General features: G+C 51.2%; 15 protein-coding genes across 15 annotated transcripts; 7 read left to right on the forward strand and 8 right to left on the reverse strand.

Annotated features, from left to right (window-relative positions):
- Positions 1–1,436: 1,436 nt before the first annotated feature.
- On the reverse strand, positions 1,437–2,165 carry CDV56_100412 (uncharacterized protein; the record flags this gene model as incomplete). The annotated part of the gene is made up of 1 exon (XM_026754031.1): positions 1,437–2,165. One exon carries the CDS (start codon positions 2,163–2,165, stop codon positions 1,437–1,439), a length of 729 nt encoding a protein of 242 aa, XP_026611725.1.
- Positions 2,166–2,476: 311 nt separating this feature from the next.
- CDV56_100553 (D-isomer specific 2-hydroxyacid dehydrogenase family protein) lies at positions 2,477–3,721 on the reverse strand (the record flags this gene model as incomplete). Its single annotated transcript, XM_026754172.1, has 4 exons — positions 2,477–3,060; positions 3,108–3,391; positions 3,455–3,521; positions 3,574–3,721. The coding sequence occupies 4 exons, from the start codon at positions 3,719–3,721 to the stop codon at positions 2,477–2,479; spliced, it is 1,083 nt and encodes a 360-aa protein (XP_026611726.1).
- A 1,643-nt stretch (positions 3,722–5,364) lies between these two features.
- On the forward strand, positions 5,365–6,243 carry CDV56_101021 (uncharacterized protein; the record flags this gene model as incomplete). Its single annotated transcript, XM_026754640.1, has 1 exon — positions 5,365–6,243. One exon carries the CDS (start codon positions 5,365–5,367, stop codon positions 6,241–6,243), a length of 879 nt encoding a protein of 292 aa, XP_026611727.1.
- Positions 6,244–6,550: 307 nt separating this feature from the next.
- Positions 6,551–7,215, forward strand: CDV56_101195 (GNAT family N-acetyltransferase; the record flags this gene model as incomplete). Its single annotated transcript, XM_026754814.1, has 2 exons — positions 6,551–6,920; positions 6,989–7,215. 2 exons carry the CDS (start codon positions 6,551–6,553, stop codon positions 7,213–7,215), a joined length of 597 nt encoding a protein of 198 aa, XP_026611728.1.
- Positions 7,216–7,317: 102 nt separating this feature from the next.
- On the reverse strand, positions 7,318–8,807 carry CDV56_101323 (uncharacterized protein; the record flags this gene model as incomplete). Its single annotated transcript, XM_026754942.1, has 5 exons — positions 7,318–7,566; positions 7,629–8,025; positions 8,074–8,471; positions 8,524–8,660; positions 8,765–8,807. The coding sequence occupies 5 exons, from the start codon at positions 8,805–8,807 to the stop codon at positions 7,318–7,320; spliced, it is 1,224 nt and encodes a 407-aa protein (XP_026611729.1).
- A 2,033-nt stretch (positions 8,808–10,840) lies between these two features.
- Positions 10,841–12,027, reverse strand: CDV56_101811 (NAD(P)-dependent alcohol dehydrogenase; the record flags this gene model as incomplete). Its single annotated transcript, XM_026755430.1, has 2 exons — positions 10,841–11,818; positions 11,875–12,027. The coding sequence occupies 2 exons, from the start codon at positions 12,025–12,027 to the stop codon at positions 10,841–10,843; spliced, it is 1,131 nt and encodes a 376-aa protein (XP_026611730.1).
- A 611-nt stretch (positions 12,028–12,638) lies between these two features.
- CDV56_102066 (CDC5/polo family serine/threonine-protein kinase) lies at positions 12,639–16,127 on the reverse strand (the record flags this gene model as incomplete). The annotated part of the gene is made up of 5 exons (XM_026755685.1): positions 12,639–13,193; positions 13,249–15,295; positions 15,355–15,611; positions 15,666–15,797; positions 15,870–16,127. 5 exons carry the CDS (start codon positions 16,125–16,127, stop codon positions 12,639–12,641), a joined length of 3,249 nt encoding a protein of 1,082 aa, XP_026611731.1.
- Positions 16,128–16,931: 804 nt separating this feature from the next.
- CDV56_102633 (class I myosin myoA) lies at positions 16,932–24,233 on the forward strand (the record flags this gene model as incomplete). The annotated part of the gene is made up of 11 exons (XM_026756252.1): positions 16,932–16,991; positions 17,057–17,739; positions 19,922–19,973; positions 20,063–20,302; positions 20,387–20,432; positions 20,496–20,978; positions 21,032–22,729; positions 22,788–22,879; positions 22,929–23,179; positions 23,231–23,766; positions 23,815–24,233. 11 exons carry the CDS (start codon positions 16,932–16,934, stop codon positions 24,231–24,233), a joined length of 4,560 nt encoding a protein of 1,519 aa, XP_026611732.1.
- A 1,626-nt stretch (positions 24,234–25,859) lies between these two features.
- CDV56_103653 (WD40 repeat domain-containing protein) lies at positions 25,860–28,229 on the reverse strand (the record flags this gene model as incomplete). Its single annotated transcript, XM_026757272.1, has 2 exons — positions 25,860–27,298; positions 27,359–28,229. The coding sequence occupies 2 exons, from the start codon at positions 28,227–28,229 to the stop codon at positions 25,860–25,862; spliced, it is 2,310 nt and encodes a 769-aa protein (XP_026611733.1).
- A 1,780-nt stretch (positions 28,230–30,009) lies between these two features.
- Positions 30,010–33,712, reverse strand: chsF (chitin synthase CHS3; the record flags this gene model as incomplete). Its single annotated transcript, XM_026757689.1, has 3 exons — positions 30,010–30,098; positions 30,154–30,959; positions 31,044–33,712. The coding sequence occupies 3 exons, from the start codon at positions 33,710–33,712 to the stop codon at positions 30,010–30,012; spliced, it is 3,564 nt and encodes a 1,187-aa protein (XP_026611734.1).
- Positions 33,713–39,028: 5,316 nt separating this feature from the next.
- chs3 (putative chitin synthase activator (Chs3)) lies at positions 39,029–41,253 on the forward strand (the record flags this gene model as incomplete). Its single annotated transcript, XM_026758517.1, has 3 exons — positions 39,029–40,895; positions 40,946–41,161; positions 41,210–41,253. The coding sequence occupies 3 exons, from the start codon at positions 39,029–39,031 to the stop codon at positions 41,251–41,253; spliced, it is 2,127 nt and encodes a 708-aa protein (XP_026611735.1).
- Positions 41,254–43,354: 2,101 nt separating this feature from the next.
- CDV56_105234 (uncharacterized protein) lies at positions 43,355–43,906 on the forward strand (the record flags this gene model as incomplete). Its single annotated transcript, XM_026758853.1, has 3 exons — positions 43,355–43,429; positions 43,536–43,610; positions 43,646–43,906. The coding sequence occupies 3 exons, from the start codon at positions 43,355–43,357 to the stop codon at positions 43,904–43,906; spliced, it is 411 nt and encodes a 136-aa protein (XP_026611736.1).
- A 553-nt stretch (positions 43,907–44,459) lies between these two features.
- CDV56_105329 (uncharacterized protein) lies at positions 44,460–46,264 on the forward strand (the record flags this gene model as incomplete). The annotated part of the gene is made up of 2 exons (XM_026758948.1): positions 44,460–45,775; positions 45,955–46,264. 2 exons carry the CDS (start codon positions 44,460–44,462, stop codon positions 46,262–46,264), a joined length of 1,626 nt encoding a protein of 541 aa, XP_026611737.1.
- A 913-nt stretch (positions 46,265–47,177) lies between these two features.
- On the reverse strand, positions 47,178–49,055 carry btgE (putative cell wall glucanase (Scw11); the record flags this gene model as incomplete). Its single annotated transcript, XM_026759156.1, has 2 exons — positions 47,178–48,730; positions 48,869–49,055. 2 exons carry the CDS (start codon positions 49,053–49,055, stop codon positions 47,178–47,180), a joined length of 1,740 nt encoding a protein of 579 aa, XP_026611738.1.
- Positions 49,056–52,657: 3,602 nt separating this feature from the next.
- CDV56_105942 (uncharacterized protein) lies at positions 52,658–53,011 on the forward strand (the record flags this gene model as incomplete). Its single annotated transcript, XM_026759561.1, has 3 exons — positions 52,658–52,735; positions 52,800–52,924; positions 52,972–53,011. 3 exons carry the CDS (start codon positions 52,658–52,660, stop codon positions 53,009–53,011), a joined length of 243 nt encoding a protein of 80 aa, XP_026611739.1.
- Between the last annotated feature and the right edge of the window lie 333 nt (positions 53,012–53,344).

The following is a 53,344-nucleotide window of genomic DNA, read 5'->3' on the forward strand; positions in this document are numbered from 1 at the left end:
TATTTATTTCATATTCCAGATAGTTTAATTTATTGGTGTTGATAGTTGAAGAGCTTTAAAAAACGTAGTGGGAGCGGCGAAAGTGCGTAGCTCGGCCGTATGCGTAGCTCGGCCGTGGATTACGTTAACTAGTTACAGAAAAACAGTTCAGTTATAGACTACTAGATATTTTCCTGGAGAAACTTTGCAACTTTCCATTTCTAGATTCAGTCCGAAGACTGTCCAGGAACCCACTGACTTTGTGATAATCATTGATTTGTCTCGGCGGTATTAATCTTGAAAGATGTGAGCAGTCTTTAAGGGAATTGAACTCGTCTTCATCCGGTCGTTGGAAACCTCAAACTAGATGCGATCACCGAGTAACTGCTATACTAATTGTCAAAGACCGAGCAGCAGAAACATCCAGATCTATCTCAGAAACTTGAGCAGTTGGACTATTTTTCCCGGTCTCAATGCTCAATATAATACGCCAGGTCGCCACGTTGAACCTCCCGGTGGGTGAAACCATTTCCAAGACATCGCCAACGATTCTTCGAGCGATAGGATATATCAAAGTCCTCGCCTCTGATAGACTCCAGACAATCCTTGAAGTGGAGGATCGAACCCGGATAGAGGGCAACAATCCTCGCCTCTTGATTGCCTGGCGCACGAGGTACGGATTCTGTAGCGATATTGTGACGACCGGGCCACTTCCTGTACCGTAGACAATGGGCGGAACAAGAATGTAAGTCGGTACGTCAAGTTCTTCCCCAGCTTCAATCACCGCGATGTCGGTTATGCGTTGGCTGTATGGACCCCGGCTCTTCTCGTACTGGTAAATATCATCAGTCGCATCAGAGTATATACCCAAGTCAACTTTCTTTCCGGACACGGGTTGATCGGCGAGAATCGGGTTCCCGAGGTATGGATGTATTGAACAGCACGCCGGGCCTTCTTTTTTCTCTCTGCAAGTCCCTGGAATGGCGGGAGCCGACGTGTTATGACTAGCCGATGCGGCGTCAATGACGATGTCATGTTCACTGGCAATTTGTCTGATCGCGTCCAAGTCGTCTAAACCGTTGGACATGATCGGGTGGACGCCTAGGGCTTTGAGCTTCGAGGCATGATCTTTGTTTGAGACATTGCGACTGATGCGTGTGTTGTAGTTGGCAACCGAGCGACTAATTGACAGTCAAAGGCCGGATTTCTTCCACAATGTTATGCACAATTTGTGTAAACAGAAGGGTTGATGGAAACATGTACTGCTTGAACTACAGCAGGGAGCACGAATTTCAAAACTGCTGCTCTGCTTATAAATCAATTGCGATGTCACCAGATTGATAACGAAATACTGGAATTTCCGTGGCTGGAGGGATTATCTCCTGCAAGCTCGGCTAGATGTCTCGATTCAGTAACGAGCTATCATAATCGCATGATCGTCAATACATACCTAAACCTCAAACCAAATCATCCTCCACCGATACCATCTCCTCCCTCATCTCCTCCAAAAACCGATACATGACCGTCCTCAACTCCCCATACGCAGCCAGAAACTCCCGACTCTGGATCCCATAGCTCTGCTCCTTGACCTCCCACTTGACAACCTCCACCCCCCTCACATTCTGCCTGACAGGATCCAAGTTCCACTCGAGCAACTCCACCAGCTCTGCCGGCGTCTTACTCAAGCTCAACAGCAGCGGCACGTCAACCGCAATCTCCACCAACAGCGTCCTCAGCCTTCGCCCAACCGGATCCCCGAGCCCCTTCGCCAGCGTCACAAGCCTATCCTGGAAGCCCAGGAGGTGTTCCAGCGGCGCCGAGGCCTCGGGCCGGAGGAGATGCGAGGGTGTGCGCTGCAGCGCGATGCAGAGGTGCATGGTTGTGACGTGGCGGATTGTAGACGGGAGCGGGACATAGGGGGCTAGGATCTTGCCGCAGAAGAGGATGTATTTAGCGTCGACGATGACTTCGTAGGCGGCTGCGCTGTACCATTCGCGGATGGCTTCGGTGTGGATTGCGTGGTTGGTGCGGAGGAGGGCGGGGCAGCAGGGTTTCCCGTCTCGTCGGAGGGGGGGCCTTTTGTTGCGGATCAGGGAGAAGTTGCGAACGGGGATGTTGGGGATCAGGTAGTGGTAGATTTGGAGGCGGACTTCGGGGGGGAGGGAGAGAAAGGGGAAAGAAGACATTGACTGTCACATATAGGACCAATATTACTTTAGTTGGAGTGTTGAAACATGGAAGACGACGAAATGAGCTGATCCTGAGGTCCAGCCAGATGATAAGCGCTGGCGATAAGCTTTCAACGTCAGCGCCGGATGCGGGGTTGGCTTTGATTGGTCTATGCGGGGTATGTCAGCCTGTCAGACTCCCGTCGCCATCGAAATAGATCGTACTGTGTAAAGGTATCTCAAGTAGTATCTAAATAAGGATTGATTCTAATTCTTGAAATCTGCGTATATAATGGAAAATCAACATTCTTCCAGCCAAAACGTCCCAACTAATATCCCCTATTCCGTTTGTACTCATTGACCAGCGGTTCCCCCCTCTCCAATCGCCCTATATTCTCCTTGGCAATATCCAAGGACCGGGGAAAATATTCCCTGCCCAGAGAACTGATATGAGGACTGATCCGCACATTTGGCACATCCCATAGCGGATGATCCGCAGGGAGCGGTTCCGGATCGGTGACGTCCAGCGCTGCCCCACTCAACTCACCCGACTGGAGAGATGCGATCAATGCCTCCTGGTCAACGACCTTGCCGCGTGCAATGTTGGTCAGATATGGCTTAGGGTGTCTGGCGGGTATGTGTGAGGATAAGACTGCGAATTCTTCGGCTCCGAGGAGATGATGCGTTTGCGCTGTCAATGGCACACAGACGACCAGATGGTCCAATCCGAGCTTCAGGAATGAATGGATTGACGCCTTGTCTGTGCCGTGGTGCCATGACACCGGTATCGAACCGTCCTTGTCGCCGGTCCCGGGGACAATGTATCCGGTATCGCGACGGGATTCGGGAGTGAGGCGAGGAGAAGCCGTATACGCGTGGACAGTCATTCCTAGAGCGGCAGCGACACGAGCGACTGGATCACTGTCAGCAGGTGATCCATTTAAATGGTCAATGACATACTCTGTCGTCCAATGCTTCCGTATCCTAAAATGCCCACCTTCTTCCCAACTTGGTCATGCAGTCCATGCATGTATTCATCCACACCTCCCCAGATGTGCTGCTTTTGATTCTCGTACGTCCGGACAAACTCTTTCGACGCGGCGAGCCAGTTCATTACAGTCCATTCGGCAATAGGAGGTCCATGTATTCCCGAGCTGGTACTGATGGGTATCTTGCTATCTTTGAGAATAGGATGGGTCAAGAGATGGTCGACTCCGGCTGAGAGGGTGTGAATCAGCTTGATACTAGCACAGTCAGTTCGCATCAGTCAGGACCACCCGGGTAGGAATGCCGTCAGGTACACTTACTTGGCAGAATCCTCAATGTTCGGCAGATTGGTAAATGTCACGATAATGGTAGCCTTGCGTGCATATTCTAAGCGAAGAGTCAGCGTCTCCACTGCCAATCTAGTGGGTGCATGACGAACCACTTGGGATCGGAGCCATTCTCTCTAGGTGAATAATGGTGACCTCGGCATTGGCAAATTTGGCGCGAATATCCTCGACCACGGCTGCGGGTAGGTCATGCATGAAAGCTATGAGCAACTGCTCCTTGACTAAAGCCGCATCGCCCATTTCTCTGTATTGTCAGGACTCGGGATCCTAGGACGCTGAAAGATATCGGAAAAAGGGGACTGTCAATTGCCTAGAAATGACCAGGTATGGCAGGAGATCTGGGACACAGTGACCTCTACCGACCCGTCTGCAGATATCGGATAGAATACCAGTCCAGAATCTCCAGATGAGCAATTGTCGCCAACAATTGCAAATGTCGCGAAGGAGGGGAAGAATCCCCATCGACCACTGCAGGGGATTTCCTTATCGGCCTTATCCAGCAATCCCCACACTTGCATTACTAATCCCTCATTTTGGACATCGCCAACCGAGGTCATCCTCGTATTCCCAGGGTCATTAGGAATGGTTGAGTTCTGAATATCCTCCCGGTGGTGATTCCAGCAATTGTCTCTGTCGTCATGAAAGAATGAGCATCGGCCATAGTGAAGACGAGACAATCATCAATCCTGGATAAGTACTCCGGTTGTGCACTTTGCAGATGATCTTGTCAGAATGCAGCAAGGCATCAAGGCAAAAGATCTGTCTGCTTTTCTTCCATCCATGCATCCCTCAGATCGCTGGTTTGTCTGGTTATCTTATTTATCAGAATCTCTCCGATCTTCCCTTGGATGCATGAGATTGCTGATGTCGCATGACTGTCTTCATTAAAGAAACGAGCCGGGAGCATGATGACCTGTTGACGGTCGACCACGCCGGTGTGAGTCCGGTGCTTTAGTGGCTTCGCTTCAGCCCGCCATGCTGTAGACTTCTCCATGTTCATTGTCGTGAAAGCAGTGACTTTATGAGTCAAAATTATTCGAACGACTCGAAACGGAATGCTGTACTGATGGTAATCTCAGCAGAGATTGGTGGAGCGATTTCCCGATCGCACGAGTGACTCCCTACATAGAGTCTAGACTGGACCGATCACTGTCTGCAACATGTCCATCACACCTCCAGCCTTCACCTCCAGTTCGTCAATCACCCTTTTAACTTCTTGTGTACATCGCCAAGACACACTAAATGAAGAGTTCGCTTTCGGTCACTTCTGTGTCGACGTCGGAATTTCAAATCATCTGTGATCCGTGCCACCACCATGATAGTCATACTCATGAGCGTACAGTCAACTTCATGGTCATTATTGCACAGAGCAAGGAGCACGAGCAAGGAGCACGAGCAAGGAGCACGAGCAAGGAGTCTCAGCCCCTAATAACAATATCTGATGAGATTTTCTGGTTCTGGTTCTTCAGTGGGCCGCTCCCGCACTGCTGAGCTCCCGACTGATCTGCCAGACTGATTGCCCAAAACATGCCGATCTGCAGTCGGTCATCAGTTTGAGGAATCGGTGGAAATGAATGGCTTGATTATTGGTCAGCTTTTCCCAACTCATTTCAGTTCACTGACATTGTATTCGATATGATTCGGCGCTCATATCTTTGGCAGCACCCCCGATGCATGTCGGACCCTAGGCTAGCTGACTTAATACCAAGCCTCGACGAACAAACAAAGGAAAAAAGCAAAGACACAAAAGGCAGTCCACTTTTCCGGAAGCTCAAGGTGCCTGACGGAACCTTAAGTACGATGGGCTCGTCCCGCGCAGTCAACACACAAAGACTCCGTACAGCTTGTCTCGTCACCCGTCCTTCAGCAGAGCCACGCTGCAAATGACCATGGCGGAACGACCCCGACCGACCCTTCTCAGGCGTGTCCTGACAGCAATCATCGACCCCGTTGATCGCGAGGAACAGGGCTACCCTCAATACGCTACAATGCACGGACTCCACAACCCAGAAAACGAGGGTCTATCCATGGGATCCGCAAACAATCCACAACTCGTGCGCCGCCTGACGGTCGCGACCACCCACGCAAGCACCCTGATCCCCCCGTCAGACAAACTGCTCGTCTTCCGCGCTCTCACCGGCATCGACAGCGTCCCGGCCCTGACAATTCCGCACCATCACCAGCGCACCGCGCCCAACGTCGGCATCTACACGCGCGTCGTGCGCGCTGAGCGGTCCGCCGCACAGCGGTACCAATTTTTCAGCATCCTCATGAACACCTGCCTGGGCATCCAGATCGTGGTCGCGGCAGCGCTGACGGCCCTCGGCGCCGCGAGGGGGCCCCACTCGGCCGTCACGGCGTTCGGCGCCATCAACACTATCATGGCGGGTATCCTGACGTACCTCAAGGGGTCGGGGCTGCCCGATCGTTTGAAGCACTACCAGAACGAATGGCGGAATATCCGGGAGTATGTCGAGCAGCGGGAGCGCGAGTTCTGCCTCGATGGCTGCGAGCTGGATGTCCAGGAGGAGATTCTTTTCATCGAGAGTATGTATGAGGGTGTCAAGCGGGAGATCGAGGCGACCAAGAGCGGGGAGAATCGCACGATGGCTGGACCAGGGCAGGTCCGTCGGTCGTTTCTGCCGCAGGCGCGGGCCCCTGAGTCGCAACAGCCTAGGAAACCTGATGCGGGCAGCCCGGTGTCTTTTCCTGAGCCGGTAATGGAGAAGAACCCGCATTGTCGGTCTCCTGAGCGAGCTTGATTTTGCTAACTCCTCGGTTGCTATGAACTTTATGTGCATAAATTCTACTAATCCTAATGAACCTGACATGATGCATATTCTTCCCCTGTAGCAACCCACACCGACAGGGCATAAACTCCCGAATCAGTACGGATGAGTTCGAATATATTTGTTCGCTGCTTGGGCAATCCGCTCCATTCCGTCCCACTGCTGCGCAGTCTTGGCACAATCATATCTCATCTCACTCTCACTCTCACCACCTTTTCATCCCCCTTCATCAGAACCGTAAATCCGCAACTCAATATATATAAATAGACCAAAGAAAAAAATGACCTTCAAACTCCTCCCCGCAAATCCCACAGACTCCCCCGCTCTGACCAACGTCTTCCTCTCCGCCTTCAGCGACCCCTTCAACCAGCGCCTGTTCCCACGCACCCCAGACGTGACCGCCTACTGGACAGCACACTTCGCCTCCTTCATCAACAGTCCAGACAAGGCCGTCCTCAAAATGATCGATTCAGCAGACGGCGCCATCGTCGCATTCGCGGTGTGGCAACTCCCGGGCCAACCGTCCCCTGAGGGTGAGACGCATCCAGGCGACGCGTATCCCGCCAGTTCCGACCGAGAGCTCTGCGCGTTATTCTTTGGCGGGATGGCGGAGATGAGGCGGAGGATTATGTGTGGTCGGCCTCATTACTGTATGTTTTTCTCTGTTTTTTTCCCTCTCGTTGTGTCCGATGAGAGGTGGAGGGGCTGATTTGACTAGATCTCGAGATGCTGGGGACCCACCCGGCGTACCACGGGCGGGGTCTTGCGTCGAGACTGCTCCGGTGGGGATTGGAGAGGGCTGAGGAGGCGGGTTTGGAGACGTATCTCTCGTCGTCGCCGGCGGGGAGGCCGCTGTATGAGAAGTATGGGTTTCGGTTGGTGGAGGAGAGGGAGGTTGTGGCGGGGTATGTGCAGGGGTATATGCTTAGGGCTGGGAGAGGATGATTTATCATGCGGTTTACTGTTTGCGTGTTTAGAGAGGCATGGTTCAGGTATAGATGGCATTGCATAGATATGAAAATCGAACGTATTCACTTTGATTATGGCTTAAGCTGCTGCTTTTCCCCAGGTTTCAACCGGAAGGGCCAGCCACGCTCCGCCCATTACCACCCAGATAGCACCGCAGAACCAGACCGGGCCGCCTCCCGCGACAGCGTCGCCGTAGAACGTGGTAATGATCCGAGCAACCAGCCCGAACAGTCCCCACGTGGATCCCATGAGAGCCAATCCGCACCCGCGGACCGGCGAGGCGAATGCCTCCACTGTGTAGATCGTTATGACGGCCAGAGCTGCATACTGCAGGAACGATAAGATACACTCGAATGCCAGGGCCGCGTCACGCGACCGAGCCAGCGTACTCGTGATTGCCTGCGCCTCTCAGCGGCACTGGTATCAATGGTGGAGTCGACCCGGGCAAACGATGTCTCCGTGAGCCAGGTTTGACGTCTGTTGTACCCTGCGATATCCTTGACGATCTGTGTGGCTTCCGCGTCTCGACGGCGGGAGAGGAGATATTTGGGAGTTTCTCGAAGCGGGAATGCAAAGCGGCAAAGATAGACAAACAAAGTGATACAGCCAAACGTCCACCAGACGTAGCGCCAGCCTTTGTTCGAAACATAATGGCAGGATGATGAAGTACTTCTGCTACTGCCACTGCTGGAATGCGTTATTGTACGAGCCTTGATGCTTGACAGAACGGCTGCTGTGCTCAGTTCATCAGGGCCTGTTCCACAGGTGTATTGCTCGATGAAGGCCCTATTACCGGTGAGAAAAGACACAGCAATAGGGGCCATATCCACTCACCATCCGATTGCAGAGGCGGTCAGTTGGCCCAGGCCCCAGAGAGCCCCCTGTATAGCGACCAAGTATTGATAAGAAGCAGGGAGAACCTCCAGAAGGATTATTGCATCGACAAGCTGATTGCCTGAAACTGCCAGTCCAACCGCGAACCCAACAACACAGAGTCCAGTAAAGGCCGGCATTCCAGCTCCAACCAAGCCGCCCATGCCCATGAGGACCAATGTGCTCGTGAAAATCCATTTCCGGCCCAACAAGTCGGACATCCAGGGCCACGCAGCCGCGCCGATTGTCATACCAACAAATAAACTGACAAAGAAGTAAGAAGATTCGTCACCCGAGTAGAAGAATAGGGCTTCATTCGAGGCAGCCGGAGCGATGACCACAAAGGATGTCATCCAAAACTACCATTCCCATTAGCTAGGGCTTCTTGACGCATGCCTAATCTCAACTTACACTGTCAAGGAACCATCCAATACTCGTGATCAAGAAGAGCAACCACTGATATCGGCCCATGCCAAGGTCGAGCAACGCCTTGTTCAAAACTTGCGCCTTGGCCGCATAGACGGCGCCAGATCCGACGCCGGAATCGGCTATCTCAATTACTGAGCCATTTTCTTGTGTTGTTGGCCTTGCTCGGCTTCTTTTGAATGAGTAGCTCTTTCAACGTCTGCCACGAGGGTGGACGCAAAGGCACTTTGTGCCTCGATGTTTCTGTGAATGGTGACCTCATCGGCCATCGTTGAGCTCGACTTAGCCGTCAAGTATACCTTCTAGAGACTTTTAGAGATTTGAGAGTATGAGCGAAGTGGCGGGCAGGGACTTAAGGCCAAGCGCACTTATAGACAAGAGACAGGACACAGACACAACCCCTCGGAGCGCCCCGATTCCTAGTCCGCTCCTAGCAAAAGAGGGGTCATGTAGCCTAGTCGAGAAGAGACAGCCCTCTCGAAGAATTCATCGTATTTTTTTCTTACATGATTAGTGGAAGCCGCGGAGAAATCCGCAGAATTCGGCGATGGAGTCGCTCAGGGCCGGTCCAAGTTCGCCTGCGGATATCAAGAAACGGCCGGCGAGCAAGCAACAACCCATCCAATGTTGCTGCCCTACAGCATATAGCACGTAAGTGCTTATCTTATAGCCATGTTTCTCGGCATTATTCGATCAGATAATGACAACAACTGCTTCGGGGGATATCTCCGAGGAGAGGACTCATCAACCGAAGCTTTGGCAAAATCTTCCAGCGCCCCACAGCCCTCATTCAGACTGTAACTTGATCCATTCGTTATGGTATAATGAGCAAGACCATCTGTGGAGACTTCGATCATTTTTAGACACAATTGGCTGGTCGTTGGTATGTGTGAGGAGGCCTCATCGCCATCCTCGGAGATTGATGTGTATCAATGACAGATAGGACTTGCCATGAAAGTCAAGACTTTAGATAAGATCAATAAGAACGACAGATCAAAGCTATGAGGAACAATCGCTGGATGAGACATGACCTCCCCGTCTCGTGTTTCATCTTGATTCGACATTGAGTGACTCTGCAGTGCCGAGAGTACTCATCCGGCATCATTCCGGTAGATTAGTGCAGACTGATTGGTCAGCCTTGGGCTGAACCATCTGTTTGCATTCTGTCTTTTATAAAAAAGAAGCAGATGAGCACGAGCTGTAATCGGAAGTCAGAGGACACGGTCGTGATGATGGCCTGGGAGGATGTCGGTTGGAGATCGAAACAAGCATCGCATAGAAAAGTCCGGGAGACGGACAACGTTACCCTTCTAGGAATGGTGCAGACTCGAGAGAGATCGTACGTTCTCGCTATTCTTATCATTCTTCCTCTCAAATATGCTTTGTTACACTTCTGGCCATATTGAAAATACTGTATAAAGTATGGATGGATGGGAGAATACACACATGTCTATTCACGATAATGAGGGTTGCTAAAAGGTGAGACTACAGCCTGCCCATATACCTACCCATTTTGGTATACAGGACTCATCATAAGGATCTGGATATGTATTACTCGGGGGCAGGAATAGGAGAATATGTGGGAACTGAGGGCCTTCTTCATCCTGTGCACTTTTAGGATTCTGTGATATAACCCGGGACGGCCTATTGAAGTTCATTGAAGGGCTTAACGCGGATTACACATGTAGTTACAGGACACAAGCTCTATCACCAAGAAATTTAGGAGATCAATGAGCAAGAGAACAACTTTGTGATGGATGTCAATGTGAGAGCCATCTTCAATATCCTCAGCAAAGCACTCAAACCTGGACTGTTAGGAGCGGGGATTCGCGAAAGGCTCTGTTTACAGTGCCAGCAAGTATGCACGCGTTAGCTTGATCATAAGGGCTGCAATCAAGGCGGGCGAACAAGCGATCCCGTCAATATCATGATGCTGTAAGTTTGGCGTGAAATTATTCTAAGCGAAGCTGACGTGCTCGTTCAGGAGCCCTATTAACACCCTGATGCTTCGTGCCAATGAAGAAAGTGGCACTAACATCACTTGGGCGAGGCGCCAGGAGTTGCAAACGTCGTCGCTTTCCAATTGAGCGACGAGGCTGGATCATCATGGGCGAACTTGCGCAGTAGATGGAGGCACAAATGCTTGAAATTTGTCTTGCTTTTAGACGAGGACTTTCATGTATCAGACATGGTGAAAGCACTGTATTGGCAATCTCTGACGAAAGTTCTTAATGACCTCTGTGGATATTTAAAGTAACAGTCCAATTGCTTCATCCAAGGGCTTAATCGGCTGGAATATGCCTCACTGGACACCCTCAATCAGCGTCTTGATGCCCTCTCCACGCCTGGTCGTCTCCCAGGCCTCCGTCGCCCTCTCAAAAGGCAACACTCTGGTGATGAACTGCTTGACAGGAATCCTCCCCTCAACCGCAAACTGCAGCCCCAGCCTGAAATCCCCAGGGCCATAACGAAAGCATCCCTTCACCACAATCTCCCTCTCCGCAACCGTGCAGATAGGAAAGCTCACATTTCGCTTCCCAAGCCCCGTCTGGATAAACGCACCCCCACCCCGAAGCACCTCAATCCCCATTTGAATGCAAGGCTCCGCACCCGTAGCCTCGATGACGACGTCAAAGCCGGGTATCTCGTCGCTCCCGTGCTCCGCTCGGTCATACTCCTCCAGCAAAGCGACAGCGTTCTCCTCCGAAGACTTGGACGAATCAGGCACAAACGTCCCCAGGACCATTTCCTCGCTCGCGAGGAACGACCGCGCAAATCTCAGCTTCGCTTGGTTAGCATCAACCGTAATGATCGTCCGGGCCCCGAACTCCCTCGCCACCGCTGCACAGAGCAAGCCCACCGTTCCCGCACCAAACACTACCACCCGGTGGCCAGGCCGCACACCCACCTGTCGCACCGAGTGCACCGCCACCGCCAACGGCTCCATCAGCACTGCCTCGTCTAGCCCTAGCGTCCCCGGGGGAATCTTGTAGCAGTAGTCCGCAGGCAGACGGAAGTACTTGGTCAACGTGCCGTGGCAGCTGGGCGGGGCCGCGGCGAACTTCATCCGCGGGCAGAGGTTGTACCGGCCGCCTTTGCAGCAGGGGCACCGGTGGCACGGGTATCCCGGTTCAATGGCGACATGGTCTCCTGGCTGGAGTGTGGAAACTGAGGATCCAACGGCGTGGACGATGCCGGACGCTTCGTGGCCCATGACGATCGGTTGTTCGGGGGATACGAGGCGTTTGACTCCGCCATGGAGCCAGAAATGGACCTTGCGCTTGTAATTAGATGTGGGTTCGTTTATCGTGAGGGAAAGGGAGGTAAGTGACGTACGTCGCTTCCACAGACGCCCGTGTATGCGATGCGAATGATCACATCGGATGGGTCCTCGATCCGCGGGATGGGTCTATCTTCGAATCTCGCGTTAAATGGGCCGTAGAGGAGACATGACGGATTCTGCATCTCAGACAAGGAGATGGGGTCCATGTTGGGAACTCTAGGTCAAAGCAGATCTCAGTAAGCACTGAAAGATCGGGTAAATCGATGAAATGCTAGAGGTTGAATGCTATCGGCTTGAGGACAGAGGGTCTATCTAACCCCGCACGGCGGGTACCTGTGCTACATGACATAGTTGGACGAAGAAGAGGCTCCTGGAGATACTCCGAGATTTTCCCCGTTAGTCTATGAGCGTGGAGAAGAAATGCGAGTCTCAGTGTACAAGCGGATGGTATAGCTTCGCACGACGATCGCTCATGGCAGCTGGGCTCCGACGAGCACTACTTTGATGTCATGCAAGCTCGATAACGATGTGCTGTGGGAATCAGACCAGAAAAGGCGTTTATCTATGAGATGAGAGAGCAGATACGCGATGCAGTGAGAGGTCACTTCCTCCATAACAGGGGTATAGTACATTGGAGTCATTGTATGCCAAGAAAGAGCAGCAGCAGATTGTGATCAAAGTCAATTGACTGAACGGGGCAATTGTTTGATATCACAAAGGAAATATCGGTGATCGCTATGCTTGAATTCTGATCCAATGGAAAACACAAGTCGCAAAGTCGTGACATCGTAAGTTGTAGCTGGAAAGGTTGCAGAATCTACGGCTTGGCACCTAATGCCCGCAATCGCTCTCGTAAAGACTCGATCTCCGGATCGTTCTCTCTTCCTTCTGAGTCTCTCTCTTTCAGAGAGACGGATCGATACTCGCCATCCCCTCCAGGAGCCCCAACGGTCACCCAGACAAACTTGCCTCCTCCAGCTTGCGCCTGTTCCTGAGCGCCCTCCCAAAGCACCGTGGGAACGACGGTTGAAGTCTGATCTTGCGAGGGTCGACCCCCCAAGCGCCCATGCGTAACCCAGCTCTTCATGACTTCCTTGATAAAACTGATCTTCTCCAGGAAAAAGTTGGCTTCCAGAACATCGCGAATGCGCTCATCCACAGAGCTCACTGTGCTGCCATGTGCAATGCTCAGGAATGACGTGGCCTCGTCTGAAGCGACAGCTCGAGTGTCGAATCCGGACGGGTGCATCTTTCCTTTGGCGCTCAGATACCGGGCCGCAGAAGGGGAGAGATGATAGAAGTCGATCCAGGGTGATGAGGCTCTTGTACGACCGGGAGATATGACGAGCTTTGTGTGGTCGGGGAAATTGAACTATTTCATGGCATGATTAGATCAGGTCTTGAGTGGCAGAGATGGGCTAACAAACCTGGAAAGCACCGTCGCCAAACCCCCAGACCCCGACATTGCCTAATCTCTGGTAGAACTTGACAAACTGGCCCGGGCCGTCTGTCGGTTTATCGTCTTCTGAAACGTCATCGTCGTCATGTCTGCCCAAGGATCCAATCATATACTTGCCGAATTGATCAACCAGCTTCACCCGTTTGATCTTCTCTGCATCGGCACGCGCGCGTTCAAGACCGGAGTTTGTGCGAACCTTGATTCCTGCACCGGAGGAGCCATCGGAGGAGGGCTTCACCTCGAAAAGAGAGGGGGAAATGAGCGCGCGTCGAATGCCCGTCCGGCCATCTAACGAACTGTTTTCGCAGTTCTCATAGAATTCCACCGGCCTGCCCTTACGAGGCACGAGCTGATCGGCCTCGGAGTAGGTATAGGCTCCATCCTTTTGCTTGTTCAGGCTACGGGCTTTCCGCCGGATATGCCTCTCACCGTTCCGTAGCAGAACTCCACTGGCCGGCTGGCCGTTCTCCGCTCTGAACACGCATCCCACACTACCATCATCTAGAACATATCCGATTCCGTAGCGATTAGTGTAGTCTACCCATTTGATGACGTATGCATGCGGTGCTCTTCTCGAGTTTACGCGCCGGCGACCAGATGTTGGAGGCACCAGGTTAGAAAGCATCAGTCGGAGGTCGGTGTTGACGTCCTCGAGAGATGTTCTTGGCATCATTTCGCAGGGATCGTCCGGATGAAAAAGTGGATACAGTCCTAATGTCGAGCGCTTACTGCTTGACGTGGAGGCTGTCTTGCTACTGGAACGGCTTACGGCGGCTTCTGTTTGCAGACGGCCATCTCCGCTTGGCACGTCCTTCGCCATAATTTCTCCGTCTAGGTCCTTCGGCTTGGCCGACTGGAGAGCTTCTTCCCTTGCAACTGAGCGTGCAGAGCTTTGGCGAAACCTCGTAGGTAGATTGTCCAACGCTGCGGACACAGATCGCTCTTTGGTGACGGCGGGAGCAGAAAGTGCTTCGTTGCTTGCTGCTTCCAGTCGTCGAGACTGCGACCGCGTTTTACCCACTGTCAGTATACCAGATCCACTGTTTGGTGGCGCAGTGTTTCTGTCCAAGTCACGCGTTGAACCTGAGTACGAGACTGCCACTGCGCGTCGCGCGCGTATGGGTCTTTCCGCGAGTCCGCCTGTCGGCACGACAGGAGCAGCAGACTCAGGTTCTACTACTGCCGGTGGATCGCAAATAGCTGCAATCTTCCTGACCGAGCTTCGACCACCCATTGCCTGTTGGCGAAGTGTTGCAGCGTGACTCTGCGGTTCTTTCCGACGTTGCTGAGCTGCAGCAAGAGCGGCTTGGGTCCTGGAAAGAGAGGCAGCGTTACTGCGCATGGATATGCTACGCTTACCAGAGGACCTCGTACTGTCCAATGATGAGTCATCCTTGTAAAGCGCAAAGCCAGGAGTGGGAGTGCTCCAGTCCCCATCGGGGTCACTAGGGTATCTGTAGACCATGTCTTTCGGCAGCGGCATGACTGGCTGCAGTCCCTTTTCCTCCTCAGATAGACACTCCGCAAACGCAGATTTTGAACAGTTTTTGCCAACAGACTTGCGAGCTGTCCCATCCGGTTTACGTCCGACTCCACAGAGACTGTAGAATGCCGCCCTGCAGATGAGGTATCGCTGTGTCGGATCATCAACATGTTCTATGTAACCTGAGAGTTTCTCGTCATATTCCAGGCTATGACCAAGCATCATGCGATCACCACGAGGCTCGTCAGATCTCAGCCAGATCGGTATCGAGACAGAGCAAGTTGGGTCCAGTCGTCGAGGAATACATCCATCGTACATATTGAAGAATGGATGTTCCACAATGTCGTCTGGGTCAGGTCGTTCGTTCTCTGAAAGATTCAGACAAGAGCTGACCAAAGATTTGGCCTCTTCCGGGATGTGGTTCGCGCACTGAGAACCAGTGGGCCAAACATAACTCAAATTCCTGACCTTCTTGTATATTTCCTCCTGTGTTTTAGACTGAAAAGGCGGATAACCTGTAAGCATCGCAAAGCTTCGAATATATCTGTCAGCTGGGGAGCCCTATGCGTACCGTAGTTCAGTTTCGCTTACCATATTATACCCAGCGACCAGATATCAACCTTCTGGGTATGTCCACCCTTACTCTTATCAAGGACCTCTGGAGCAATATAATTCGGGGTCCCACACAGCGTTTTCCTTCTTTTCTCGTCTTTTTCAGAGATTATCATCGCTGCCAGCCCAAAATCTCCCACTTTGATGTCCATATTTCGATCCAAGAACAAGTTTCCCATTTTCAGATCACGATGCGCAACGCTTCTCTTGTGTAGATACTTGACCGCACCGCAAAGCTGTATCATGAATCGTCGCACTTCGGGCAAGCTCAGGCATTTCCTTTTCCTTACCATGTCCATTACCGAGCCGTTTGGACACAGCTCCAGGACCACATAGATACACTTGTCGAATGCGAAGGCGCGATGGAACTCGACGATGTGGGGATGTCGCATTTTCGAATGTATTTGAAGTTCGGTACGAAACTACAGAAGGTTCCCATTAGCAAAGGATGGAAAAAGCACGCCCAATGGAGGCGGATGCGACTCGAGACATACCTTCTCCTGCATCTTTTTCTGTCCCATCTCAGACCTCACCACCTTCATCGCAAAAACCCTCCCATTCCGCAGTAGCGTTCCTTCGTAGCAGATTGCGAAACCTCCTTTTCCAAGAAAAGCGCCAGTGGAATAGCGCTCACCCCCTTCCTCGGGCTCTACAACCAGCGATGGTGGTGGAGAAGCATGGATTTTGGACGAAGCAGCTTTTTGCGCCGCTGCGGCGGCGGCGGCATTCTTGTCCAGGACCTTTCTCTCCATGCTGACTTTAGGTCTGATCAAGTAATTCGTCGATCGTGGCGACAATGCTTCCATCTTCGATTCCAGTCCCTCGGTCAGAGTCGTTACTGTGGGCGGGCATCAATTTTCGCATTGGAGATCAATCGTGCCAGCAGTCAAGGTGGAACGAGATGTTCGTCGAGGTCATAAAGTATCACTACAATATAGACAATCAACGCAAAACAGAGCGAAAAGGGGTATAATAGATGAGCTGCTTTTGGTGTCTATGGTTCAAATCTGTCAGTATGTTGAGTGGACGGTATGTCTGGAACCGGATCATCCAATGTCTCGGTGTTCCGTCGTAGGAACAAAGAATTCAGATTCTGGGTGGGTGCCTTCTTACCAAAAAACAAGCGTAGGCAGAAAAATAAGATCAACTAAAATTCTCTGAAACAATGATATGCATCTAACGCCACTACAAGCAAACTGACAGCAATGATGAGAGGCGGGGAAGGGGAAGCAGGGAGTGATGATGATGGTATTGAGGCTACAAACACTGATGGAGAAGAAGGAATTGACTATTCAAAACGGATTGCTTAATCGGGTAATCGATAAACATTCATCCGACTGCCGCAACAACGTGCATTGCTGAGCTAAGCATGTATATCACTCGTAATGCAATTGCAATATGACGCAGAGAGTCAGATACTATTCCCGATACGGACATAGCGCGGGCGGACCTGTCAGTGCCTGATTATCAGTCATCATCATCATCAACAGCAGCAGCAGTAGCCTGGACATCTACCTCAACACAACCCCTGATTTGTATTGAGAGCTGCTGTCAAGATGTCTCTCACTCTGAAGCTCTCCTCTCTTGTCATTCGCACTCTATCAAAGCCGATTGCAGTATGCTTTACCCCTTTGATCCCTCTTTCCTTTTTTCCGACGTTTGAGAAACTTACACCTCCAAGAATCAAATCAAAGCCCAGGCTCGCGAACATGAGCGCTTCAGACGGATTTGCGTCGCCATGGCGCAAGGCCTGCATCGAATTGACATGCGTCTCCGCCTAGGAAATCTGCGGGATAATGCTGCAGCTCAAAGGCGCGCGGCTGCCGAAGCCCAAGTCCGAAAACACAAGCCAACCTCGCCGACCGTAAAGACGGAAGCAGAAACCAAAGCCGAAGAGGAGGCCGTAGCGAAAGCAAAGGCCGCGGCTTCAGAGGCAGCGAAACCGGCTCCCACTCCGCATATTCGACCGCTCTCCGAATCTAAGGCCATAGAATCGGGCGCGACTTTCATAAGCGAGACATTCTTGTTTCTCGTTGCGGGTGGACTGATCGTGTATGAATCATGGAGATCGAGGAGAAAGGAAACGACGCGGAGAGAAGATGTTGAGGCCAGGTTAGTCGAACTGGAGCAGTCTGAGAAAGCTGCCCGGAAGGCCCTGGTCGCCTTGGAGAGGGAAGTCCTACATCTCAAGGCCAAGGCTGGGGAGTCAGTCAAACCGTCGGTTAGAATTCTTCCACGTGAAGTGTGGGAAGTTGAAGCGGAAGAAGAGGCTGAAGAGCTTGAGGAGCAGGACTGGTGGTCGCGGATCACTTCATACTTCACTTTTGGACAGAACACTGAACAGAAACCCGCCGAAAACCCCGAGTCCGTCGTACAATCAACCCAAAGCTCGCCCTCAAATTCATCAGTCCCTGTACAATCCCAACTGCCACCAGCGAAACTAGTCGCTCATGAGACGCCCTCAGTCAAGAATCATTGATTGGCCGACTTGGTGTGGCTTTGCACATAAGTAACCTCGCTATAATCTTCCCTCATATTTCCCGTTATGAAGTCTCCGGTTTCGGAGTTGTTCGATGTCAGCATTAGCAAGACTTGTCTTCAGGATACCCTTTGTTATGGTGATAGATGATGAGCTGATTCTTTATCTGGATGTGGCGGAAGAAGGGTGGTTGGATGAAAGTCCAGACGTCGTGACTTGACCACTTTCCTTTTTCCTCTCACCAAACGCATGTTCCCCATTCCTGTACATATACTCTCCAATCCTGGCTGTCAGTTCAAATATAGACTTGTTCGCTTTTTGCGATGCCAGATCCTACCGTGTCATCTCTTCGAGGGACTTTTTCCTCGTCTCTAGGGAATCGTCCCGTCTGGAAAGTGATGGGCCCGGTAATTGCAGCATCTGTGCCAATGCTCGAAGGTTTGCAACCGGACTCAGGTCAGCCCTTTGAGTCACTTCTAAATGTGAGAAATTAGAATGTGATTTGCAAGAGTCGGATTTCGAGTTTGGTCTCGGCAATTCACAGCATTTGAAAATCTTGCTTCTCTCTCAATCTTCTGTTCAAGATAACAGGCAAGAGACAATCGCTCGATTGAGAAGGTTTTCGCGCATGGCAACAGGCTCTCACAAAAACGCCATTGCTTTCCTCCTTACAGATGAACCCTTCAGCAGTGCAAGTGGCACGTATAGCCTGGAAGGGCTCCTGGCTCTGCAAGTACTGTACGCGTCTTCTTCTCTTCTAAAGGTCTTTCCAAATTTGAAGCTAAGTTGAAAACTAAACTCGGACCTTGAATGAACTTCAGCTGATATGGTCCTTTGCCCAACCAGGATCGCTGAATCCCTGCCAGATCATTTGCCCGTGATCCCAATTCCTGACTCCTCTTGCTTCACGGCTTGCATTCAGGAATATATGGGCGGTCTCACGAACTTACCACCTTTCTCACGGCCGTTGACGGACACTGTGTCTTTACTATATCACATGAGAGCTCCGACCTCTCCTTCTCTCCCGGAACAGGATGCAAATGTCCTGAGTGATCTATTCCCGTCCCTGAGATCCTTGAGCCAGGGCATCCGCACGCAGGAAGGGAGATTTGTGCTTGATGACCATCTGGGGAGGCAACTGGGGACGGACATTGCACAGTTCTGGAAGGAGGATCACGTTTATGAGTAGATGCTTAGGCTCTACCCTCTACATGCATCTCCTCCAATTTAAAGGACTGTATGAGCCGACATGATGTATCAAGCGTGTTGAAAATTGCAAAAGCGTTATCTATAGGAATGCTTGAGTTGGAACGGAAATATATAACCTATCTCAGCCACAGTAACCCAATCAACTTTAGTATTCTCCTTGTTTTTCCCTGGAAGGGATATCTAGAAAGCATTGAGGTGTACATCAAGATGCCCAATGAGCCCATTATGCAATCTCATCTGGAGTGAAGGCAGAAGCATTGATTAAATGCAGCAGTGACGTATGAGGGGGATGATCGCGAATTTTCTCCCTTGACAGAGACCTTGTATTATTGTCCGGGTTGTGCTCCAGTTCCTAATTTGGAGACAATGGCATTTTTTAGCGCCAGGGACCACGAATGATTTGCCCCCTAAATGCCCGAGCGGCGAAGAAATCGAACAAACTTCGAAAAAGTTAGCCTGGGAAGAGTCGGATATGCCGCCGGTTGACTAAGAGCACTCCGTAGTCTGAGCGAGATTGCGCGTTTTCGACCTGACATAGGGAACCCAACGGTGCCACACGTGTGTCCAGTGTGGCGCAGGCCCCGTTATTTCCAGGAGAGCCGTCTTTAGCACTAACTAACCGGGTATCTAGGAGTAAGTACTAAGAGTCCAGTCTGGTCCTCCACAAGACACCATCGTCATTCTAAGTTCCTACTATCATTCATCCCCTCCCTCTCCCCCTCCTTTCCTTACATTGACATCCACCTTTCTTTTCACCGACTCTGCGCACTGCTTGGATTGAGCGTCCTGTCTTTTGCGTGCTTTTATCTTATCTTTTGAACGCTCACTTCCCGCCGCCTTTCGAAACTGATAGGTCAGATATCTTGACGCCTGGGCGCCATATCCGGGGAAGTCGGCAGCAACAATCATGGTATGTCTACGCTTAACCTATACATTCAGCTTCAGAAAGAGAATATACTTAGTTCAGAAATCGTTTTCTAACCCCGCGATTGCTTCTAGGGTCACTCACGACGTCCTGCTGGCGGAGAGAAGAAGAGTCGAGGCTTCGGTCGGTCCAAGGCGGCTGCCGATGTGGGTGATGGGCGACAAGCGGGGGGCAAGCCTCAGGTGAAGAAGGCCACCTTCGAGAGCACAAAGAAGAAGGAAATTGGTGTTTCAGATCTTACATTGTTGAGCAAAATCTCGAACGAAGCCATCAATGACAATTTGAAAATGCGGTTTGAGCATGACGAAATCTATGTAAGTATCATCCGCCGTTTAGGGGACGTCAGAGCTTTATGCGCTACTGAGGGCGTGCGCTGATTTGAATGCTTCGGACGATAGACATATATCGGTCATGTGTTGGTGTCCGTCAATCCTTTCCGAGATCGTGAGTTTACACCGAGCCATGTGCGATGTTCAAAGTCGCGTCGCTGACGTCGTTGCTTTGCAGTGGGTATCTACACCGACAATGTTCTCGAGTCTTATCGAGGCAAAAATCGACTCGAAGTGCCTCCCCATGTCTTCGCGGTCGCAGAATCGGCCTACTACAACATGAAGTCCTACAAGGATAACCAGTGCGTGATTATCTCAGGAGAGTCGGGTGCAGGAAAGACGGAAGCTGCGAAGCGGATCATGCAGTACATCGCCAGCGTATCTGGAGGCAGTGACTCGTCCATCCAGCACACCAAGGACATGGTGCTGGCTACCAACCCGTTGCTCGAGTCATTCGGTAATGCGAAGACCCTGCGCAACAACAACTCCTCGCGATTTGGGAAATATCTCGAATTGGAGTTCAACACAAACGGTGAACCTGTGGGTGCCAATATCACCAACTACCTACTCGAGAAATCCAGAGTAGTAGGACAAATCACAAACGAGCGAAACTTCCACATTTTCTACCAATTCACCAAGGCGGCGCCGCAGAAGTATAGAGGTGAGTTGGGATTTCCAGTCTCACCAGTGCTTCTCCAGCTGACAGACCGATAGATATGTTCGGCATACAGCAACCGCAGTCATACCTCTACACTAGCCGATCGAAATGCTATGACGTCCCTGGCGTTGACGATTCTGCTGAGTTCCGCGATACTGTAAATGCAATGAGCGTGATTGGCATGACGGAGAGTGAGCAGGATGATGTCTTCCGTATGCTGGCTGCTATCTTGTGGATCGGCAACGTTCAGTTTGCAGAAGACGATTCTGGGAACGCCGCTATTACGGATCAGTCGGTGGTTGACTATGTTGCATACCTCCTGGAGGTTGATGCTGCTCAGGTGCACAAGGCGTTTACCATTCGTGTGATGGAAACTGCTCGTGGAGGTCGCAGAGGCTCAATTTATGAGGTGCCACTCAATACTGTCCAAGCTCTTGCCGTCCGTGATGCATTGGCCAAAGCAATCTACTTCAACCTGTTTGACTGGATTGTGCAGCGTGTCAACGCCTCCTTGACTGCCAGAGGACAGGTTGCGAACTCGATTGGAATTCTGGATATTTACGGCTTTGAGATCTTCGAAAAGAACTCCTTCGAGCAGCTCTGTATCAACTATGTCAACGAGAAGTTGCAGCAAATATTCATCCAGTTGACCCTCAAGGCCGAGCAGGATGAATATGCTCGTGAGCAGATTCAATGGACCCCCATCAAGTACTTTGACAACAAGGTTGTGTGCTCGTTGATCGAAGACAAACGTCCGCCTGGTGTATTTGCCGCCCTAAACGATGCCTGTGCAACAGCGCACGCCGATTCCAGTGCTGCGGACAACACGTTCGTCGGACGACTCAACTTCTTGTCTCAAAATCCCAACTTTGAGAACCGCCAAGGTCAGTTCATTGTCAAGCATTACGCCGGTGATGTCAGCTACGCCGTTGCCGGAATGACAGACAAGAACAAGGACCAGTTGCTGAAAGATCTTTTGAACCTTGTCGGAACAAGCGGCAATCAATTCGTCCATACTCTCTTCCCCGAGCAAGTCAATCAGGATGACAAGAGACGCCCACCCACCGCCAGCGACAAGATCAAGGCCTCGGCCAACGACCTGGTGGCAACCTTGATGAAGGCCCAGCCCTCGTATATTCGGACCATCAAGCCGAACGATAACAAGGCGCCTAGGGAGTACAACGTCGGAAACGTTCTGCATCAGATTAAATACCTGGGTTTGCAGGAGAACGTTCGAATCAGACGTGCTGGTTTTGCCTACCGTCAAACATTCGACAAGTTCGTGGAGCGTTTCTACCTTTTATCGCCAAAGACGTCTTATGCAGGTGATTACACATGGACAGGCGATGCCGAATCTGGAGCTCGTCAGATTCTGAAAGATACCAGCATACCCGCCGAAGAGTACCAGATGGGAATCACAAAGGTGTTTGTCAAGACTCCCGAGACGTTATTCGCTTTGGAAGCCATGCGTGACCGTTACTGGCACAACATGGCCATCCGAATCCAGCGTGCGTGGCGAAACTATCTTCGCTATCGTACTGAGTGTGCTATTCGCATCCAGCGCTTCTGGCGTCGCACCACTGGTGGTCTCGAGTTCATCAAGCTGCGCGACCAGGGACACCAGCTTCTCAACGGGCGTAAGGAGCGTCGTCGGATGAGTTTGCTCGGTTCGCGCAGATTCCTTGGTGATTATGTCGGGGTAGGCAATAAAGGTGGACCCGGCGAGATGGTCCGTAATGGTGCGGGCATCAGCGGTGAGTACTTGCGATTGCTGAAATACGGCTCGATGGCTGGCTGACTTTGTGTCTAAAGGATCAGAGGATATCCTCTTTTCGTGCCGTGGTGAGGTTCTGGTTTCCAAGTTTGGTCGGTCCAGCAAGCCTGCTCCTCGTATATTAGTCTTGGTACGCTGAATGCTCCACTTGCTCATGTGCTTGGTGCTAACTCTATCAGACCAACCGCCATATATACATCATCGCGCAAAACCTCGTCAACAACCAGCTGGTCATCTCGTCCGAAAGGACGATTCCGATAGGCGCCATCAAGGCTATCAGTGCCTCTAACTTGAAAGATGACTGGTTTTCGATTGTGGTTGGTAGTCCACAAGAGCCTGATCCCCTCGTCAACTGCGTTTTCAAGACGGAATTTTTCACCCACCTGAACAACACTCTGCATGGACAATTGAACTTGAAGATTGCCGACCAGTAAGTTTCACTGTTGGAGTATTTGGCCTGGCCCAAGCTAACTAGGTTCAGCATCGAGTACAACAAGAAGCCGGGCAAATTGGCCACCGTGAAGGTCGTCAAGGATCCTGCTGTTGCCCGAGACGACACTTATAAGAGTGGTACTATTCACACCGGTGCTGGCGAGCCTGCAAACTCGGTATCCAAGCCAACACCGAGACCCAAGCAAGTCAGTGCGCGTCCCGTCACGAAAGGAAAGCTACTTCGTCCTGGTGGCCCGGGAGGAGGGCCTTCCAAGCTGGCGGCCAGACCCACTCCTGCAGCTCAACCCCTACCCCGTGCCACGCCGCAGCCAGCGGCAATGCAGCCGCCAGCACCTCAACCAGCTGCCAGGGCCGTTCCTCAGCCTGTAGCTGCCGTTGCTGCTTCTCATTCGCGCACCGGTTCGACAGCTTCAGCGAGGGCACCACCTCCACCGCCACCCGCAGCTGCACCCGCTCCAAAGAAGCCGACTGCAAAGGTTTTGTATGACTTCAACAGTCAGCAATCCAACGAGCTGTCAATCAAGGCTGGCGAGATTGTGCAGATTGTTTCCAAGGAAGGAAATGGTAAGTCTCAAAGTTTTTCCCTCCTAACAATCTACTAACGAGGGATAGGTTGGTGGCTGTGCATGAACATGACGACTTCAGCGCAGGGCTGGACACCAGAAGCATATCTCGAAGAGCAAGTTGCTCCGACGCCGAAACCTGCTCCTCCACCGCCGCCACCGGCAGCTCCGAGGTCGACCCCGGCACCAGCGACCAACGGTGCCGCTGCGGCGGCTAAGGCCAAGCCAGCCCCTCCCGCGCCTCCAGCGAAGCGGCCGAACATGGCGGCACGCAAGGCAGTGCCCGCGCCGCCGCCGGCTCCTCGCGACAGCGCTGTGAGCATGAATTCGCACGACTCCTCTGGGGGTAGCGGGCGTGGAACACCCAATAGTGCGTCCAACGCAAGCTTAGCTGGTGGACTTGCAGAGGCCCTGAGAGCGCGACAACATGCAATGCAAGGAAAGCAAGACGACGATGACGACTGGTGATTGTCTCTTTGCTTTCCATTTTTCCTTTATTACATACACACTTTGACTCTTGCACCCGATATTCTTTCCTCCTGCTGTATTCGTTTCATTCTACTTCTCCTCACTCGGCCGTCATTAGATTGTTTCGTTGTCGCATATTGATTTCCGCAAGTTGATTCTTTTCGGGTCTGGCTTTTTGATACCAAAAGAGCGAGCCTAGATTGTTTGGCGCTTGCATACTCTGATATTGACTGATGCCGGAGGCATGGATTGAGTGCGGTATTTCCTATGAACCAACATAGAGCGTCGTATATAGCAATTGAATAAGTTGGAGTATCACACTTTCATTCGACATTTATAAACATGTCATGGTTATCCATATCGCGACCATCAAGGCCACGAGCATCATATCAACAACTTCATGAATCATGATATATACCACCATTCACCGTCTACAGAAACTTGCTAGCCAGCTGCAACAGACCACCAGGGCCACCGGTGCCAGTCATACCACCGCCCCCACTCTTCAAGTACATCTTGAGCGCCATTTCCGCCGCCGCATTGATAGCAGACTGCTTATCACCATTCTACACCAGTCAGCGCATCCCTAAAAACAAAAACAAAAGCAGAGCCCAGAGCCCAGAGCCCAGAGCCCAGAGCCCAGGAGCGAACTTACGACCTCCCCCCTCGCCTCCTTCTCCTCAAACATCTTCTTCGCCTGCGCCATCGCCATCCCGATAAACGCATTCTTGTCCATCCCGCTCTTCTCGCCCTCAGAGGAGGTCGTGAACATCTTGAGCGCTTGCATCGCCGCCCCCGCACCGAGGGAGTTCGAGTCGTGTCTTCTCTCGCTTTCGCCCTCGCTGCCGCCGCCGCCGTAGAGCGACTGGTGCGCGTGGATCATTTCCTGCTCGTTGATCTCGTTGTCGTTGGAGAGGCGGTGCTTGTTCTCGTTTAGGAAGGAGAGGGCGGAGGTGAAGAGGGAGGGGTCGGAGGTGTTGGCGTGGGATTCGGCGTAGCGGACGGCGGGGTTGAAGTCGTCGTCGTCTCTGTTGTCGTATCTGTTGTTGTTGTTGTGGTTGTTGTTGCTGTGGCCGGATAGGGCGTCTTGGATGAGGTTTGAGAAGGACATTTTGGTTGGGTTGCTTTGGGTTCGTTTTCTTTTGAAGGGAATGAGGTTGGTTGAATGTGAGGGGTAGGTGAGCTGGATGTGGATGGAGGGGAGCTTTATATACTCAGGTACGGCCTACGGGGATCTTGTGTATTCTGTATGTCCCAGCTGAGGGGTCGCTCGACACTGAGCTGAGCGCTACCAGCTCCGTATGAGCGTCGAGCGGATCTGGCGGGGCAGTGGGACACCCGACTCAGCCACAGTCTACCTAGTATCGTGGTATTATGGTAGTATGGCCGTGTTGAATACGTATTATTTCCTTCTGCCCTCCTCAGAATCAATATTCGACTATTGAACTCTATAATAGGTAGAAAAGAGATAGATGAACGATTGTGGTATCATAGTCGCTGTAAACACCAAAGCAGATAACCTCCCCAAGTCCCGCCAGGCTCAGCCACAGCCCAGCCGAGCAAAGGAACTGGAACAGAGTAATCACGAATATCCTCTAACGCCACAGCACCAGCCATATGCAACTCCTACAGCAGCAATGCCTCATGCTCTTCATCGCTCAGATTCCACCAGAACCTCATCTGTCGCTCCCGCTCGCTGAGCACACACCGCTCGTCCTCGTCGAGGTCCGCCTCACGAATCCACTCGTTGGGAAGCCCCCGTGGTCCGTACGGCTGGCCCCATTGTCGGCGGTCAAACTCCATGAACCCGCCAAAATGCTCATCTGTGTTCGCCACCCAGATCGTGCTGCCGTCCGGCGAAAAGTCCGCTCCGCCAATCTCTCCAAAGAAATCATGGACCTGCCGACTCTGGTACGTCTGCGCGTTGACGATGGCGATCCGGTCCGCCGGTTCGGCCAGCAGCAGGGTTCGTGGACCTCCGCCGACCGGGGAGAATCGTACAGAGCGATACCCTGCTACGTCTGACTCGATCGTTTGTAAGATTCGCCAGGTGCGCGCGTCCCAGATGATCACAGTCTTGTCTTGGTTGCTTGTGGCGATGTGTCGCATGTCCGGCGACCATGCGCACGCAAACCCGAAATCGCGATGACCACGAAGCGGATGTACCGGTCGTCCTGTGTCAGCTTCCACCACCCAAGCATCCGGGGAATCACCGATGACCACACGCAACCGCCCATCGGGGGATGTGGCGGTGCAATTGATTGCTCGCGACAGCTCGTGATCCGCAATAAAAGTGTTCGTCTCGCAATCCAGCACGCGAATGTGCTGGTCATTCGACGCAAATACCCCCATCGGAGCGCGACTTGTCCGGCTCGGGATGATGTCAATGTGGTTGGTGATGGCACTGAGATTGGTCGTCACATAGCCTTCCACTCCTGCGCCCTCATTGCCCGCGGGTCGCAGGGCATATTCCCCGGTAAATCCACCGGCGATACAGACGTTGTGCGCAGATTTCAGGCTCGAGATTTTGACTGGGCCCTGGAACCCAGAATTAATTGGTGGTTTGGTCAGGTCAATCAAGCAACTCAGGTCGTCATGCGCTGGAACCCACGAATAGACCTTTGACTCGTGCGAAAATTGGACCGTGTTGTATGCGGGGACAGACATCAGATTCCGCAGCTGGAAGTGCTCGATGGAGGCACGATGTTTAGTGTGCATTGACTTCTCTCGAAAATAGAACTCTTCCTGCGGAAGTTTGCCGCCCGTCTGATGATGCGGATAGTCCACGTTGTGATACGACGTATACCAGAGGTCTCGCAGCTCGCGAGCATCCGACCGCTTGATGCGTAGCGCTTCCCACCACGGGATCTGTTGGATATCGTAGAAATCCCGTTTGTAGTTGTTTGGTCGGATGATCTTCTCCGGCGGTGTCCATCCGAGAATCCTGGATATGGGGTACGGCGGTAGCAACCTGGATATTAATGGAAGACTAGGTGTTGAGCGCGTGGTAGATTCCAAGAGCCACTGGTTGATAAACTGATCGATATTGAGATTCCGTTCGTGAGCTACATCCGACGAAAAGATTAGCCAAGCTGTCTACCGTGCACAGATTGATGGATACTCACTCGTCCCGTGGATCACAGAAGCAGGTAGGTGGGCGTCGATTGCTTGATCCCCAACTATCGCCTCGCCTTCTGGAAAATTGTTTTGATTGCCGTGACCGCCAGTAGGGACTGCTTCCATCACCATTGGGAGCGGTTCATAGTCGAACGTCCGGTAGAAATCGTTAAAGTCGACATCGGCGAGTTGCGCGGTAGCTTCTCGCGTCCGCGGACGGTCGATGTACTCTTCGTAGTAGTCACCGTCACGGTCCAGATAAAACTTTTGCGTATCATCGGGATCCTCCTCATGGTCGGAGACGCTGAAACCGTCTCGCGGCATTGGTGACTCGTAGTCCATAATCAAATCCCCCACGTCGTCCTCGTCGCTTTCTTCGGGAATGGCGGAGAAATGATGTCCCAGGACTGGATCGGTCGCCAGGATACTGTCCATAGTCATTCTGCCACCGGCCATGTATGGTCCGATAGGCACTCCACGTTGATGCCCCAGAATATCAGTCGTTTCTGAATCAGACATATACAGATCCGCTGGCGGAGACGACGAGTGGTCAACTGAAGCTGCTCGGATGTGCCTCCCCTCTCCGCGAAAATACTCTTCTCGTCCGATGACGGCATTAACGACTTCCGAGACAGCGAGAGCATTCGAGTCGTTGTCGAAAGCGTTCGGGTAATGAGATACAGCAGTGAAGGCGGAGATACCCGCATCGCTCGAGCCCCGGTCATTTGCTGGAGTCAAGCCGACGTCGTGAGATTCTGAGATTGTTGCTACTATCGGAAACTCGTCAATATCCGTGCGCTGAGTAGCATGCTGATCTGCTTCACTGGACATCTCGTCAGAGTCCTGGTCATCATAGGAGGAGACCTGTCCAAACGACATATCCACAGGTCGCGGGCGTGATGGCCCAGGCGCATCACATGACGAGGGGTGAGAGGCCCGATTACGGTAAAGGTGATGCGCAGGCTGTTCGGAAGGCGACGACAAAATCGACAACGGCGATGACAGCGACGATGATGATGACGATGGAAATGCAAAGTCACTTGGACCAGGCATCCCTTGGTTGTACAAAATCGCTTCTTGCCGAGACGCAGGCTTGCGCAAGCCACGGAGGGATAATCGAGCTAGGTTCCAGCCGGTAAGGCCGAGGACTCGCAGACAGTATTATTCCAAATTGAGGCTGATTGGCACCAAACCACACCAAGGGTTGTACAGGCGGAGATGAAGGCCGACCACGTTGTCCCTTGGTCGGGGATCAGGGATTACTGCACCAGTGTTCTACAACCGCAAGTCACCCCGCAGCTAGTCTCCGTCCACCCCCACAGTGCGGCGAGGCGAAGGCAGCCCGATATTAAGCTAGAGGGATGAAATTGAGATTCCGACCGCGTCAAAATCAAGTCCTGAACGATATGTGCTTTGTGAGTTGTGCGGAAGTGTCAAGTCACGATGATAAATCAGGTCGCACAGCACCCGTAGCGATTCTAGCGAAGGAGGTGATTGATCTCAGTACAGTGAGGGGCGGTGTTGCAGTATGTATGTGGGTAAGTACGTAAAAGGCAATAGTCTCATGCTCAGGAGTAAAGTCATAAGACACGGAAAGCCGAAAGCAACCGGGTGGATAAATGATGAGACAATGGCCTTTGACTAGACTATGATGCCCTGTTCTGGTTAGTGGCTTCTCGATGGCTGCACAAGTTTAACGCGATGTGAGGGGATGATGGTAACAGTGCTGCAGATAAGAAATCAGCGCCAGGTTTGAATGTGGGTGGGGGAACGGCGCACTTCAGCATGGCCGGCGTGTTGGGCACAAGAACGTGCATGGCCCGAATGTATCTAAGAAGATAGTGGTCGATCTGAGCGTCAGAGGCGGGTGACGATCAAGACACTAGGTATGAAATAGAATGGACACTTAAATCCACAGGAAGACAATAGGAAGGGATTGATGAAATGAAGGATGAAGACATCAGCTGAGCGATGAAAGAGGAGAGATAGTGGATGACAAAGGAGATTCTTAGTCAGAGTGACAAAGTAGTAACTAACTACTCGACAAGCAATCCCAGTAAGTTAACTGTGCCTACTTTTAGATACTCCTTATAAACTTGATAAGCATTAGACGCGTCATTGAGCATTATTTATCGGTTGAGGCAGAAAAGAAAGAGAAGAGAAGAAAGAGAGGATCACTTGCAGTCAGGTCCGTGAAGAGGTTCCCAAGTACTTGATGAGGCATTGACATTGGCAGTAGGTACCGCTTCAGGTACCATTGAGTTCTGCGTTCCAGACAGGATCAAAATCTGTATTTATAGTGGCATCATTTTCTACATCATCAAGAGCAGAGATCTTCAAAGGTATTGTCGAAAGTCTGATCACAACGACAAGTTCAGCTCTGCGACATCATTAGGATGTCTTTGTGAAAAAACATTTATTGCATACAGTAAGCAAGGATATCAACAAGAAATGATCAAGAGTTCCATGAACAAGCACACTTGAAGCGCCACATGGCAGTTGGCTAACAAGCCGGAGAAGAAATACATACACTTCAAAACTCGATCAAGGGCTCAACAGATATTATATGCCATGGTTCGAGACGCCGCTTCAGAATAAGATGCAACATATTACAAAAATCCCTTGTCAAGAGGACTATCCAAAAATATCGAAATGAGATTCAATAGTCCGAGTACGGCTCATATTGTGCCGGATACCCTCCGCCAAAAGGAGGTTGTGCCCATCCACTCTGCATTTTCAGCCGGCGATCTAGTGAAGAGGTTAGTCGGTGCCGTCAACAATAGGAACATCGAAGGCATCATACCTCTTTCAAAGTCTCGCCAACGCTTCATCGTGATCTTGCTGCTATCGAACTCTCCCTCGCCGGCTTCGTGGCCCTTGTCCTGTTCTCCCGCCGTCTTACGGGTGTCTCCCCAGCTGAAATCGTCAAACTTCCAGTAAGAATACGTCGGAAGGACAAAGTTCCAGATGGGTAGCGAAAGGAGATAGATCAACATCCACAACACGTAAACCAACCGATGCGCAGTCACGACGATGAGCACTCCGGGAAGACCCAGGATGAGCGCGAGCAGTACCAGAGGGATGATTTGAACCGGTTTCCTGATGATGGAAATGACGACGACATAGAACGTGAATGCGATGGCGGCTGGAAGGACAAGGGTGCCGACCAACTCGATGAAGATGACAAACTGCATACTGAAGCAGAATGTTCCGCAAAGATCCCGGACGAGTACTAGTTCCATGAGGTTGTGAACAGTACTGTTAATCCAGCGACGCCGCTGAGACAGAAGCACCATGAACTTTTCTGGCACCACGGTCTTACACACAGCCTGGGGCACAAAGATCTGCTTCCGCTTGGGGAAAGTTCGCAGCATCAGAGTCGACAGGTAACGATCTTCACCCAGAAGAAGCAGGTTCTTTTTGTGGAGAGTGTCCACCACGTTCTCGGAATAGTGTTCCACCACATCGGGATTGGCAAGGATGGGAACCCAATAATTCTGACCTCCCTTGGGCGCCTTGATGCGGTACATACAGAAACAACCAGGCAGACAGGTCACACCACCAAAGACCGACTCGAAAGCCTTGGATTGATGATGCGAAATGAAGTATCTGCAAATTTATTAGAGAGAGCGAAAAAGCGGGGGGGGGAAAAATGATGGCAAACGTAACCAGAAAAGGGAGGAAAACACATACTCGAAGACCTGGATCATCGTCACCCAACTCTCTGTCTTATTAGCGATCTTGGTCTCGCCACACAACCCCATGACATCTGGATCCTTCACCATGGCAGATATCATGTGCGTCAAGCTGTCGGGGAAAACTTTAGTATCTGCATCAACCATGAGGACGACTTCGTAGAAGTCTGGCGGTATCCCGGTCACATTCCAGAGCCCATTAAACATCTCATACTCCAATTCTGTCATTCTCTCGTCGAACATCACCTTTTGCAGGAAAGACATGAGGATAATTTGACTGTCTCTCTTGCCTCTGTTTCCAGGTTTTGCCTGCGTTGCCTCGGCCGGTGTACCGCACTTCACAACGATCATCATGGGTACACGCTGATGCTTCTCCGGCGGAATGGCGGAGGTCTCGCCATAATCATAGAACCCGGAATACACTTTCGCCATGTTATGCCGCTTGGAACCGGTGGCAACGGCCACATAGGAGAATGCCTCAACCTCATCCATGGGAATGACGGGATCTCGCATCATGCGAAGGACGATTTCCGGAGTGGAGAATTCTTCACCTTTACCCTTGATCATACCATCACAGATGACGATGATAGTCTTGTGGCTGTTGGGGTAATCGGTCATGGCGATAGAGTCCAACGTACTGCGGATACCTTCTTCACCTTCAGAGTAGCAAGTGACCAAGCACAGGGCGTGAGCGAGAGGAAACCCGTAGGGCTGCCATTCAGGAGGAGGTTGCGGGACAACCGCTTCGTGGATGTATGCAGCTGACCCGAGGCCATCGGAGTCCGCCCCGACGACGAGGCTTGAGCGACTCGCAGCCGGGTTCAGACGCGACGGATCTAGATGCAATGAGCCGCCACTGCTGTTGTGGCTCTGTTTGTACATGGAATTGGCCGTGCTTGGGAGTAGCCGAGAGGTGGAGTTCTGACTGGCCATCGTAACGTAATGAGGCCTTTGCTTGCCTCCATTGCTCACCGTGTAGGGACTGGAGAATCGTGAGGTTGTCGGTAAGAAGCTGGCTCGCTTATTAGGACGGTCGGGCAAATGTTGGTCTGCAAGGCGAGGACCAGGCCGATAGATGTCATTCGACCAGTCTTCAATCTCCTGCTTGCGGGTTTTCGAATCGGCTCCCATGCTGGTTTTCGAAGCCGCATACCGAGGAGAGATGAACCACTGGAAGAATAAGGCAAAAACGAATTTGACGGCGACAATCGACAGGATGAATATCAAGGACACGTAAAGGACGACCTTGGACGCGATACAACCAACCGTGTCCGTATCAATGGTACCGACCTTGATGATCTGTGACAGGCACTTTCCAATCTTTTTATCCTCGCCCGTTTGGAGGTAGTAAGTCAAGTCAACACCGCGCACATCCGGGTTCGTACGAAGTTCGGTAAATTTGTCCGGAAAGTTGACCTGAGAGTCATCGAGCCAGTTCAGGAGGTCAAGATCCAGGACGTTTCCCGAGTAGACCGCAAGATTTCGACTCTTATTCCTTGTATCGGCCCATGTGAAGTACACATCGCCCGAGCTCCGCAGGCTATAGAATGCCTTCCGCGCGGCTCCTGCAGTGTGGCAGCCCCAGCCAGTATAGTATGGTGAGGTGAAGTTCGGCTCCGTGGAGCCATCTTGGTTGAAAGCCGTACAGGGGAAGTACCAGGCGAGATCTCCGTCTGAATTCGAAGGGATATCGGATCCTGATTTCAAGGTGATGAGATCTTTGCAGGCTCCGTTGACCTTCTGGAAGAAGAAACTTCCATCCTGGCCTCCATACTTGTGAGGTAAGTCATAGAGAACATTAGAGTCAGCTGGAATACCCGCAGCCGCTGGATGCGTCGAGTGAGACAGGTCGTAGGCCTCCCCGTGAAAGATCATGTACCCACGGTCGACCTGATTGATCTTCAACCGTGTCGGAGGCGACGAACAAACGGTTGCGGTGAAACCAAACGTGAGGAAACCGACAAACGCTGCGATAAGTAGAATGATACTGATCAGACCGATCTTCTCGCGCCAGGCTTCTCGCTGGGCCTTTTGCGGCATTCCAAAACATTTCAGGAGGAAGTTGGGGGCCCAGAAAGTGATGATGGCACAGTAGGCGCTCCATGGGCTCGGCGGACGAACTTGCTCCATCGCCTTTTGCCGTCGCTTCTCCTCTGCAGCTGCCTTTCTTGAAATTTTTCGAGACTTTTTCCTCTTCGACCGATGACGGCTCGGCGCCCGCTCCATGGGCTTGTTGATATTTCCGTGCGTAGCAAAGTCCTCGCTTCTGCCTCTGTGCTCTGTGCTTCGCGAACTGTCTCTGTCGAGCTGCTCATCGCCTTCGATCAGTGGTTCATTTCCGGTTGTCGACGGGTATACTGGCATATTTTGAGACTTTTGACGATAGTGGTAGTTGGGATGGTTCTCATCGATGCGACTGCGCTCCGGCCTCACTTGACTCTTCTTGTGCCGTAAGTCTCCACCGGGTTCGAGCCTCTCTTCATCCATATCCCTAGTTCTCCTGGAGCTGTGCGAATGGCGACGATGGTGGTGTCGATGTGGGCTGGACAGGGTCTCGTTGTTGTCGCCCGACTCGATATCCCGACGTCGTCTGCGCGAAGAGTCTCGGAACGATTGCGTTTCCTCTCGCCGCGGGGGGACCTTTCCCGGCCTCTGGGGCAAAGACATGACGCTTCTATGAATTTTAGAAAGGCCTTGTCAGCGACGCTGACTGGTTTCCATCGGGAATTTGACAGAACCTGGTCGGAAAATACATTGCCAGAGGCACTCACCTTTACTGACTGCCGAGCATCAACGGATTTTAAATTTTCATATATATCGCGGTAGTTGCTGTACCTTTTCAAGGGGCGGAAGTTGTAAGATGTGCTGGACTGCCGGAGTCGTGATATATCTGTCGCGCACTGATCTGCGATGCCGTCCTTTCTGATGAATAGTATAAGCGGCTCCTGAAGCCAAACAATAACCCAAAGCGGATATCCAAATCGTAAGTCGAATGTTGTTAACGATCGTGGATTGTCGTGCGTGAGCGAGGGCCGAAGAGAATCGCTACTGGCAGAACGTGGGAGAACGGGCGCGATCAGAATACCTCCTAATATTCAAGCGAGTGACTGAAACCCATCATCACAGCATACTGAAGATAGCAGTCGAGAGCAAAAGATGGAAGAATGCAACGAAAAGAACGAAGCGGAAATTTGGGAAGAAAGCGCCCTGTGCTCAAAAGAGATTACTGGAGAGGTATGGACCATGGAGGGACTGCGATGGCTGGCGATCGAAGATGGTGCGATGCGGAGCAAGGCTGGCCAGACCAAGAAGGGGTAAAGGAAAATACGCCGGCCACTACTATGGAGAAGACTAAATAGACTTAGTCTACACAATAATACACTACTAAGGCGAAAATGGGAGTGCCCTCCGTAGTGTGTACAAAGGAAGAACCAGGACCGAACCTTCGTCTAGCACTGTCCCTTGAAACTGGAGCAGCCTTAATTATTTGTATAGGACGGTATTCTGTTCTGCACAACCAGTAATCCTTACCTGGCTAACTCAACGGTGGCGTCTGAATTGGGCATCACGGAATCATCCTTGGAATTGCGACCTGTCTGTTATTATTATCCAAGAGCCAAAACAAGGGTCCTGCAATCGCAGTCAATCAAAAGATTGAGCGAGATGAACAGTCATAAAACAATCATTAAAGTCATATTGGAGTCTACTGTATCTAGGACACCGGAACAGGGGCTAGAGGCGGTAGTCGCTGTAAGTGCTGCGACCCTTACTAGGCTTCTCCAATTATTGTACACAAATAAGTGCCATGTGCTCCGTCGCTAGGGGCAATTTATTATTCTAAGCCCCTTTTAGGTTAAGTGAGTCTAGGTACTTAGCAATGGTCTGCTGCTCTCTGCCAATCATAGGAGCCTTTCGGATCCATGAGTTTCTGTGGAGGTGCCGAAGTCCAATCGACCTAAGGGTCAACTTGTGATAGATCTTATTGGCTCTATCGTTCGAAAAAATTATGGTCTAGCTATATATGGGATAGTCTCAAAAATGCTAAGCCAATCATGTAAAGCCTAGTCTCTTTGAGTTTCCCTGTTTCTTGCTCCTCATCTGATCTAAAATTGAACTTTCTCAGGGTCACCACTCCCCAGTGCACCAAAGAATGAGTTGAATAGATCCTGGACTTTGCTGGAAATGATTTTCTCACTCCGCATTTCATTGTTCAGACCTCCTCTCAGTACGCGCAGAAAGTGTTGAAAAAACAACATTGATGCGCAATGTCAGACTACTACTCCATCCGTCAGACATGTCTGAGATTGACCTTATGCATGTATAAGCCCTGGTACATCTGTCAAGCCAACGGCGGGTGTTCTATTTTCAGATACACCTCAGTGTGAGCTTATCAGCTCTAATATGCCAACGAACCACCGCCACAGCGCAATTTGACAAAGCCAACGGACAGAAATTCAATGTAAATCCAAGTAGAAAATATCATCCAAGACGGTCATGCACTAAATAAGAGTATAGAAGAGATTTCTTTACAGTATACATGCAGTCGTATTTCCTGTTGCTTTTGTCCTCGTCTGCAATCCTTAATGTATCTAATTATGGTTCTCCTCTCATCAATATTATTTGGAGGGGGAAATCGTCATATTATATCCCCAGTCACCTAAGATGTCTCGGCTGCATGTCTCTTGAAATATCCACCTGACCCGATGACTCCGCCTGAGTTCCGGATCCATGCCAACGTTCGCAGTAGCATTCGAGAGATTATCCATCACATCATCAAGAACTTGTGTTGACTGTTACACATTACACAGTACGTACTATTCATGTGTGACGATGGCAAAATTGATTTGCTTGATGATGCAATGAGACCAACAGGTGACAGACATAGTACAGAGAACATAGTACTCTATAGAGCCTAGATACTGTTCAACTACCATCATAATTCAAAAGTGTATCTCTGTAGGGTGCGCAGACAGTTCTCTTCTGAAAGGCATTTTCTATTATGTATGTCCAAGCCCACACGACTCGCTTAACAAACCTGTAAAGAGTAGGTAAGGTACTTTAGGCGCCTTGTGGTGTGCTACAGTTTGATTTATACGGACTGTGGATTTGTTGCAAAATACTGAGCATCTTGGATGCTTAGTATTTGCGTGGGGTCTACAACTACCTAGCTCCCTCTTTTGCTTGATTGTCAAGGCTCAAGGCTTTACTGAACAGTGAGGGTTCTCACCCGTCTATCAGTCATATCAAAATATGATCCATGTGTGCACAAGCCTTGTAAGGAGCTCAAATGCAGATTATCGAGTCCCAAGAAGGAAGTAGACTATCGATCCTACAGTCATTAGTACCATGAGATCGACTGACTCGAACCCCACTCAGCAATAGCAAATCTAGCTCTCAGGTACTTTGGATGATGACACTTGCATAGCAGTCATCGCAACTGCTCAACGCTCTCATTGCTCAATGCCTTCGGGATATCGACTGTGGGGAACTCGGATCCGTGGTAGAGCATTGAGAACCCGAGAAACAATGCGGTGAGCCCGGTGCCATGTTATGATACCTCAACAGCTAGTAGTGACCATGTACTCTGCAGGTACCGTATCCATACTTACACTGTACAAGCAGACGGCAAGTCATTGACTTAGGGAGCAAATTGACAAGCATTTACTGCAGGACTCTTTAGTATCTACCTTGAGGCATCGCACAAGAGCAGTACGGAGTATTCTGAGCTTGAATCGAAGACTATCGTATTCTTCGACTCTGGTGCTTCAGCTGCCAGAGACACATCACCGGAATCTCACTTTGGGCACTTTTAAGCGATAGCTGAGACCAATGTCATTTCCGTCAAGGATGCCTGGAGGGTCCTCGAACGCCAAAGTGTAGGACATGACAGGAGTGCGGCTGAAATACGAGGCGGCTGAGGGTACTCCGTACGGTGAGGATGTCTATTTCCACCTCACCCTCACAGTAAACTTTGCCGTTTGTTGCCAGGAAGTAAATGAACGAAGCTTCTCTGCGTAGGAGTGTCTATCCGCGAGGTCTTTGCGACTAAATCAGGATGGGTGAGAATAATCGATGAAGACCAGGATCGTTAAACCTTCGGCTGCTACGCAAATATGTTCTGGGGAAGGACTTGGCATGGATTAGAGCATCGTCATTGTGAGAGCTTCATGCCGCAGGCCTTCTGTATGTTGATGGGAGCATGGACTGATGAGCCGCATGCTCGAATATGCGGAATGCCTGCAAGAGTTGACTAGGTTCGTTTTTTAGGCTCGAATCGACTACCTTACGTGGTAGTTGGTATTCCAATGTCGTGGTAATGATAGCCTGGCTTTCATGTCTTTGATGCTTGTCCCTTCTCTCCAGAAGGACTGGTAGTCCGTAGATATGTACCCAGTTGTTCTTGATATGATGTCTCACGGAGTAATGAGATCGCCAAGATCGGCCTTGCGCATGGGGATCCATCCCTTACTTTTCCAATTACTCCGTACTTGTAAGTTGTAACCTGCAGTTGAAATAACATCAAAAACATCGTGTACTCTCAAGCATGTAACGCTGTACAACTTTGACGTTGCTCTTTCATCATACCCAAGTGCCTGGAATACAACAAATGAACCCGTGGAAGACCTCAAGTTGTCCATGGCGGATGTCCAGAAGGACCAGCACTATTGGCTGGTCTGTAACCATTGACTTTGTATGGATACCTCCTCTACGGAGACACTGCCACCAGAGAGACAGACTGATTTTCTTGAGGTTCACTGTACATAAGCCTGAGTCACGACAGAAGAGTATGGACATTGATATGTCAGTACTTATTAAATCATATTATGCAGGTTGTTGGAACTGATGCTATTTTTGCCCCTGTAGCCTAAAATCTTTGCTGTTCAGGCTTATGTTCTCCGCTCCGTATCTAGTCCGTAAGCGACGGATTAATATTGCATTTCGATCTACCTTAGTCTAAGCACTCTGTAATAATTAATACTGCCAGAGACACCCGTTTATGAGGGAGCCGCCTTGGTCCCTTCCAAGCAATATTTCTCAGACCCTTGATCCAGAAACAAAACTAGCATTCAGATGATTTTTGATGAGTCCCGTAGTGATTTGTGCGCCACTTTCAATCCGTCTCCGACCAAGGCAAGATCAGAAGAAGATGATGGAAGGAGAGAGACAAGCTCGGATTATCTAGAGAGGGGAGAAAATACCACAATTCCACATGACCATTTCCAGTATGCTCAGGTGGGGGTTTTCATGACTCTTTCTGCGGCTTTCGTTGACCCAAATACTTCTGTCTGCCTAAGGTAATAAATACCCAGATCGATACAGAGCGGTACCGGTACAAAGCAGCAGCTAACATTTATGGAGTTAGACTCTTCATATTCGCCCACTTGGTGCATCTCTCCGAGCGTCTCCCCTTCTCCAAAAAAGTAGAGGCTCCCTCGCTCAGTCAGGCAATTGAGATTTTTACTTGGCTTTCTGGCTTCAGCTCTAGTCTACACTCTTCAGATTTGTATCTTCATCTCATCTCTGCTGCATCCTATCCCCTGAGACAAATATACCGAAATCCGACCATCTCAACTTGTACCCAACTGCCTCTCCCTACTGTTGACAGGTACGGAGTACTTACTACTACTACTACCGCGAGACGGTGGACCCAACCCCGACTCCCCTCCAGTTGACCCTCTGCTTCTCCACGATCCTGGTTTCATCCCCCAGTCACACAGTACATAACTTCAGTTCTTCACTCGGTCGCTACCACTGCAGTTTGCACCATATTGTACGCAATCGCAACTCCGACCCTCTTTCCCGACTGCTGCACATTCGCTTGTCCAAGTCTCGATGTCGTCGGATCTCTAAGCCCCCTCCATCTTCAATCACCCTCGCTCCAGGTCATATCGACAGTCTTTGAATCGGATACCTGGCCATTGACGGCAATACAGGAATCCTGTCTCCAGTCGTTGGCGCCCCATAAGCTATCTCTCAGGGAAAATGGCAAGCCCGGTAGCAGGCGAATACCCTCAACCTATATCGTCCCCTCCCCCGGTCTATCTTCGATCATCTCCCCCGCTTTCGCCGTCTCAGAGTCAATCGACTCCCAGGTCGATACCCCAACAGCGCGCCACACAACACATTACACGGAAGGCCTTGCCCGGCTCTAGGTCCGAAAATGAATATGCTCCAGTTCCGCCGGTCCATATTCACGAGGACGTGAATCTGCCGCAATCGTCCAACATGGTCCTTGAGAATACTCGCAACGGTCAACTCGAGGATCCTATTCCCACCACTGCTCTAGCTAATATGTCGCTTGGGGATCAATCGCAGTATCACCAGAACAGCAATGGAGCATTTCCACCACGCCGAGACTCTCACGCCCCTCCACCAGCCCCAGGGTCGAGGAGAGCCGGACATACGCCGGCTAGCAGCGGTTCCTGGTCTGTCATAGACAACCAGCTCAAAGATGAAACGAATGGTTCTATCCAGCCTAATGCCTCGTCTTCAGACCCTGCAGTTCCTAGTGGTAGCCAGAACAATTCCTCTCGGGGCAGCTTGGAAAGTGAGGCTCGCCCCGAGAACTTCGAGCCCTTGCACTATCATCACCAACCTTATCGTAACTCCAAGGTCGCACTCAAGTCGCCGTCTGGTGCCGGATCGGCGGAGAATCTGTCCGGCTCGAACGGTCACCTCTCAGCTAGACGGCACGGTATACCACGGCCAAACTCAACATACTCGTTCGTCTCGGAAATGGGCGGCGATGGTCGAAACTTGTCACCCGGTGCTTCTCCCTACCTTCACGCACGCGCTTCACCGAGAGATTCCTCTTCCCCCGATGTCCGTCCACTTTCTTTTGTCGATCTCCTCAACACCTCCTATCCTCAGCCAGGTCCGGCCCCTGCGCAACTGGACAACTCCCATCTTAAATCCTGGGTGGGCAACAATGCCTCCTTGCTCAGTCACAAACAGACCTTCGATATGTATCTCGCAAATGTGAAGAAAACGGACGACCCTGCGGTACAATATGAGTTTGCCGTGTTCATGGTCAACGCGATGCTGGAAATGCCGCCGGACGATCATGAAGCACGCAAGAATGCAGTGTATGGTAGGAAAGCAGCGGAAATCACTCGGGAAAGTCTCCTCAAGGAAGCCAAGTCAATCTTTCAACGTCTGGCCGACCGCAGCTATCCCTTCGCGCAGTACTACTTGGCGGATGGATATGCATCCGGACTCTTCAGCAAGGGCAAGGAAGACTATGACCGAGCGTTCCCCCTGTTCGTGGCGGCGAGCAAACATGGTCACGTCGAGGCCTGCTACCGTGCCGCCCTGTGTTATGAATTCGGGTGGGGGACCAGGGTGGAAGCGGCCAGAGCACATCAATTCTACCGCCAAGCTGCCTCCAAGAATCATCCTGGGGCTATGCTGCGCATGGCCAAGGCCTGTCTGGCGGGTGACATGGGCCTGGGCAAACGGTATCGGGAGGGCATCAAATGGTTGAAGCGAGCGGCGGAATCATCCGACGCCCAGTACAACTCTGCGCCGTACGAACTCGGCCTCCTACACGAGACGGGATTCGGCGATGATGTCTTTCCTGATCCGGCCTACGCAGCTCAGCTGTTTACCAAATCGGCGGATCTGGGCCATGCCGAGGCCAGCTATCGCCTCGGGGATGCGTATGAGCATGGCAAGTTGGACTGTCCTCGAGACCCTGCATTGAGCATCCACTTCTATACCAATGCCGCACAAAGCGGGCATGTCTTGGCGATGATGGCCTTGTGCGCTTGGTACCTGGTAGGCGCGGAGCCTGTTCTGGAGAAGGACGAAGGCGAGGCCTATGAGTGGGCCAAGCGAGCTGCAGAACTTGGTATGTGCGGCATATGAACTTGACCGGTTATGTGCTAATTTTCTACATAGGACTGGCCAAAGCGCAATATGCTGTCGGATACTTCACAGAGATGGGCATTGGCTGCCGTCGTGACCCGTTAGAGGCCAACGTCTGGTATGTGAGAGCGGCGGATCAGGGCGACGAACGCGCAAAGCATCGCATCGCAACCATTCGAGCTGCTGCCGACGGCAGGACCCCTGCGCGGAATGGAAAGGAAGGGCAAAAGGAGAATCGGAAGCCTTTAGGTGCGTTCAACGGTCATTTGTGCTGCCTCGAGCTAATCCACGGAACAGATGCCGGAAAGTCTGGGAAATCCAAACGGTTCACCATTTTCTAAAAAGCATGACGATCGATATTCACGACAACCTTATCCATCGCTCGATTTTCAATTGTCTATATGCTCCATATCTCTATGAGATTAATACATAATGCAGATTCTACGTACACATTTCTTCGACCTCGACTGCCGCCTGAGGTTCCGTCAAGGGCTATGGGGCGTCCAGTCCACCTCCATACAGCTGATGTGGGGATTTTCCTCCTGTTTTCTCTTCAACTTTTTTCAAAGACGGCAGCCACTTATGGAATGCATCCTATCAGTCATTGATTATTCATGTATCACGATCCATCCTTGAGACTTCTCAGTAGAGGATGAGCCCTCCATCATTCCATATCCCTTGCAAGCATTTTGTTGCAACAAATCTCTTTACTTCTCTCATCCATCGCTGATGCTTGATTTTTCGGCGTATGGCAAGCTGTACAGTTCATTAGCGGGCTTCATTGGGCGTTTGAACCATTGCGATGATGCTTCCTGATTACTTTGGTTGAGCCATTCAACGAGTCATAAATCTGGGGTCTTTGAAATATTTGTCAAAGAGGAATCAGAGAAATTCGATGTTAGTTTGGGGACTGTCAAAACACTATTCTCTTAGGAGCTATACGTGTGTAGGTAACGAGCTGGAGTGTTGGGTGCAGTCAATTGATGAGGGAGGGATATCACTCTGCCCATTGTCCAGTTTCTTCTAGAGCAACCGTCCCTTAACCAGCACAAGTACCTGCTGTGATGCCATGATGGACCTGTTGAGGGATCTTGCGAGTACGCTCTCTGTCGTCCCCGGTATGATCATGGCGTGTCTCTTCGATGATGCATCAACCACCGACGGTCATGCTATACGAGCCATCTTGCATCGGTCTAGCTCAACAACGCAGCACCACATAGTCGATTCAAGTCGAATTCCAAGCTTACGTAGCTTTGATCCATCAGGTATATTATCTGTGCCATTCAGCTCAGCTACAACCGATGTATCAATCCGGCTACTCTTATCACCGTAGAATCAAACATTCACATGCAGCATGTTCAAGGCTACCTATCATTATGGAGAGCGAGTCAAATCCTCCCGGATACATCGAGGCGCTGTTACCCCCTTTCGTCATTGTACCTACATTAGAATAAATGCATGCTGTGGGTATTCGCCAACAGGATCGACGAGTATACTGAGTTCTCAGAATCATGCTCGGCATTATGATCCTTGACTATTACCATCCATTTATGGACAGCCTGCAGCTAGTCTACTCAGTACATACGAGTAAGGTAGGACAACCAGCCATGGAATAACATATCAATCCAACCTCCAGGCGGGATCATTCTCCCCTGACATACTCCTGCAAATCGCCCTCGGCATGGAGAACCCAGTATCCATCTCATACCATCGACAGCTCCCCACTCCAGCAGAGGGTAGCACACAATACCCACCACCAGCCTCCAGCGACCAATAACAAGGTGTACGGACTCCGTGCTGCAGATCAGTGATCACTGATCAACAGCGCAACAGCTGATCCCGCCGATTGTGTTTCAGGTCGCTGCATCGCGTCCAAAAATATGGAGCACAGGGTGAGAGACAGAGACGGCCCAGACTTGCTCCTCCAGTCCTCTGAGACTCCCCCGTAAGGTAGGCACGCTCTTTGTCGCACCGACCCGACCTCCTGATTTCCATTCGGCTCTTTGTTGCGGTGTCACAGAGTACATAACCTGCTGCTCAGCCTCCCACGTTTCCATCTTGACTCTACTTCCAGAGGACCACTGTAGAGTGTTTTGTAGACTCGTGCGTCGATCGGATTCGGTTCAGGTACGTACGTTGACCATGTGCTATTACACTATGTCATAATGATACTCCTTCCTGCCTCCTTCACAGCCTTCTAGCCTGCGAGGTAGCACTTACGAAGGGGCGCAAGATAATTGAATCACCTTGGTAAAAGTGAAAGTGAAAGCAGAAAAAAAGAAGGTTCATCAAGGGATGAGAATCTGACAAGTCACGCAACACAGATTCCACCACAACCACTCTCATCCACGCCTTATCAAACTGCCTAATCATCGACGCTTTCAGTGCAGTGTACAGAGTCCTCCGAAATCAAATCAATACCCCATTTTCAAAAATCCCACGATGCGTCTCGTCTCGCTCGCCCTCCTCCTCTCCGTCGCCGTGGCGCTGCCTTCCGCCGAGAAGTCCTGCTCGGGCGTAAGTCACCTCAAACCCTCTCCCTCACGCTCTCGCTCTCGACAAAAGAGCTTGGGACTGCCAACCCCGCTGCGCAAGCTAAGCTAACCGACTCAACGAATAATAGGTCGGCTTCCCCTGCGGTAACGCGACCGTGAACGCCTACGACTGCTGTGTCCCTCTCGTCTGTGCCCCGGGCGCGGTAAGTCACGTCCCTCTGACTCTCTACGTCGACAGTGGCTGAAGCTGATGGAACCAGCAACCGGTTTGCCGACAGCCTCGTCGTCATTAATCTGCTACGGATGCGGAAACGGGAAGTGTGTGACCGTGAAGGATAAGCTGGGGTGCGGCTGTGCTGTGTTTCGCCAGTCGTCGCGTCAGAAGCCGGATACCGGTACCCATGGATGGGCAGAGGGGCAGAGGGGCAGAGTGTTCGAGGCGATCGATGGCGGCCGGAGGGCGGACAGGGCTCCTGACGTCTTGTACTTAGTAGATTAATCTTGTTGATAATGCCCAGTGACCTCCGGCTGTTACTTTTGTGTTTGTTTACGAGTGCGGAGTACAGCTGGATGATAAGATAGAGGAATGGGAACCATGGTGCGGAGTCTTCGCTCTCCATACTAAGACCTTCTAGCCGTTCATCTGTTGTGTCGTGACTGGCGCCAAATTGACATATCCACATTGGATGGATCACTTTCTGTGTAACTACACGCCTGGTTTCAGCTCCTTTGTACTGCTTCTTCCTCACGCGTTATTTGGTTCTTGCAGCATCTAGACCTCTACTTACTTGGCTCCAGTCAACTGCTGAGCATTCCATTGCCCATATCCAAGGTTATGTATCATTTCTAGATCACCGCCACTTCCTCCCCCTGATGCACACTCTACAGGGCTCAGTCTGTGGACTCAGTGGCGTAGTGTCCAGTGATGTCATGGGTATCGCCAGCTCTCACGATTGTGGCCGAGCACTCAACCCTAAATCCCATCCCTGCGATGTTTATAGAGCTCACCAGAGGCAGGTCATGAGTATCTCTGAAGCAATGGTACGAAAATCATGCAGTTCCCGAGTCTACGACGGATACGGGCCCTGTGGTCCAACGTCCTCCCGGTCTATTTGAGTTCATTTTTATCCCCGGGTGACCGACGGCCCATCATCATTCGGTTTTTGATAGCCACCAAAGCCGTTTTCTGGCGAATAGCGTCGATAGGGCTGAAGATTCTTCCACCTCGCCTGCGATCGCGTTTGCAACCCAGAGAACCTGTACTCTTCTTTCAGTGTTCACTAGTCACCTTTTTCATCCTGCTACTCCGTTTCGACGCAACACACATCCATGATCACTCAACAGTCTCTGGCTATTATGGCCCGGGGGCATTCTGGGCATGGATCATTACATGTGTGATGGCCTTCGGCCCTGCTGAGGGTCGGATTCTGCTAAGACGGATATGGTCGGACCCTTTTGAAGGTCTAGGGGAAAGGGGCATTATTGATCTGCCACACCCGTGGGAAGATAGGACGAATAGCTCTAGCGAGAGCAGCTGCCAAGGCCAAGGAGCCCCTGAGGAGGATGGGATAAAGCCAGAAAAACTTGCCGCCTTGAGGAAGATGCTAGACTGCTTATTCCTCCTTCTACGGAAGGACGAGGATGAGATACAGAAACTGCCATACCCCTTGGTTCGGCTTCTTCGGAGTATTGCTCGTGGTGCAAGCGTTTCTGGCGAGGCCAACTACTATTCTCTATTCACCGACTATCGAAGCTTCATAGCGACCCCGGGACTTTCCCCCGAATATGCTCAGCAGGTTCGGCGTCAAAATGAAAAGGCCATGGGTGAACGGGCCGAAAAAATCCTGGACTTTTTCCCTTGCACCACGAAGCGTCATTCCAACGACCATCCCGGATTCATTGAGTACCGTTTAGAGTGTCGTGGAGGGACTGTTGAAGCCTATCATGGCCTGCTCGATGATATATCAACTGTGTTCCCTTGGTTTGACATGAACGTCACGGACTTCATCATCCATCTCATTGATCTCCGCAATCGCCTCCAATTCTTGGAGTATCGGAGAAGGCTTACCGACCTACCGGCTCGACTGGATACTACCGCCTGTACCGCAATGGTATATCCCCTGATTGCATGTTGTGTGCAGCTGAGACGGCATTTCCCCTTCAAAAAGCACGAGTGGGGGGCTGAAGATCAGGCGGTGGCCTCTGTGGCCCAGATTTCCATCGCCTTGTCCACCTTTGCGTTTTTATCGAATCGACCATTCAATCGCTGGTTTACATGGCGGATTGCTGCCTGGGCGGCTGTCCATGTGTGCAGTTGTGCAGTCTTGTGGTGCCGCACACGCTACACACAGATGAGAACTGTTCGAACGTCAGTATCTTCTCTGTTTACCAACCATCAGGGTTTCCCAGTCTATACACTATATCCTGGGTTATATGGTGGATTGTATTACTGATTCTACGCCGGTGTTCTCCTGGCCGGTTTTTCCAAAACCTACCTTTACCATCCATGCCACACCTCACGCTAAGCGCTGTTTTTCAACTGATAAGTATGCCCATGGTATTAACACCTCATCCGTCCAAATTCGAGGAACTGCGTGCAATGAGCTCTTGGGATATGAATTTCGGTATCCCCCTTCCGCGCTCATCTGCCTCACTCGGCGACCTAGACCAGGCGGCTGCTCTGGCCACAGCGGTTGCCATTATGCTGTCTGATCTTTTTCAGCAAGGACTGTCGTCCGTGATGAGACGTTTTGTTCCCTTGCTGTTCGAAACTCTGAATCCTATTGCCCGGCTCTTCACGCTGGTGCGGGGGAAGTTACAGAACGATGAAGCGAGTATTCCGAGTACCAGAGCATGAACACGCGGTCGACAGCGATGGAGCCAGCTGACCGTATCATGGCGCTAGCGAGAGAGGGAAGCCGGAACAAGCTTCCTAGAACAAGACCCAGGGGCTTCTTGAAGAGAAGATGAGATCTATAGATCGTGGGCTTGTTCAAGTTATTCGAAGCCTGGGCGTCCCGGTATCTGCCTCTCCTCGAAGCGTAGTGGGAGGTATCTGGATAGGACAAGAAACCAAGAAAATTCGGGTACTGAGCAGAGATGGTCCGGAATGGCACTGAAGCCTGTCTACACCGACCTCATCACTCATCAGCATGTTCGTGGACCCATTTCAACGCGGCGTAGAAATCTCCACGGCGGCGGGGAACGGGTGTTCTGGAGCTAGTCAATAATCTACTGCGAAGATTGGAATGCCCAAGGCCTGAACTGTTTGGTAATGCAATGTGAGGTAATCATCAGCGCTGCGGTGAATGAGACCGCCTAGGTGAGCGTGGAGAAGCGCGGGACCTGAGGAGGGAGCAGGATCAGGGCATTTGGACGCAATGTGGTGGATGGAAAGGATAGTAATCCATGATTCCATGCTATCTAGGTACTGCATACATACATGTATGTCACATGACAGGCATGTGCATGAGTGATCACGGCTACAGTTACAATGGACTAGGGTCAAAAGGACAGTCATAGAATCCGTATGGAATTGCATATACAAGACAGAATACACAAAGAAAACAGATCGATGCGGCCCAGGCAGTAGACGTGAATAAAAAGTTATATCTACTACGGGAACTTGGAAGTATACTGAGAATGGTATAAGGTGGAAACTGTCGTTGAACACACACAAAAAAAAGAAAGGATATTTCCCGGGCCGACAGAAAATTGAGAATAACTCCAAACCTCCCTAGATGGTCTCAAAACGCAAGCTCAACCTGCGCTTAATTGAAGTTGTCAATGCAACCCCAGTAGCGCTCGACATCGAACTCGCCGGGCTCCTTCCACAGGTCATCGAAGTAGGAGAAGAAGACAGACTTGGAGCCGACTTCCTGAGCAATGGCCTTGATGGCGGTAGCCTGCTCGGTGGCACCGGGAATAGCCTTGCCGTTGGCGTTACCAGCGTGGGGCCAGCCGGTCTCCAGGTTGATGACCTCCTTGCCAGAGCAGATGCCCTCAAGGACAGCGATCTCCTGAGCAACGAACTTGCCGGCCTGGTCGGCGGAGACATCGGCGTTGAAGAAGGGGTGGATGTTGGCACCAACGATGTCGACAGCGCCGCACAGAGTGGAGCCGGAGGCCTGCCAGACGTTGATGGGCTCAGTGGTGGTGACCTTGCCAGTGTAGCCGGCCGACTGGAAGGAGGACTTGGCGGAGGAGATGAAGCCAGCAAGGGTGGAAGCATCGCAGTAGCCGTTCTGAATAGCCTCGTTACCGACGACGATCAGGCTGACGAGTTCCCACTGGGCCCACTTGGAGATGGCGGTAACCTGGTCCTGAGCACCGGAGACACCAGTGCTGCTGATGAAGACACCAAGGATCATCTGGAGACCAGAAGTCTTGGCGGCCTCACCAATGTACTCCAAGCTGTTGCAGTCGGTCGAGTAGACACGGACGTGGGAGAAACCCTTGGCTTTGAGGTTGGCGACCTCGGAGAGGATGGAGGACTTGTCCTTGCAGCCGCCAGCGTTGGTGTAAGGAGAGTAGGTCATACCCATCTGGCCGCTGACGGCACCAGTGGAGGCAGGAGCGCTGCTGGAGCTAGAGGGAGCAGCAGAGCTGGTGGAGGGGACCGCGGTGGTGGTGGCAGGGACCGCGGTGGTGGCAGGGATCGCGGTGGTGGCAGGAGCGGCAGTGGTGCTAGCGGCAACAGGAGCAGAGGTGGCCTCGTCCTGGCCGGTAAAGGGGCAGACATAGGTGTAGTCGGTACGGGTGACGGTCACAGTCTGCTCAGGCTGAGTGTAGGTACCAGGAGTGATGGTGGCGGGGGTGGGGTAGACAATGACGGTGCTGGTAGGGACGTAGGTGGTGGTGGGAGCAATGGTGTAGGTGCCAGCGGAGGGGCAGACGTAGGTGGTGGTTCTGATGACGCTGGTCACGGTGGAGCCGGAGGGCTCAACGGTGGCGTAGGGGCAGACAACGGTGGTCGAGGTCTCGACCACAGTGGTGACACCACCGTAGGTGTGAGTACCGCTGGGCAGTTCGGTGGTGGTAGCTCCGCACACGGTGGTCGACTCGGTGACGGTCAGAGTGGTGGCGGGGATGGTGTAGGTACCAGTCGAGGAGAAGCTGGTGACGCCGGCAGTGGGGAGAGTGACCTCAGGGGTAGCAGAGGTCGAGGGGGTCACAACAGCGGCGGGGGTCGAAGAGGACTGGCTCTCTGCGGCAGCACCGGAGGGAGTGACAACAACAGTCACGGTGCTGTAGCTGGTCGAGTGCAGAGTGGTGACAGCCTCGGAAGTGACGGTGCTGGGAGTGGGCGTGGCAATGGGGATCACTACTGATGTTAGCAGTGAGCTTTAAAAAAGATAGAAAAGAGCCCGATATCCTGATATGATCTGAAGCTCGACCAAGCAGCGAGTCATATCAAACACCGGCTCCGATCCGATTTCGGTCGCGACTTTAGGATACTTACGGGTAGGGGAGCCCCAGACAGTGACGACCTCGGTGGTGCAGCCGCAGGTAGCATCAGCCTCAGGCGCAGGCTGAGAGAGAGCACGACGCTGGTGGAAAGAATCGTGGCCGTGACGACGCATGTGAGCGACATCGGCCATGGCGGTGCCAGCGATGGCGGCCGCGGTGGCCAGAATAGCACCCTTCATGGTGAATAAGAATGTAAAGATGTTTCAAATTTCAAGGAATGCCCGCTGAACGAGTGAAGCGGTAGTGAATGAAGCGCTTGTAAAGGAGGGGCGCGGTGGCCTCTTTGTGCTATCTTGAGATGAAGAGACTTGAGGAAGTTCGAGATAGAAACCCACGAAAGGAGAGAAGAAGAGGAAAAGAAGGGAAAAGAGAGGGAGAAAAGAGGCGAGCAGGGGGGAGGCGAGTGGGCGGTACAAAAGCAAAAGCCCACTTGATGGCCCCTGGAGACAGACGGAGAGAGAGAGCCATTAGTTCTGGGCCCAGGGCCAGCACCCCAAAAGGGGGAACTCGAGGAAAATTACGGAGACACGTTAGTGAACACAGCAGCAGCAGCAGCGGTGTACTCTGATATGTTAGTCCAAGACGCTGGGCATACTAAATTGAGCATAGTCAGGCACCAGATGCTGCTGATTGGTAACTATAGGGGGGCGTTGCAGGGATCGTCCCAGAGGAAGTTGACCAGTGGTAGTCCGCACGGCTCGGATAGTTTGTCAGGGGTGGGTCAAAAGGTCAAAACAGCAAGAAATTCGAGTCGAAACTGGCAAATCATCGCTTTGCTCATTGTCAAGTTTGGGCTTAGACCGGGTTGATCAGAGGTCGTAGGTCAAACAATGACTTTCGCCTTGTCATTCAGATTTTTTACCAGGACAAGATTCAACTATTCTTTCGTCTCCATGTAACTATGCTCCATCCAATTGAAGATCCATTCATCTAGAACATTGCTCCATGTTCGATGGTGGTCTTTGGACTTTGAGGGATAGCAATGGCTGGTCTGGATGAGACTCGTGCGTGGTACTAGATACTCCGTACCTACAGATGATATTAATATTGACTGCCACTGTTTCAGCCTGTTCAGTGACTGTACTCCGTACTGTCATTTTGGTGGCAGTGTCATCCTGACTCGGTAATTTGACTATTCCTGTATTCCCTTCTAAGCATGCCAGCAGAGTAATTTCATCTTGCATTACAGCTCATCTGCCCGATGACTTCATCTTCAATCCTATCTGATCTTGCACTTTCAACAGGAGGGAAAAACAGTGAGTTGTCCATCTTCAGGCAACTTGGTTCCAGCGGCAACACTGCAAGGCACTCATCTCCGCTAATGCAGCCATGTGGAGATTTAACTCTACTACCATGAAGTGCTAGTCCCGGATAGGTATAGTGGATCGTCTGTAACCCTGCATTCTTGAGTTTAATTGGCGATTGCTGGCAGCTTTAATTTCCGGATGTTCCACCATAATTTAAGTCAGGATACTCGTTTGTAGGGATTTATTTTTGTTCTGATGAATCGATACCTCAGCCACCGATTTTACCAACCACTACTGTTATTATTATTATTATTATCAATTGCGCCCATGAATAGATGAAACTCTGCACTGTCCTTGGACAAGAGGATGAGCTCCTGCAGTTATCAACCAAATGGTTTTCTATTTCACTTTACGGAGTACTATCGTTGAGTAATTGACGCTTTAACGCGATTGCTATTCAGGCACCCAGTCGATCTCCATCTTCTCAACCTGTTGTCGTTTGGGGAATATACACTATCCTCATAGTCGCTGGGAACTTTCCGCTTTCAAAGAAACGTTTGGACTGAAGACGTCCAGATTCCAGATTCAGTACTTGATAGTCCCCATACACAGGGAGCAGTGTCCGTAGCACAGATCTCAGATTGTATATGATGATATATCAAGTCCAGATGCTGGCTCCGGCTAAAACGATAGCCGAGTACGAGGACTGGCCTTCTGCTCGCAAATCAAATGATTCAAATCCCATCGTTCGCTGGACGCCAATAATAGTAAACTAGATCTTGAATGTCATCCAGGTCGGGACGTACACAATCACCTAGCGTTCGAAGAAGGGATATCTCATATCACGATCGTGATCGTGTTTAATCCTCGTGCTCTCCAGTACAACCCCTGACTCGGAATCCAGCATCCCAGCCATCCATGCAGACTGACTCTGCAGCGGTATGTTCACAACAGTTCTGGAGACTGTGGGGTGGAATCCCCGGAAATTCAGCACCCAGATTCTTTTCGGCTACCCCTGAAGACTCGACCAACGAGCCTACTCAAGCGCTCACTGCTCAGGGGTGATGGCGCTTGGCACTATTGTTGGACGTTGAACGGTGGCTTCGCTCAGAGAACTAGTATGTTGCTATTCGGGAACTATCCACTCCACATTATCTGCTAAGTACGGATCACTCCTTTCTGTAGTCTGGACATGAGGCAAAATTCACAAAGTTGACAAAACCGTCCACTAGGGGGCTTAGGGCCGTTGTCTAAGACATGGTTTCAATAGAGCCTTTTCGGTGAGAAGGCCAGTCCTAGATAGGCAAGACACTGAACTCAGGGGTGTTGTCAATGGCCTGGTCGAGATGATGATAGTAATGTATGTTTCCTAAATCCCAACGAGGAGGTGTGAGTAAGGGCAACAGGGAGTGATCTCTGAACTTGAGTATTAGGTGATATATACAAAAAGAGCAACATTTTCCAACAATGGCCGGTTGGTGTAGTTGGTTATCACGTATCGTTAACACCGATAAGGTCGCCGGATCGAGCCCGGCACTGGTCATGATTTCTTTTTTATTTTTTGTTTCTTCCTTTTCCATCACAGGAATTTCGCCTTTCTGCAGTCCAGTAACTGATGGTTATGATACTATTCATTGGACTGCCCCCTCGTCAATGTTGTCTCTTCTGTTACATCGATCTACGATTTGAACCTTCGTGGAGGCCCGATGAAGGCGACTGGTAGAGTCTGACTTCAATGACTTGACCCATCATCAATGTCCGCTGTTCACGGAGCAGGACAGTCCTCTTCAGTGTCTTTCATTTCCAAGTCTATATATATCTCGACTAGAAGGAAAGGCTATCCCGTAAATCTCCGACAGTTTCTCATCTGAACTGTATCTCTGCTGCTCAATCCACATACTCAACACCAACAGCAGGATCTATACCTCGCAAACCAACCAAGTTTAAAAAAAAAAAAAATATGGAACTCGAGCACGATATATGAGCCGAATCATGACTTCCACTCATGACTTCCGCACGCCAACTTTACGGAGTACATAGCAAAACCTAGGACATACCTGTTCAAAGATCATGCCACCTGCCTACACGGCGACCACACCACCTCATTTCACCGCGCCACGATTCCTAGACCACGCCATCCTATCATGCCCTCGCCATTTCAATCCGGAATGACCTGGCGATTTATGTGATTTTGGTTGGATGCCGCTTTTCAGCCTCCGTATTCACCCTAAGGAACCTTCACGAACCGGTCGGTAGTCGTCGACATCTCGATTCCGGCGTCAGGTAAGGTGATTCGGAAGCACAGGTGCCTTGATGTGGTTCAATATGGTTCAATCGGTTTCCTTTGGAGAGCTGAAAGGCCTCGAAGATATAAAGAGGGTGGTGGGTGGGTGAAGCTGGGATATTACATCCATATTCAGCATCACTGATCTATCCAACATCAATCTGAGACCTCGCGACGCACTGAAACTACCTCAGCGAAGCAGCCGCATACAACCTTATCAATCAAATCAGAAAGCACTTGTCGTGGCAGAATGACCGAATCTTCCTCCTCTCGTCTCCAAAATGACTATGGAGCTGATCTCTGGGTTCGCTCTGGTGCGGAACGTCGCGTATGTACTTTGCAGTCTTTACTCGGACGTACTCGTTGATTGGCATGCGGACTAACGGGTGCAGCACCCAACGGCCGGACGGGGGCTCTTTGCCGGTCTTCAAGACGTGAAGCACTATAATGTCGACCATGGCTGGGCCAAGCGCAGTCAGGATCAATCGCAGGGGCTGTTTAGTTTCCTGTGGAGTCGGTATGTATCTTCGTCTTCTTGATATGCAGCGAACTGACTGTTCTCAGGTTCACGGGAGGAAACTATCGTCCCCCGACGGATTCATAGCTGATGGAGATGCCGTCTGTCTTTGGAGTTATTGTCGGTCATGGTCATGTTACGATATCACTGTTTAGCGTTCAGTACAAGCATCAGCATCCTCATCAGCATCAGTGTCAACATTAAGCTCATTCATTACCACCATCTTCCATAACCACAAACATACAACCATCCGTCCCACAGCCAGAGTATACAACACCCTACTTCCACCCCAACCCCCCATCCGACTCCACCACACTCCCCGTCACAAACCCATCCTTCATAACCCACAGATACCCCTCCGCCACATCCTCCGGCCTCCCAATCTCCCCCGTCAACGTCCGCCCCTTAATCCCCTCAATC

The sequence above is a fragment of the Aspergillus thermomutatus genome (genome assembly GCF_002237265.1).
Source record: "Aspergillus thermomutatus strain HMR AF 39 chromosome Unknown NODE_209, whole genome shotgun sequence".
NCBI classification, from domain to species: domain Eukaryota; kingdom Fungi; phylum Ascomycota; class Eurotiomycetes; order Eurotiales; family Aspergillaceae; genus Aspergillus; species Aspergillus thermomutatus.